Consider the following 52,930-nt stretch of genomic DNA (forward strand, 5'->3'; position numbering starts at 1 on the left):
TAGGACATCGTCTGGGTCTGGACTCGCACCACGGTCCGCCTATTAGTGACCTCTGGCTTAGATCTTCGTAACTACACACGTAGCTCCACATGTGATGAAGCTCAAAACAAACGTACTCAATGTCTTCAAGTGCAAAAAGATGCTCACATAATGGGGAAAAAGTGACAAAGTATCTTTCTGTTTTGGGAAACTTTGAGTGCTTCCGTATTTGTCTTGGATATTGTTTTAGCCCAGTTTGAGCTCCATTAGAGCAGGTTTTGGAGATTCTAATCCTTTTGATGTTTGTCAGAAAGTTCCAGTTGTTGGGACAAGGCTGATCTGTCATCTTGGTTATCGCCATGAATGTGATTGGTCAGTCAGTTCATGTCGCCGGTGAAACTTTACAAAAATCCAAGGGAGGGAGAATTAAATGATGTTTCACATTCACAAATAATCATGTTTGGTGTGCAAGATATGAGTTATAGACATACTCGGGGTAATTGGTCTTCTGAATAAACTGCATGGAAAAATATCCTCGTAGTTTGAACCTCTTCAGCGTTCCGAAGCATTTGGGAAACGCACCCCTAAGCAGTTAGATGCTGGTTTGGTCGTAAATTAATAATTTTTTAATAGTACATTATTTATTTGTATTATAATGAAATATGTGTTTTGGAGCTTTTCAAACATCTTCCTGTCTCTGTAGTTTCAGGCAGACTGGGAGTTTGTGTCATTGGAGCTGGAGCAGTGGGTGGTGTGTGTGAGGCAGCTGGAGGATGTGTTGGCGCTGCAGACACTGTTGAGTCTGCCTCCCCCTCAGGGATCACCAGGGGGCGCTGTCCCACGCTGCTCAGTTAAATCCCTGCTGGAGAGTGGCAGAGGTACTGCAGATACTGAGTGACAGACGCTTACAAACAAGTACACAGACACATTTCTCTCTCACTCGTTCACTCTCTCCCTTTATCTCTCTCGCTCTCCTTTTCTCTCTTTCTCTCTCAGGAGGTGTAGCAGACAGTGTTGCAAAGCTGATCTTCAGGCAAGATGCTGCTCCAGAAATGTTGCAGGATATTGTGCAGCGGAGAGTGGCTGAGCAGAACTCTGAAGAACCTGTAGAAGAACTTTTGCAGCTGGCGGAGGCGGAAAAAGATGGCATTCAAAGGCTAGAGGGTAATTATGGAGTCTTTCCCCAGTTGAATTCATCTGTACTTAGTTGTCTTTTAAATATTATTTGTATTTTGGTGCCTTTTCTTTGAACCTGAGTACCTGTGTTTTTATTGCAGAGCTGCTGGTGTGTGTATGTCAGCGGTTTCCCCACTCTCTGGCCCCTGATGTGCTGTGGGCTCACTGTTGCTGGGAGTATGTGGTACAGTGGAACAAAGACCCAGAGGCAAGTACACCTACAAAACCCCATATTACAAAGAATGTAGATTAATAAAAAAGTTAACATTGCCAAGCGCATACCTTTCTATACGTTTGGGTAATGAGTACTTATCTAGCTGCATTTCAAACAGTACATGAACTGGCTCTGTCATCAGGAGATCGCGAGTTTGATCCTTGGTGATGCTGTAGCCATCCGTGGCCGGGAGTTCAAGAGAGCGCAGTTGGCCTCGCTCTCTCTGGGTGGGTAGGAAGGCTCCCCCTTCCCTCCCCCCATCACTCAACACAATTCTAGTCAGTGCAGGCATCTGTTAACTGACATAACAGAACAGGCGCTTTCCTCCAACCACGTTCAGCTGCCCAGTGACGTTGTGTGAGCGGCAGTTCGAAAAAATGTGGTTTCTGGTTTACAGGTCTCGGAGGAAGCCTGTGTTTAGCCTTCACCCTCCTAGCACTGGTAGTATTGTGTGACTGGGGGAGTCCTAACTAGTGGGTGGAATTGGAGGCGACTAAATTGCAGAGAGAATTGGGGCGGGGGCAGGGACAGCACATGAACGGATGCACCGAAATTTTGGACGCTGCAAATTTTTTTAGCTGAAAATGATTGGCTAAAGGAAAAGAATTTGGATAAAAAAGCCAAAAATGTAATAGTTCCTCAATAAAATGTCCAAATGTAACACAGCACAATCTCAGTAACAATAAAAATAGCAAACAATAATGAAAAATGCTGTTTTTGTTTGCTTTGTCTGTTTCCTTCATTCCTGCATTCAAACAGTTTGTGCATTATATATATAATGCACATAATATATACTAATTAAAGTACTCTTTCAGTGTGAGCTGAAATGCAAAATGCATCACTGAGCGCATCCTTTTTTAAAATTTTTGCTCTGTGTTTATTACTCATTATTAATTGCAGAAAATACTGGAATTCCCTTTTAGTTCCCTTTAACATTCAGTCTTTGACAGTACCTTCAAATATATCTCAGGAGTGATGGTACAATAATAGTAGTTTCTGAAGAACTGAACAGCAAAATATTAAAGTGGTATTTTTGAGAAAAAATCTCTCTCTCTCTCTCTCTCCCCCCTCTCTCTCCCTCCCCCTCCTCTGCAGATGGGCCGGTATCTGGAGTGGTCAGTGGAGTATCTGAAGATGATTTGTAGCCCTCATATTCAGTTAGGTAAGAGATTTTACTCAAAAGAACCCAGGGTGTCCTCTTTTCACTGAAGTTAAATGCAGAATTCTTCATTTTAAAAGCCTGTTCTCGTCTCTTTCTCCCTCAGGAATTTCCTCTATGATGTGGAACACGTTTATTGTCAAACGCTTCTCCGCTGCTGCCTTCTTAATGGAAAAGGCTAGTGTGGTTTCTGAGTTGTTAATTGATTTGATGTGTACACGTTTGTATTCATTAGAAAGTACAGTACCAGTCAAAGGTGCGGACGCATCTACTTATAGAAGGATTTATCCTCATTTTTACTGTTTTACATTTTGCAATAATACACCCTACACATAATTGTGTAATAATTATGTAATATTATAATATGTTGAAGTATATAGTTACCAAAAAAGAGCCATTAAACAAATCACACTACCATCTATTTTAAGTTTGTTTAGAAAGTAGCCCTCACTTTGTTTGGCGTGCTCTTTGCGTCCTCTCAGTCAGCTTCATGATGAGCCAGCTGAGATGCTTTTCCAACGGGACTGAAGAAAATACACTGATGTTGAGGCCTTGTTGGAAACTATTTGTTGAGGGACATAAAAAAAAACAGTATACAGTACGTAGACACCTAACCACATTATTTACATTAAATGGCCACATGTAAGTGGACACACCACCTAATTGGGTTCAGATGTTTCATTTATATTTACGGTGTTTGGCTGACGCTCTTATCCAGAGCGACTTACAATTTGATCGTTTTACACAGGGAGGTGAAGGTGCTGTTGGGAGTCTTGCCCAAGGACTCTTATTGGTATAGTGTAGGGTGGTTACCCAGGATGGGATTGAACCCCAGTCTACAGCGTAGAAGGCAGAGATGTTATCCACTACACTATTTCAGCCACATCTTTTGCAGGTGTTTAACATCAAGCACATAGTCTTGCAGTCTCCATAGTCAAACAGTGGCGGTAGAATGGGTTGTACTGAAGCTCAGTGACTTTAAACGTGGCACTGTCATGGCCACTATGTTACTATAAGTACTATTATTGTTAAATGGTAGCATCTAGGAGCAACAACAGCTCGGCCACAAAGTGGTAGGCCACACAAATTCACAGAGTGAGGCTACTGAGTGCTGCAGCATGTAGCACATTAAAAAAATGGCTATCCTTTGTTGCGTCCCTCACTGCCTCTGGAAACATCAGCACAAGAACTGTTCTTCAGGAGCTTCATGAAATGTGTGAGCTGTCTGTTCAGATTTCGTGGGGTTTTTGGACTCCAGTGGTAGATAATTCACTTACAGCCTCAAAAGACACGTTCTTACCAAGTTTTGACTTTGAATACTCTTTCACTTGCAAAAGTCATCCGCTCGGGGAAGAGGTCCGAAACACGTTACAAAACTTGCTACCACATTACCAAATTGCACAATTACACATTTCCACCAGAGAGGTCTCCAAATCCCCAAAACTTACATACTGTGGGTTTACTATGATGAATATGCATGTGTCCAAACATCTGATTGGTACTGTATGTTCCATGATACTGACTAATACTGACTTGTCTGTGGGGCTCATAGGTGGGGAAGGCTCCAAAAGACAGACTTTGCAGACGGGTGAGTTTTCTGGACTATCAGTCAGAAAAGGAATATCAGTGTAATGCTTAAAAAAAACATTTAAAAAAAAATTTGTTCATACAAGTGTGTGTGTGTGTGTGTGTGTGTGTGTGTGCAGGACGTGGGAATGGGGGATGCAGCGATGACTAGTTTTCTGGGCTCCTGTGTGCAGCTGCTGCAGACTCTGATGGAGGTCTCGCCTTCCTCTTTTCTACCTCCTTATCCTCTTTTCTCCAAAGTAAGCAATGATCAGCATGAGAATGCACGTGCAGGACTATGCTTACGTCTTACAGCAGGATCGTTAAACCAGCGCTACAATGTGTAAAATGGGTAATTGTAGAGAAACTTTCTTTACAGTGGTGGTGATAGGAACCAGAAGTCACGTTGTCTACAGCACATTTATAGCCATTTTATTTACCATCCAAAATGACCAGTGAACCTATAAGCGTTTTATAGTGCTGAAAACGGTAAAATAATGACAAATCTGCAAAACTAGGGTTTTCTTGGCAACTATTTTGGCTGGGAATGTTCTGCATGTACTTCCCTGACATGAATGGATATAAAAAAAATACATTTTAGTTGGTTGAAAACCTTTTGCTGCTACTGATGCATAAACATAAACTATTTAATCAACCATTGCTCCACCTGTTTTCCCTGTTTTGTATTCTCATATTTTGAACTAATGTTGTTTGCTATCCGGTGTGAACCAGAGGAGGATGGATTCCCCTTTTGAGTCTTGGTTCCTCTCAAGGAGAGTTTTTCCTTGCCACTGTTGCCATTGACGACGCTCATGGGGGCTCGGACCCAGATTTTTCAGATTTTTCTTGACTTGACTTAGTGTCTCAGGCTTTAGGCAGTGTATTTTGTAGCTGTTTCATGTAATAATAATAATAATAATAATAATAACTTACTGTGAGACGAACATTAAACTCTTCAGACGTCTGGTTCCTATTACCACCACTGTAAACAGTTCTGACTCGGTATTCACCGTAAATACTCTGAATGGCTTATATCTTAGTGATTTAACTGAGCAGAATTTTTGAAACTTTCTCTTAAGGACAGATTGTTAAAAACCGACGTGATTGTTTAGCTTTTGCAGGCACTTTAACAAATATCTGTGTTGCCGGTTTGCATTTTTTAGGGTTTATTGATGAGCATTTTTGCTGTGGTGGTTATGTGCGCGTGCATGGCTGATCACAAATTTCATATTTTCTTTTTCTGATTGAAAAATACTGTGAAAAATATCTTAGTAGAGTCATTTTATTTCCTGAATGTTCATTTGAACAATATGTGGACATATTCTCTCTCAGGCGGACTCAGGGGTGGAGGAGGTGTCTGTGCCAGAGCTGTGTATGGAGGAGGTGTGGGGGAGTGCTGAGGGTCTGGCGTCTATAGCAGAACTGGCTCTGCAGCAGAAGGCGGTGCACTATCCGCTGGTGCAGCATCACTGCCTGCTGGCCTCCCTGCTGCACGCAGCCATGAGCTTCTCCCTGCGCCTCAAACCCCTCAGCCTCTTCGACAGCAAGGTGGAAACACACCATATCTCTGTGTTTTAATGCTTTTTTCATTGTGTGCTATTTCAAAGTCAGATTCTTCCTTTTCCCTTAGTTTTCTCAGAGGATTTTTTTCAGTTTGTTTCTCAGAAACCAAAGACGTTTTTATCACTTTTAGGCACAATTCACTGCAAAAAAGGTTTGTTAGTTACATTCCCCCTTTTGATGTAGTCTAACTAAAGTGTATCTGAGGAAAAAAGACATCACTTTGATCACAAATGTACCTGAATAGAAGTAAAGGATCCTAAGGAAGGATGGAACAGTTGTCTTTATATAGGATAAATGTGCCGCTTCTGTTGCTTTTTGCCAATTTGTGTTCTGAAAAAACATTAATCGTTAGTGGTCATTAATCCAAACACACAAATACTTATAAAAACAGGACTTTCAGGAAGGATCGGACTGGTCGGTACCTTTTGAGCAATGTCAGTGAGACGTGGTGTTATGTGCGCTCTTGTCGTCCCCTGCAGGGGAAGAACGCCTTTTTCAGGGACCTGACGTCCATCCAGCTCCTACCCAGCGGAGACGTAGACCCCAACCTGGTGGCCATCAGGCAGGAGGTCAGACTCATTTCTCATTCTCTACTCTTTAAAAACAAACGCCATCGGCATTGTCCCTGGACCATCACCACCGCTGCTCTACTGTTGGACCTACTCGTTTCTGTGTCCCACATTTTGCTACTTTCTTTGTAAATCTGAAGGGTAAAGTTTAGTGGAAAATCTAACATACCCAATCCCAATATCCAGTTGTAGTGTAGTATAAGCTTCCATTGCTTGTTGGCTCCAGTCGGAGGCAAAAGTTGGAACACCTGGTCACGTTCCATGTTTTCTTGATTTTCTAAGTAAAAAAATAAAAAATAAAAAAACACATCCTCTGCAGGGAGCAAACTTAAATGTATCATTTTCCTGCTGATTTTAGTGCATGATTTCTATTTATTTGCAGAGTTTAACATACTGGGAAAAAAAACAAACAACATAAATACAAAATATGTTTTTTAATGGTTAAATTCAGTAAATAAACAGAAGTTGTGCTTTTAAATGTGCTGCAGTTTTCTTTAGCAGATGTAACTTCTTCTAACTTAGAAAATCAACAAAATATGTCCGGGGTAATTTGGCCGGGGTAATTTGACCAGGGGCATCCAAACTTGTGCATACAATTGTAACTAAATGAGTAAAGTTTGGACTTAACGTGACAAACACGTCTTGGCTGAAAATGGAAAGTTGCTTTAAAGAATAGTCGTGAGTTATTTTTCCTTCTCTCTCTCTCTCTCTGCAGTTTTTGATGCAGGTGTTGACCGGCTGGGTGAAGGCTGTTGGTGAAGCAGAGGACAGCGGCTCTGCCAAAACAGGCGGGCAAGTTGACTGGCTGGCAGTGTGTATGGAACTGGCCTCTCTGCTGCAGGTCAGTGCAGATATACTGCGCAGGCACCTCGTCTGGGAGCTCTACAACCAGGGCCTGGACCTGCGTGCAGAGGAGGTGAGGAAACATACCGTACTAGACAAAAGTTACGATGCAGCTACTCTTTTTAAACATTTTCCACATTTTACAGTACTAATGAAGGCTTCCAAACCATAGGGATAATTAGAGCCTAATAACAAACATTAAAATAATTCACTGTTAAACGAGTCTCACATAGTAATTATTACTACAAACTTATTAGTCTTATAAACATTTATTGCCCGCATTTATGCGTAAGCTGTTGGATCAGAATGTCTTTAAAGGGGACCTGTTTCATTTTCTGGTTTTTCCTTTTCTTTTAGTGTGTTATTGTGTTATGCATGCAAACAATCTGCCAAGTCACAATGCCCAAGGTGCCCACCAGAGGGAGTCACTCTCTCCCACAGAAACCACATTTTCCTTGGAATTCCAGCCCTTTTTCTTTGTTACAAGATGACGCACTCCTCCCGGTTTCCAGTAGGTCTGACGAGATTGTGTTCCGTTTTGTAGCCACGTTGAGAAGACTCTGGCCTGACTCTGACTCAAACTGACACAGACGCTATTAGAAAAACAACCACACCGGCGTTTACGGCTGCTCAGGAGAGAAGGGTCTGTCTGTAGACTGCAAGATGGACAGAATGTGCAGGGCTGTAGCAAATGACCCATCAGAGCCCAACGGACTCATCGGGAAGCGGGGCTTAAAGACACAGGAGCTCTAACAGTGTTTTAGACAGAGGGTGAAGAGTTGTACAGTCTGAGAAAAATAATGTTTTTGGAACATTTAAGCATGTAAATCTGCTTCAGTGGACCCCAAACATAAAACTATGATCACTGAAATTAGTATTAGAGGTCCTCTAGTACAGGCTTTTGTGTACACAGTGCAGGTGCTCAATCCTGAAGGTCCAGAACCTGGAGCTTACACTACACCTATACAAATAATAATATAATGCACGCCTTGTTCCTGGGCTGCACGGGTGTTTAGAGTACTCACATATTGGACTACGCTTCTTGTGTGACACCACAACTCAAGGGCTTTTGGTTGTGCCTTGAGAAGAAAATATGTATTAATATTGAGAGGTACTTCTTTCTCTTTGTCTCTCTCAGGTGATGTTGGAGGTGGAGGATAAAGATGTGTTGGGCTCTCAGCTCCTGGTGCTGACCGGTCAGAGACTGGCCTTCTCTCTGCTGCACTCACAAACCCAGACCAAAGCCACCATGGAGCTCCTTGCACGACTGCCCCCCACCCTGTGCACTTGGCTCAAAGCAATGGCGAGTGTATACACACACACACACACACACACACACACACACAAGCATAGATGTACACAACTGCAGTCCACATAGTCCTCTGCACCAGGTTCATAGCTAGACCATATATATCCAGACCAAGGGCATAAATATCTGATCATGCTGATGAATCTTATTTTATAACTATGGCTAAGTGCCCTGCAATTTATATAGTTTTTATTTTTGAAAAAATAAAATGCGATTCATTTTATCAATAATTTGACAGCGCTATTCAAAACACAACTTGGAGGAAAAAAGTCTCACACCTTATCTTTGTTCTCCACACACACTCTTTGTGTTCCTGCAGGACCCGAGCGAGCTGCAGTGTCCCTCGGTGTCGCTGCAGCAGAGCAGCCGGCTGGTGTGCAGAGTCATCGAGATGCTGCCGGAGAATCACGCCCAGTACAGCATCGCACTGCACCTGCTGGAGGCTGTGGACTCACTACAGGAGCACAAGTGATGGAGATGAGAGTGAGAGTAGCACGAGGTCAGGAGAGAGGGATCATAGAGATGAGAAAGAAACAATGAAACAGACTGAAAAAGAGTGAAAAGCTTGGATTTCTTGGAGTCCAGACACTTTCTAAGCACAGGTTTATGGAGTCTGGCTTATTTTCAGGAGTCACCTTTTGATCTGCTTGAGGCCTCTCAAAGCAGTCAGCTTGAGTCAATCTAATGGATGAAGTAGTTGAGCAAAAAACTGATTTACACACTTTTTCCCCTTAACTCGGTCGGTCAGGAGATGCATGTTTGGTGTCTGAAGTTTGCATCTATAGTTTTGCACTGGAGCTACGAGGCTGATGTAGCTAGTAAAGATTGCTCATAGCCCACCCATTAGCATAATGCAAACTCAATGCTGAAACAAGACTCCACATTAGGCTACGTTCACATTACAAGCCTGATTTTTTGCTCAGATCTGATCTCTCTGACACGGTGGTTCACACTGGTTTAGGTACGTGACTCAAATCCATCTTTAATGTGATGAACCGGCTCCTGAAATGACCCTCATGAGCTCCTCCTCCTCAGTAACGTCACGTGACTGAATCACTGCATCATCAGCACAAACTAACGAGCAGAACGAGCTTCGCTGAGAAGATCATTAACTCTGATCAGCTCTCAGCTTCATTATTAGAGCCGGACGAAGGAAGAAAAGGTGAGATGAGCTGCTTTTCCACCGTTTACAGGCTTTAACGTCTGTTCGGCGCTGCTGCCAGAGTAACGCTGAATGATGGAACACGCACAGTGGAATAAAAACATGAATCTCATAGCCATGAATCAGATACGTATCCGATCTAAGACCACATGAAATTGGCTCAGGTCGGATTTGATAAGATCAGATTTGCCTCCACACATCCCTGAAAACACCAGATCTGAGTCACATTAGGCCAAAAAATCTGATTTGTGCCTCTTTAACCTGGTAATGTGAACGTAGCCTTGGTTTCACTTGTAAAACTAAAGAGGCAAACTTCACACATCAACCGCGGCTTGGCTGATCTAAGAGGGGAAAAGAGTGTAAATATCAATTTTCACTCTAAGCATTAGCCACAGCTGGCCCATTTTCTGAGGCTGCACCTACTTAGCGCTGAAACACAAGTACGTACTTCTAGTCTTTGTAAAGTCTGCTAAAAGCAAAATGTCTTGGGTCTAAATCCAGGAGAACTGGCTGGTGAAGGTGGTTAAAGACAGGAGTGATTGAATGAAAGAATGATAGAAGAACAGTGTTTGCGGTTCTATGCATCTAATCATGGTCAGCAAATCAAGGGGCATTTATAAAACAAGGCCTTACTGAGTAGTGCCCAATGCTGCTACTGTAATATGCAGTACTTTATCGTATGACGTTAGTTGGTTATATTACTGGACAGAGTAGAGTGGGGGAGTCAGTCAGTCCATTCACATTCATGTAGCTCTCATTTGTTCGTTATTTCAGTGATCGAGACACAAGGACAGAACTATTTGTCAGTGGATGGCTGTTCGTGTAACGTACGCGTTTTGGACATTCTTCCTTTTTTCACGTCTTTTCAACGTTAGCTTTGGATCTCCCTGGGCCTGGACCTCACTTTGGAGAGTGAACTCGCAGGTCCCATTTGACACCAACACCAGTTCCCGTCCTCCTTTGTTTCTTTTTCCTTTCCCGTGCTCAAAATGAGAGGAATGGGGTCATAAATGTATTGAAAGGTATATTTTAAAGTGTGTCTGGGGCAGAAAAGAGGCTCTGTAGTGAACACAGTTCTGCACAAGTGCTGCTGTTTCTTATTGTAAAGACGCAAAAAGGGCCTTTCACTGCTCAGTCTAGGAGTTTGAATGCTGCGTAATGTATGACCCCATAGCTTGAATAGGTATATAGAAAAGGAGATTATTTCATGTTTATAGCTGTTTTATTAAGATCGTATTAACAACATTTTGAATGTAAACGAAACGGAGGGCAGTTGAGGGTAATCTTGCTACTAAAAGAACAGCATCCACTTGAGGTTCATCGGGCCAGACTTGATCTTGTAACAAGAACGTCAGGGGACAACCATGAGACTTCTTAGGGGCTATGAATTGTCTAAACCAATCCAAAGCTTTGTGAAGGTGGAGCTCAAAAAAGGGGTTGATGATGATGCATTCGTCAAAGTTGTCTGATGGATAAGACGTCCCCCAAAGCCTTTAATTAAGCATGTGGATGTGACGCTTTGTAAAAAAATCAACATTGTCCTCTCGCAAATGGGAAAAAACATTCCATTCACCAACGACAGCGTTTCTCTAGCTGGCCTGGTCAATTGTGCTAGAGAATTTCCACTCACGCTCAATGATGACTTCCAGGTTGGGCAGTCACTAGAGGGCGCTCCTGAGCAAGTGCAAATTAATGGGTTCTTTGGAGGTTTTGTGCAGAATCGTAGTTTAGATAAAACAGAATAAAATATTTCAACCTTTGTCATATTTTTTTTGACTCATTCTAGGACTTCTCACAGTAACATTCATGACTTTCATGTGAACTGATTTACTCGGCCAGCAGGCAGAGCGGCTCGCCAATTAATCAGCACTAGTCCTGCAGCCCAAAACCTCTTTGCTGTAGAAAACCAGAGATAATGCCAAGTTATATTTGTTTTTTTAAATGGAATAAATCCTACTTTCTGAAAATTGAAAGGAGCGTCCCTCAGAAATGAATAGAAACGCTTAAGATTTAGTTTCTAGCCATTAAACTCTATTTACTCCCATTCATTGAAGAAGCTCTCACAGTTCGGGGTTCCCATAAATTGGCTCTGTTTGCGGTCTGGATGTTAAAGGAGTACAGACTAGAGGAATTTGAGGGCAGGTTTAAAAGCCAACATAACTGGCAAAATACAGCACCCGAAGTATAACAGCTTGTCCCCAGACTTGTATTCTTGTTGCAAGATCACAAGAGACATGGCCCACCTGAGATCATCCCATAATTGCAGCTGTTTCTAGCAACAGACCCATATGATACGTTGAAAATGTTACATCCTTCATGTGTGCCTTTTATTGAATCTGGTTTGCATATAAGGAAGAGCAGACAAGCACAGCGTTTTCTCATTAACAGCTTCACTCAGTAATCACTTCTTCTTTCTGAGAACACAAGGACACACAGGAGGCTGTCGCCCATGGCTTTAGAAATAATCTCAATAAAATAAAGTATAAAACTCAGGCGGCAGTAACGTCCCCTTTATTCTGCATCCTAACGTCTGTCTCTCTCAGACACACCCACTACCCTGCCCACATACACACCCACGGACAGACACGTATGTACATTCTGCCAAACTGGACTGGTCAGGACTTCACTTTTGAGCCACTTTCTCAAGTCAAAATAGTGCCTTTGTTAATGGTACCTCCTCAATAAATACTTCCAAACCCTGTGTTCTGTCCACATGTAGCAGCGGAGACCATTTCAGTTGTGGGTCCGTGTGAGTAATGCTGGATTTTGTGCAGATGTTCTCTTCAAAATAGAATTAAGGGCCCATTGCCTTCTTACGTTTGTGGTTTTATGTACCAAAAACAATTTGTACACGACCATTTTCCAACATTTCTTTATCCCTTAGATTCATGGGACTGTTCCCTTAAGACTAGCCATGTTTACACATTCAGCCTAATAATCTGTTAATAATCCGACTAATAGCGCAATCGATATAGTCCATGTATACACTTCAATCGGAATAGTCTAGTCTGATTGAGGCCATTTGGAATACAATTTCTATCTGATTGAGTGAGGTGGGTAATTAATGTTCAATAGAAGAATGATAGCTGTGTGAACGCCTGTAGTCCGTTCTGATCATGTGCGTCGTGCCATAGTGAAAGGCGGAGCAGAAACGGGTCTGCAGAGGAGACGAAGCTCACGCTCTGATCTTTAAAAGACGGCGGTGGGACGGACGTCCAGCTTATGCGTCTCAGAACACGACGTCTTCCTCTCGGCCTTCTTTAATAAGGACATGCGAGGTACATTTTTCTGAGACATATTAACAAAATTAAAAGCGCTGCTCACTGCTGCTCATCTCACTCTGACTGGACTCACGTGATGTTCGTTGTCACGATAACATTTACTCCAAGTGGTTCTCCACACATGCATGTCATTTTGAACTAGATTACTTGTAGAGAGCATATAAAGATTTTCATCAGACTGTCGAGTAGAGTGAGCAAAAACACCTCAGTCTGGCTCTGTAATCAGAATGTATTCAATCAGATTGGCAAAAATCTTTGCCTGTAAACAGCCAGTGACATGCAAATTACTTATATTCTGATTGGCTGAACGCACATCATTTAAGGGGAAGGCTGGGCTGACACACAATAACTTAAGTGTGAATGGGCGGGGCTAAACGGCTGTAGGCTGTATTAGCAGAAAAGTGTAAATACACCACCCGATGGCCACTGGGATTGGCTCCAGCACCCCCCGCCCCCCTGAGGGAGAAGCGGCTTAGAAAGTGTGTGTGTGTTGGATTTAGTGACAACAAGCTAAAAACGAACTATAGAGTGAACGGTATGTTTTTTAAATGACAATGTTTACCTACAGCAAACTCAAAAAAACCAAAGAGCAAAATATACGTTTCCATGCTATGGGCCCTTTAAAATGCATCACAAAGCATCTTTAAAATAAAATAAAATCTGGGCAGTGTGATTTACTCGTGCAAGCACTAGACTAAATACTAAATACAAATAAACAATACAGTAATAAGCATCGAGAATTTATCAATAGTTACAGTCTCTATGAGAGATCTGGGAATAGTTAAGGTAACATACCAATAAAAATCAAATCATTTCATTACTGTTTATTTGTATTAAATCTAATAGTGTTTTTCCAAGAAAATAAAGCTTCACTGCCCAAACAAACAGCCTCAGATATCATTTTTTTCAGGTGGCCTCAGTCTTACATAGTCCAGCGTATAGCGTTCATAACCGTATGTACACAAATCCAGCATTACTCAAACACTCGCCCGTGTCCTCATCCAGCTCCACATCAAGAACAGTCCATAAGGAGAGTTCCAGTCCTCATTGGTCCACTGAAGTCCTCGCTTTACACAGATTGCCGCAGGCAGATCAGGCGAAGCAGTTGCTGTGTGGTCGTCGTGGCGACGTGAGGCATTTACTGGGGTTGTCCATGGACAGTTTGGCATCGTGGACAAAGGCATTCGGGGGTGTCCGATGTGTAGCGGCGACACCGAGGACAGCGGGAGAGAGAGATGGGGACCGCTGCTATAGTGTATGCACTGTCCTCACGGATAACGCCACCTACAGGATGAAAACAGATGAAGGGCATCAGACATGTTAATGGTGGCAGGTCATTTTTAAGTGGCTGTAAAATGCATTACTAGTCCGGGCACATTAATGTACAGCTGGGCACATTTCCGGATTTGAACGTTCCTGTTTATTTGTTCTGACAGCAATTTAGTGTTTAGTGTCTGACCCTCCAGGTTGATGAGGAAGCTCCCGTTGTTGGTGATGGTGTCAGAGGGTAAGTCCCTGGGCAGCGCGCTGGTCAGCGTGGTGCGAGATGCCATCATCAGCTCCGTCAGCTGAGACGAGGTAGAGGTGGGCTCCTCCTGCAGAGACTGGTAGATGGAAGGGCAAAGAGGAGGAGGATGAAAGTTTTGACTGAATTTAAACCTATACAGTCCTAGTTTGGGCATCTGTGATGCTTTATTGATCAGTTTTCCACGGAGCAAAAACTAACGATCTACGTCTTTTAGTGTTACCTCCATGAGCTCGAAGAGAAGGCCGGGTTCAACGGCGATAGTGAGATCATATTCCACTGCGTTGCGTCCTGGGATTGAGGATAGGAAAGAGTCTCTGATAGCACACGCCCCCTCAACTGCCTCCTCCAATCCTGGCTTCCGCCACACTGAACTGCTTTTAATCCAGCCGCTCCGGAAAAGCGTCTCACCGTCTACACAGACAGAGAGAACACAGAGTAGAATTTATAGATGTAAGAAATGGGGAATTCCACCAAATGTAAAGAAATCAGACTGTAGGTTTCTCTACAATGAACCATTTCACAGCAAACCAGTCTGAGTGACTGTTTACATTGGAACGGTGGAATTATGCAATTTTTGAAAGATTCATGGAAATACACTTTAAATATGTAATTTTCTCACATTTGCTCTGCTTAATGTCCCGGGGGGGAGGGGGGTTGGGGGGAGTGTACGTTCAGTAGCCCATATCTTGGTGCACAATTTATGCTAAGAATGGTCCTCTATCTAAATGATGTGGTCAACAGTGGCCCTGTGGTCAGAAACTGACCAGTGATGAAAGGCAACAGAGGGTAGGTATCAAACTGTGCAGCTACAGATGGGCTAGTCTGTAACTCTGTACTTATAAGGTAGTTGGAGCTCTTGTAATGGCAAGTGAGTGCATATACAAGGGCAATTTTTGGTCAATGTATGTCTGCGTATATACCATCATGCCCAGGTGCGTGCTGGTACACCTCTTCGGCCAGGTGAGGCAGGATGGGTGCGATGGACCGTGTCACACCGTCCAGAATCTCCTCTAGAGCCGTCTGACATGACCTCCTTCCCACAGAGTTCTCTGCATCACAATACAGCCTGACAATGAGGGAAAAAAACAAGTCAGAGCAGCTCTGTGCTTAGAAACCTAGTCTTAGAAACCTAACGGGGCCCCATGCCAAAACAAAATGATTATGGTGGACAACTGGCCAAACTGACCAAAAATGGCCCGGGGCAGCCATCGACAAATCTACAAATTGCAGAGATTTGGTGGTATGCCTTTAAGTCTAGATGAATCAGGCTGGTTGTGATTGTCTAGTGAGACATGAGAGCAGCTGCCCACCTGTCTTTGATGATGCTGAAATAAAAGTTAGACAGGTCTCTGGTGATGAAGGCCTGGAGAAGACGGATCACTCGACCACAGTCAAACTCATTGTAGGCATCGGTCACCTAACACACAAACGCCTATTTTGGTTATTATGCAATATTTCTTTTCTCTTTATCTCTTCTTGTTAAAGCACAAAGTTGCCATACAACCCAGGAATATTTTGCTATAATTGTAAACCAAAGCTTACCTTGATGCTGTATTCCCTGAGCAGGTGCAGCAGGTACTGGTCGATGTAGTACATGTCCTTGGAATCAACAGTTTGAGTGCGAGGGTCAAAACCTTGCAGGTTCCCCAGCAAGAACCTCAGAGTGTTCCTCAGCTAAAGAGAGAAGCAGCTTATGAGAAACTATTTTCCAACAATATCTATAATGTACTTCCAAAAAAAATGAAATCAGGCTGATCCTGACAGGTTTTTGAATATACACTATATTTCCAAAAGTATTCAGTCACCCATCCAAATCATTGAATTCAGGTGTTCCAATCACTTCCATGGCCACAGGTCTATAAAGCCGAGCCCCTAGGCCTGCAGACTGCTTCTACAGACATTAGTGAAAGAATGGGTCGATCTCAGGAGCTCAGTGAACTCCAGCGTGGGGGGATTATGGTTTGGGGTTGTTTTTTTAGTAGTTGTGCTCTGTAGAAAATTCTACAGACATTCCTGAACCACTGCATTACACAGTTTGGTGTTTTCACTGCTTAGACGTCCGATTCATCTCATCAAGTGTTTGCTAATTAGCTGTTAAGTTAAATCAACTGTGTTGGGACATGTTAGAGTTGTTACTCCCCTCCCTCAGGACATGGGTGTATAGCCCAGCTCTGAACCCCATCCCTTGCTGTTGTGGGTGTCAGACCTTGTTAACGCTCTCTCTGGCCGAGTTCAGTGCTTTAGGGCCAATCTGGACTTCAGAGAACACATTGGACTCTGCGACCCACCACCTCAACACGTCCGCACCATAAGCAGGAGATGCTGCCAGGTCCTGTGAGAGAGAGAAATATGACTGCGAGAATAAATGATGGATCCACATGGAATCTCAAAATTTCAACAGGTTTCAGTTCAGTTTGATCATTTTTACAATTTTAAAGTAGCAATTTTAAGAATATATTTGGATTGCTGGATGTATGAATAGATTGATGGCTAGATCAGATGAAGGACGATTTGCTGGACTGATGGATGGACATATAGACTGAAGAATGAATGGATGATCGATTGATAAGACCGATAAACTGATGCACGTACATCTGAACACACAGTATGAATGACTGATTGATGGATGAACTGAACGAGTGTTGGACGGATGATTTTAGGCACGGTGACATACCGGTCCTCCGTGGATGACGATGTCAGGGTCCACCACGTTTCCCAGAGACTTGGACATCTTCTCTCTTTTCTCACTGACCGCAAAGCCGTGGACTACCAGTGCCCTGATGAACACACACGAGGTGAGCGCGTAAGCAGGCGTGTCATTACAGGACTTCTCTGATGTGCACACAGGTGTAATATTTGATCAGACAGTGAGCTCCACAATGAATAATATTTACACTATGAACAGCTTAAAGAACCTCCACCCAAATCTTTAACAGACTGGGCCACATTGCCGCAGGTCGATTTCAGTTCCACATATTATTAAAGCGTCTCACATTGTAATTGAAATGTCAAATTCAATGCGTCTTTTGCTGTTCACACTGACAGAGAACACATCTGTGTCACATATGAAGAATTGGGCCACTTTTACCCACTGTGTACCCACAAAAATCAACTCTGAAGCAGTCGTAGTTTCAGTTTGTTGTATTTGTTTCCTCCCAACTTCAACATAAATCATCAGTGGGCAGTTTGCCTAGTCTTTAAACCTTTTAACCTCACTCCAGAAACCACTGCGGCTCCACTGAAGGACACAAGCAAGCAGATGTAGTAATGGCTGAAAGCCCCTTTAACATCCCCCACTCACACATACTCACTTGTAAGGTGCTTTGTTACGCACAGCCACGCTAGTTAGGAGAGAAGACTGGAACCAGCCACCAAGCTGATCTTTCCCCTCCACATACACATCTGCACGCGGGTCAGCCTCTGAGAGAGAGAGAGAGAGAGAGAGAGAGAGAGAGAGAGAGAGAGAGAGAGAGAGAGAGAGAGAGAGAGAGAGACAGAGAGAGAGAGAGAGAGAGAGAGAGAGAGAGAGAGAGAGAGAGAGAGAGAGAGAGAGAGAGAGAGAGAGAGAGAGAGAGAGAGACAGAGAGAGAGAGAGAGAGAGAGAGAGAGAGAGAGACAGAGAGAGAGAGAGAGAGAATGAGAGAGAGAGAGAGAATGAGAGAGAGAGAGAGAATGAGAGAGAGAGAGAGAGAGAGAGAGAGAGAGAGAGAGAGAGAGAGAGAGAGAGAGAGAGAGAGAGAGAGAGAATGAGAGAGAGAGAGAGAGAGAATGAGAGAGAGAGAGAGAATGAGAGAGAGAGAGAGAGAGAGAGAGAGAGAGAGAGAGAGAGAGAGAGAGAGAGATTAACGGAGTTAGCGACTGATACCTGATCACTGCAAGTCGTTTTTCATTTCCTCTCCAGAACAAATCAGCCCTGAGGAGGAACACGATTGAGCAGCTCATGTAGATCAGCAGACAAACAGACAGCAATCAGTACAAAGCTGTACAAGCCTAATTAAGAAAAGGCAAGAGGCCAGAACGAGGAAGCAGGGAAAATCCTCAAGCGCTTTGGGTCAAGAAACAGAAATGTTAACTTCAGGAAAACAAACTTTAAAAGGTACGCTAAGCAATAGTTTCGCTTCTACTGGTTCTGTCTGTGGAATATTCTGCTTATCGTACCTTTAAAGGCATCTAACCACATGCTTCCATGCAGAAGTCAAGAGACGAGAGAAAAACAGATGCAGATTTGACGAGTCTGTGTTTAGTGAATTAGTTGATGGATCATTCAAGACACAGTGACTGAGGTTTTTTTTAGTCGATATTAAAAACCTTGTTTTGTTGCACTGGAGAGGCCGAACCACCCTCGTTTAGTCTTTGTAGATGAAGCTCTGTCATCTTCCTCTCCCACTGAAGACACAAATATATGAATTTGCCACGTTTGTCTGGAAGCTTCAGTTAAAACTCAGCGACCAATTTATCAGAAACACCCCCTTACAGGTATACAGTAGCTCAACTACAGTAATGTGTGCTAGTCATCCGTCAGACCTTCGTTAACGGTCACAGGCCGCAGAGTCGCTCTCGGGTGGATATTTTTGGGTGGTGGTCCACTCTCAACCTAGCAGTCACACTGAGCTGTGTAAAAACTCCAGCAACACCGCTGTGTATGATACACTCATACCAGCAGCACAGACACTGCCACTGCCTGCAGTGAGAATGAAACTGACCAACAGATCTACAGGCTGCAGTCTGTTATTATGCACATACACTATACGCCCAAAAGTACTGGCTCGTCTACCTTCACCCACATATGAACTTGAGTGACATGCCAGTCTTAATCCATAGGGTTTAATATGATGTCGGCCCACCCTTTGGAGCTATAACAGCTTCAACTCTTCTGGGAAGGCTTTCTATAAGGGTTAGGATTGAGTTTATGGGAATTTCTGACCGTTCGTCCAGAAGCACATTTGTGAGGTCAGACACTGATGTTGGACGAGAAGGCCTGGCTCACAGTCTCTAATTCATCCCAAAGGTGTTCTATCAGGTTGAGGTCAGGACTCTGTGCAGGCCAGTCAAGTTCTTCCACACCAAACTGGCTCATCCGTGTCTTTATGGACCTGCTTTGTGCACTGGTGCGCAGTCATGTTGGAGCAGGAAGGGGCCGTCCCCAAACTGTTCCCACAAAGGTGGGAGCATGAAATTGTTCAAAATCTCTTGGTGCTGAAGCATTAAGAGTTCCTTTCACTGGAACTAAGGGGCCGAGCCCAACTCCTGAAAAACAACCCCACACCATGATCCCCCCTCCACCAAACTTTACACTTGGCACAATGCAGTCAGACAAGTACCGTCTCCTGGCAACCGCCAAACCCAGACTCATCCATCGGATTTCCAGATGAAGAAGTGTGATTTGTCACTCTAGAGAACACGTCTCTGCTGCTCTAGAGTCCAGTGGCAGTGATTTGGATGGGTGAGTGAATATTTTTTTTGAAGTATAGTGACAAAAGCTGAAGGCAAAACTGACTCACCCTGTAGAACAGCAGCCCAGGACGTTCCACTGTCAAACCAGATGTCCAGTACGTCTTCCCCACGCTCATAATCCGTCACTGCACCTGCTTTACTCTGAAACACACACAAATCACGGATTCGTTTAAATGATTTATTTACTTTATATCCATTACCCCAAAGAGAAAAACATTCAGTTCAGTTTTGTTCATGGAACATTGTAAAACAGACATACTATCCCAAAGCAGCTCTCTCTGAGGAAGACACTGACAGGAGAACCACTGAGAAGAACCAAGTTTCAGAAGGAGAAATTCCACAAGATCATGAGGAAGAACCACTAAGAGGAACCAAGATGTAGGAGGAGAAACTCCACAAGAACATGAGGAAAAACCACTGAGAGGAACCAAGACTCGAGAGTCAAAGTGAAATCATGACTTCTGACACACATCTACCCACACCCACACACACACACACACACACACACACACACAACCTTGCAGCTCCATGTTTACCTTCTTGAGCACATCTGGAGGAAGTAGCGTTTCTAGAGGCTCCTCCCACCAGCTGTCACTTCCTTTCTCCGCAAATACCTTGGCTATGTGAGCCACTGTGTGCCTGTCAATCACATAAGCAATAATGAAGTTTCTCCAAAGAGCTGCAAACAAAATTACACGTCTGCGTTTATACAGTACTGAGCAAAACTCAGAGAATCCACTGTGCAAAAGCCACAGACAATAAACGTTTTATTTCATTTTGTGAAAACAACCCTTAAGTAAAGGTTTTTCAGGAGATATTTCTGAGGAAATTAGATATAAGATAATCCACTTACATAAAAAAGGAGAAAGTCAATGAAAACCAAGTGAAATAACAGCTGTGCTGGAAAACCTGACAGACCACCAAAACTGTCCCCCCATTCCACGGTGAGAAAACAACACCATGGGCTGCCAAGAAGCCCTCACTGAGAAAAGGAAATAACTAACTGCAGGTGTTTAATTGATCCAACACCTCAGAGTCCAGACGTCAGCATCACTGACAGAGCTGATGTACTTGGTGATTAGAGCTGCTATTATATGAACAAATATATTTGCAATTATTTCACTACATATTATTATTTGGCCTTCAAGCTGGTAAACCCTCAAAGTGACATGGTGGAAGACTGGCCAGCATTCATTCTGACCAAAATTATTGATGCTTGTTGTATCATGAAATTTCAGTGTTTGTTGGAGGCTCATGTTCTTCATGACTTCTGTGAAACAAGCAGTGCAAAAGCCAATATGGAGAAAACAGAATATCTGCACACCCAGTACACAAGTGTGTGTGGAGTTCATGTGAGCAGTACTTGTTTATGAGTGGCTGTCTCGTCTCTTTGTGGTAGAACACAGGTATAGGAACGCCCCAGCTCCTCTGGCGGGAGATACACCAGTACGTCCGTCTGTCCAGCATGGCTAAGAGACTGGCCCTCGCGGACTCCGGCATTACCCGCACCTTCTGCAGCACTTCCTTTTTCACAAAACACAATATGAATCGTGACACTCAGTTTTTCTGAGATTTAAAACATTAGAACAGACAAAAAAAAAATAGTGCCATATTTTTTTTGGTGTCAGTCTTCAGCGATAAAGTTCTACGTTAACTCCAGTGTTTACTGTGAAAGCTGAGTTAGAACTGTGAGTTATAATGATTTTACAGTAAAGGAGGATTATCATTATATTTAACCTAGAAATCTAGTTCTGCTGTGGAGCCGCAGCAGCTCTGCAGCAGTGGAGACATCATTCAGGCCTGATTCTCACCCCAGACAGAGCCAGGGTCACTGAGAATTTTGATGCTGAAGTTTAAAGGACTCTGAATGTCATATCTGGAAATATCTTGGGGAAATGTTTAAACTGGTGCAGTAGCATTTTAACGGTTAATAATGCTTTGCACAAAATTGGTTTGTACCAGTTGTTCTTTCGATTTTTGTTAGGAAAAACCTGGAATGACTTTGCCTTTAGTCAAAATTTTTGTTGGATATCACGCCTTTGGTTGTGTGATTGTTGGTTACACTTTGGCCCAATCCCATTTGTTCTTTTTACCCCTACACCTTGTTTACAAGTGTGACCCTGAGCCCCTTGGAAATGAGTTACAAGGGGCAGTGGTTGGAATCTTGCCCTACGAACCTGGGACCCTCAAATAAAGAAGAGCTTTGCTTCATTAACAGCTACTAGCGCTGCTCTGTAGGCGACCCTGCCCGTCTGCAGGGACAGCAGAGGAGGGTCAAGTTCAGCTCCTTACTGCTGAACTCAATTCCAAAGAGAGGGGGACAATTATTTCTTATCGCCCACCGTTAATTATTTGGTAATACGAAGCTGAAGTCAGATATTCTCCAGCTTCTTGTTAGAATTTTCCCGTTCCACCTTAAATGGAGCAGCGGTTACATTCTGGCGCTTCAGGCATCAGAACTGCAGGACTATTTAAGGTGGAACGGGAAACGACATTAAACTAACATAATACAGTGGTTATCAGAATTGACTTACATTAGTGGGTTTCTTTAGTCACCTGCACAGCGATCTTGCCGTTGTTTTTTTTTCTTTTTCTCATAACACTTTGTTTTTAGTGAGCTTCTGAAAAGCCTCTGTTTGGAGGGCCCCAACTCTTCGCCTTACCCCACTATCTCAACTAAAATTGGGACACCCTACCCCTAGATGTGAACGCTCAAAACAGAGGGCTAAGGGCTCAGTGGTAGGGCTGAGGGGTGAAATGGGATCGGGCCTTAAACTTAAAAGCTTTTCAGTGGCACAGGATTAAATGCAGTGTCTTGTTCACACCATCAGTTGGGCTTGTTTGGTGTGTCAGGTGGAGATTCACAAACATTGACAATCGCGCTTTGAAAATCAAAAGTAGCCACTACTTTCTCTGGAAAAGTAGTTAAATTTAGGAAAGTAGCTAACTACAAATTTTTCAGTAGCCACCCCAACCCTGCATACTGACCACCCCTAGCTTGTGCTACTGGCATCCATCTGCTATTGACTGTGAGCAGCACACTGTCTGGAAATCAGCCTGAACCATTTTTCATTTCTGAGGGAATCATTCCAGTTTTACCCCAAATATAGTTTGCTTCTTTAGTTTTGCACTGGAGCTGCTATAATTATTAACATACACTCACCGACCATTTTATTAGGTGCTAGTAAAAGGTTGGACCTTCAGAACTGCCTTAATTCTTTGTGGCAAACTTTCAACAAGGTGTTGGAAACGTTCCTCAGAGATTCTGGTTGGTTATTTGAGTTCCTGTTGTCTTTCTATCATCTGGAACCAGTCTGCCCATTCTCCTCTGACCGCTCACATCAACAAGGCATTTTCATCCACACAACTGACCGCTCACTGGATATTTCCTCTTTTTTGGACCGTTCTCTGTAAACCCTAGAGATGGCTGTGTGTGAAAATCCCAGCAGATCAGCAGTTTCTGAAATACTCAGACCAGCCCGTCTGGCACCAACAACCACGCCACGTTCAAAGTCCCTTAAATCCCCTTTCTTCCCCGTTCTGATGCTCGGTCTGCACTTCAGCAAGTTGTCTTGACCACCTCTACATGCCTAAATGCAGTGAGTTGCAGCCGTGTGATTGGCTGATTAGCTATTTGAGTTAACAAGCAATTGAACATGTACCTAATAAAGTGGCCAGTGAGTGTAGATTACAAAAAAGGAGAGTTATAGGGAAAGCCTAATGTCACCAGCAATGGGCCTCGTTCACCAACATCCTTTTTTCTCAGATTTGTTAAGAAAGTTCCTCAGAAAACGTCGACGTCAGATTCATGAGGTCAACTTTTTTCTTAAATTCTTCAACCACAGAACTGCCCACACCTTCGTGCTCTGAAGTGTGTGTAGATTCTGTTCTTACCGGAGAACAAATCCAAATAAGAAAACACTGGTAAAAGTTGGAGTCTTTGTGAAAACTGCACGATAACTTTTTAAGAAGAAATTTCTTGGTTGGTGAACGAAGCCCAGTGCCGTTATCATCCATTATTAGCAACATTAGTAAGTCTGAGTGCTGGATCGTGGGGTCACCTTGGCCTTGTCTTTGAGGTTGGCTGTGTTTATGAACCATTGTTTGCTGGCTCTGATGACCACTGGCTTCTTACTCCTCCAGTCGTACGGGTAACTGTGCACACACTCCTCCTCTTTCACCAGCGCGGCGGCAGCACGCAGCATAGATATAACTAACACACACACACACACACACACACACACACACACACACACACGTCTGTCAGTAAATACAGTGGAATATCACTCCAACATTAATACGTTTTGCAGCTATATAACTAAGCGTATTGGTTCAGTGTTGGCACTCATGCCTTAGACACTGCCGTCCTACATCAGCTAAGACTGTGTAGAATGACCCCAAGCTTGACCACATTAAACTGATCATTATTCAGTTTTCTTCCCCCCCAAATGAAGTCAGACCAGAAGCAAACTTATGTGTTTTGACAGAACATCTACATTTGGGGTACGACTACTGCTAAGCTTAAATTCATCTGTTTTCTGTAAATTAAACTCCAGGTTCTTTTTCCATCAACACCAGCAGATCCTTTTTTCCAGGCCCAATGAGAAACTCCATCAATTTTTCAAATTTGCTGTATAATTTAATGGTTAAGATGTAGGCAAAGTCACCCAGAGTGGTTGGCTGCGGAACGCTCCGTTCTAGAGAAGCTTGCAGAGTCCGAATTATTCACAGTGGTGTTGATAGGAACCAAACGTCCACCTCCCTAGCAGAAGGTATTACATGAAATGGTTATGAATATACAGCCTGATCTCTGAGACATTGGTAGTTTTGTGACGAAGTTATTGGTCTAAAATGTACTGTAATCCATTATTCATGGTGGAGGGAAAGATGAAGGCTGTTCCAAGGCAAAATAATCCCCAAAGAGTTATTTTTCAGGTCAATCGCTAAGAAGGCAAGTGTAGGATTACTAGTGGTTTTGGATAGTAAACAAAAATGCTATATTTTCATTGTAGACATCAGGACCCCTGGTTCCTATCACCACCACTGTAAAGAGACCAGAGTTGGTAAGTTTCTCTGCAAATGAACCATTTCAATATTGAAATATTGGTAGAATTCTCCTTTAAGGCTTGAATGCAGAGTGCCAAACTGCCAAATACGTTCCTCTTTATTATGTTAAACCTCTTTAATTAGATCTTGCAGCTCTTGTGACTCAATTTCCATATACATTTAATTCTGTAACTTCTGTCAATCATGTAAATTTCATTCTTTTTTGCCAAATAATTTATTTAAGTTCAGAGGTTTCCTCCCCCCCATCTCTAACCTGTAGCAGTGCCTTCCTTAAGCACGCACTGCCCCTGTAGTTCAGCACCAGCCAGCTCTGTAAACCTCCCCTCCTCATCTACTATACACTCCTGCAGAGAGCGAGAGAGAGAGAGAGCGAGAGAGCGCGAGAGAGAGAGAGAGAGAGCGAGAGAGAGAGCGAGAGAGAGAGAGAGAGAGAGAGCGAGAGAGAGAGCGAGAGCGAGAGCGAGAGCGAGAGCGAGAGCGAGAGCGAGAGAGAGAGAGAGAGAGAGAGAGAGAGAGAGAGAGAAGGGCAGAGGAGAAGGGTCAGGATATGGGCTACTCCTACTCAAAAATCACCTCATTACAATTACTGTGGTTTGAGAGACTCACCACAGGCAGGTTGAAGTGAGTGGCCACGCTGTAGTCCTCCATGCCGTGGGCAGGAGCAGTGTGGACCAATCCGGTACCTTTGGCCATGGTCACATGATTAGCTGGCAATAGTGGCACCTCTTTGCCAGAGATGGTGGGATGCTGGCAGACTCCACCCTCCAGATCAGACCCTAGACAGAAAGTAGAATGAGAGAGAGCGAGAGCGAGAGCGAGAGCGAGAGAGATGTTACTGTGTCTTTAAAACTGATATATGTAAATGTCCTCAGACCTGGCTGACTCCTTCAACTATTAAATAAAGCATGCCATGTCCAAAGTCCAGGCTGATACGTCTGGAAGAAAGTATTAATGGGGAGTTCAACCAATTTTTCTAAATGTCTGCATTATGGTTAAATGGTTGAGATGTACACAAAGTCATTCTGAGTGTTTTGGTGTGAAATGCTTACCGAGTCAGAATTGTTTACAGTGGTGGTGATAGGAACGAGACGTCTGAAGAGTTTAAGGTCTCTAAAAGCTCCATCGCAGAAGGTTATGACACAAAATAGTAATGAAAATGTTGCCTGATGCCAAAGATATTACTCTGTAATACTTCTGACCAGCTAGTGGGCTAAAATATTTTAATTCCTTCATGGCAGAGAGGCACATGCAGGGTGTTGTGAGGCAGAAAAGTAGCCCAAAAACATTATTTCCTTGGATTGGCTACTACATTACCATCATTAAACTGTACATATAAACATTTGTGTGAGTTCACTGGTCATTTTGTATACCAAGTCAACAAGTTTCTTTACATAAAAAGTACTTCACAGTAAGCCAATGGGAATGACTGTTTAAACATCTATGACTGAATTGTGCAGAAATGTTGACTTTTTTAAACAAGCATTTAAGTGACCCTTATTAGTCCCACAAACAGGGAAATTTCACCTCCGCATTTAACCCATCGGTGAAGTGAAACACCCCATACACACTAGTGAGCACACACACACTAGGGGACAGTGAGCACACTTGCCCGGAGCGGTGGACAGCCCTATCCACGGCGCCCGGGGAGCAGTTGGGGGTTAGGTGTCTTGCTCAAGGACACCTCAGTCATGGACTGTCGGAGCTGGGGATCAAACCAGCAACCTTCCGGTCACAGGGCCAGTTCCCTAACCTCCAGCCCACGACTGCATCTAAAAAGTCTCAAGCCTGCCAGAACTTCAATCTCTCCTTTTGGGTGTATGGGTGCTTTGGAAGGCAACAGTGAAACGTTTGCTTCCCGACAGGCATGAACAGCACAACGTTTAATCGTTCTTCTCACTTCTTCCCATCCAGTAACTCACTCATCACATCACTTAAGCCTGAATGGGTAGCGAGGGTGCTGTAGGCCTGACTGGCAGGTCATATGTAAATGTGTTCATGGTTGTCTCATCACAATCATGATGAACTGAAACAGGTTAGTTTCTGTATATATTTTTAACCAATATTTCACTGTTGTTGGAACAAAACCTCATATTTCCGAAATGGTAATTTTATAGGAGAGGAAAAACCTTCTTTACTTTGAATGTAAGTCAATGGGACAAGATGTTTTTCCAAGTAATCCTGGGCAATTTCTTTTGGTCCATTCAGCGTAAAATTTATGCACAAGGTAAAGAGCAACAGGCATTTTTTAATTATGTCAAAAACTGAAAAACGACAAAAATCGAGATACGAGGTTTTGTCGTGAACAACAGCAGTTTCAATTATACATCAAATTTTCATGAATATTTTACCCAAAAATTATGATGTATACCTATGAATGTGGCCAGGCTCTGCATGTCAGTGCCCAGTGCAGAGGTCAGGCTGGCAATTCTCTCAGTGGCCACTAGGAGGAGCTGCTCATTATCTGTTCTCTTCACCAAAGAGTACCTGTGGATACAGATACATTCACTGTGAAAGAAAGTTACTGCAAGGATAACAGTAAGTCTGCATAATGCAGAGCCACAGCTCAGGCGAGGTTATGTGTGTCTGCTGGACTCACTGGGCTTTGGGCATGAAGCAGACGGCCTGGTTAGCCGGTATTGTCCACGGCTGTGTTGTCCACACCAGCACAGATACTTTACCCAAAGCCCCTGAGAGAAACAAAGTATACATCATATTAGAAGTGGTTTTAAAACTTATGCTGGATTTTTATCCTAAAAGTGAATGAAGAAAATGAGAGAGGGGTGGAAATAAAGAGAGAGAGTAAAGTGTACCTAAGCTTGACGCTAGTTTAGATGGCAGTGTGGTCAGGGGGAAAGTAGCGTATACAGCCTTGCTCACATGCTCAGTGTTATACTCCAACTCAGCCTCTGCCAGCGCCGTCCTGCACACAGAGAAATCACCATGGAATCACTGAAATTGCAAAAAATTTCAACAGTGCCTTGCAAAAGTGACACTGACCAGGCGTAACATCATGACCACCTCCTTGTTTCTACGCTCATTGTCCATCTTATCAGCTCCACTTACTGTATAGCTGCACTTTGTAGTTCTACAGTTACAGACTGTAGTCCATCTGTTTCTCTGATACTCTGTTACCCTGTTCTTCAGTGGTCAGGACCCCCATGGTTCAAACCCCTTTAAAGTTGTCAGATTTGCCCAGATTACAAATAACACTGATATTTTGTGCTGGGTCATATCTCTGCTTACAGCTGGCCTGAATGAGAGGGTGGCTAGAAAGAAGCCATTCCTGAAGAAAAAGCACATGGAAGCATGTCTAGTTTTGGCCAGAAAGCATCAGAGTGACCGAGCAAAACCTTATAAAATATGGGTTACGGTTTTGTTGTGAGGTGTATACTGGTATACTTACGCAAGCAGCTGCTTCAAAACTTTACTTCTGAAAGCATTATGGTTTGCAACATAAAATACCGCCTGGAACAATCTGACGGTCATTTGTAATCCAGATACATTCGCTGACTTTTAAGGGGGATGAATACTTTTGCAAGGCCCTGTATACAATTTTCTCCTGCAGTGCTACCTACATGTCTGAAATATACTGGGGGGAGCAGGAGGGGTTCTATTACATACAGATATCTTTTTAGTAAATTGGGTATTCAAATAAGGCAGGCATGGTTTCGAATTTAAACAAACAACAGGGACAAAACTAGATGGAGCACCAAAAAAGTAGCTTTCGCTGTTATGTTCACAATACTTTTAGAGATATCTTCAACGAACTGTGGATTGTTGATATTATCAGCCAAACGGTCTGTTGGCCTTATAGACACCTGGTCTTATGCAGACCAACCAACTGTAGAGTTATCCTACCTGGTTGAAGGAGACCAGAAGACAGGCTTGTAGTCCTGATAAATCAAACCCTGAAAAGTAAGACAGCGTATTGTAACACCAACGTTCAAAAACAAATCCATTTATTTATCATTTATTCTAGGATTATTAAAGCAAAACAACAGATTTTTAAACAATTTTTATGTAGTCAAATCACTGAGACAAACAATGACATTCAGAGGGGTCTCGGATTTGTTTACAGTGGTGGTTATAGGAAACAGAGGTCTCAGTGTCTACAACGCTAATATAGCCATTTTACGTACTACCCAAAATAACCATGATATTGATAAAACCAGTGGGGCATTCTGCCTTGCAATACCCTGCAGGTACAGTACCTCACAAAAGTGAGTACTCCCCTCACATTTCTGCAAATATCTTATATCTTCTCATGAGACGACACTATAGAAATGAACCTTGCATATAACTTAAAGTGGTCAGTGTGCAGCTTGTATAGCCGTGCAGATTTACTGTCCTCTGAAAAGAACTCAACACACAGCCATTAATGTCTGTATAGCTGGCAACACAAGTGAGTCCACCTCACAGTGAATATGTCCAAATTGTTCCCAGTTGTGTCGTTGTCCCTGCCTGGTGTCATGTGAATTGTTAGAGCTTCCTGGTTCCAGGTGTGAATGGGGAGCAGGGCTGTTAAATTTGGTGTTTTAGGTACAATTCGCTCATACTGGCCACTGGACAGCCAACATGGCACCTCATGGCAAAGAACTCTCTGAGGATGTTTTAAAATAGGATTTTAAAATACATTTTAAGCCAAAATCATCTCTCAAAATGAGTGTAAAACAGTGTCTTAGGCATCAGGCAACATATTCATAACCAGTTCCTCAAATAAATTTCTGTAATGTAGCTTTTGGCGTATTAATGCTTTGGACAGCTGGTTTTCATCACTATCACTGTGATCAACTCTGAATCGGTACCTTTCTCAGGAATGGCACGTTTCACATCAAACCACTCTGAATGACTTTGTTTATATGTTCCATTAATTATACAGCAACACTGTTACACTGCAAATTCCTGGCATAAAAGAAATGTATGATATCTATAATTAATATTGAAAATGCAGCACTAATTGAAATGAGTTGCATTGTGTGAGATGTCACCTTGCTGTGCATGTCCTCAAAGACCCGCAGCTGCGCAGCCTCATACTGCCCGTTAAAGGTGTAGTAGCAGTTCTGCCAGTCAGCCATCACACCCCATCGCTGGAACGCCGCCCGCTGACGCGCTATTGCCCCCTCTGCAAACTCTCGTGCTGTGGAGCACAAACACAAAAACAAACAAACAAAGGCAGAGAGAAGGAAAAAAATTAGAGGCACACAGAAGCATCATGTAGAGCAGAGGTCACTAATAGAGCTACTCAGCCAATCAGATGTGTCCATTACGATAAGCACGTAGACTGCAGTGAGTGACGCGCACACAGGCGAGAAACAGCAGTCAGAGAAGAAAGTGAGTCAGAGAGTTATTTCACATGTTGTGCTCTAAAAAGAGGAAACTGACAGTAAATGTTGTTGAAATCTGACTGAACTGGACTTTATTTGATCTGATATTCAGCTGTCGACTGTATAAGATGTTGATATTCCTACTCGGCTACTTCAGTAAACAGTATATGGCGCTGAGTCATGATGCAGGTTAGACATTATGATGTTCTGGACCTTTGCTTGAAGAAATTTTCTCTAACTGGACTATTGAATTTTAAGTAAAGACCCCTGGTGTAGAGTCTATAAATGTGGGTTTCAGTGTAATTTTCGTACATTCAATGAAAAAATAAATAATTATCTTCCAATAACTGTAAACCAAGTCATTGTACAGATGTACGTTTAGTTCAGATGGTTAGTTCACAAGCCTGCAGTAAGACAACAGTTAATCTCAGGTTACTGTCATTTAGTTATACATCATGGTGGTTGGTATACTGAAGTGGGTAACACCTCTGCCTTCTACACTGTAGACTGGGGTTGAATTCCCACCTGGGTAAACACCCTGCACTATACCAATAAGAGTCCTTGGGCAAGACTCCTAACACCACCTTCACCTACCTGTATAAAATGGTCAAATTGTAAGATGGATAAGACCATCTGCCAAATGCACTAAATGTAATGTAAATGTACATTATTACATAGTTGTGTCAGGAGTTACACTTGCATTCAAATTACATGCTGTATTAACAGGTTCAAGTCCAGGTAATAAAATGACAAAATATGGCACAAAGTTCTGCAAAACAAATCTCTTTGACTCATAATATAATAGCTAAATAGCTAAACATCATACATAAGGATATTATAAGTTTAAAATGCATATTTTGGACAGAATTTCTTCACTTCTTCCACTTCTACAAGTCAGAAACCTTTTTTTAAATTAAGTTCTCGAGAAAAATACAAAGCACAAAAAAGCGCAGCCATTAAGCACAAATTCTTCATTTTCCAGTGTCAGAAAAAAGCAGAAAACAGAAGCCCAACAACAAAATACGTACATGTCTTTTCCAGGTTTAGTGCGGCCACTCTTTACCTTTATTATACCTTCTACTCTTTTCAGCAGACCTGCTTAGATTTTCAAAGAAATCTGCAGGGATATTTTTCACACCTACATAGTTCAGTCTTAGAAGTTGGTTGAATTTTCTGCTTCTCACCATCCAAGAACACCCCAAACACATTCAGTGAAGTTGAGGTCTGAAAAATGAACAGTTTGTACTTGAGGGTCGTTTTGACTGGTAAATAAATGAAGAGTGGTCTCTGACTTGCACTGTACTGTGACTAGACAAAACGTAAGAGGAGGTGTTCACACCGTGGGGAGCCTATGAGGCAGCAACAGCAGGGCTGTCTCTGCTGAAAGCAACACATGTACATGTGTGACCCTTCAGCTCCTAACTCCTGACCTTTCTGTCTGATCTGTAGAGGGGTCAATTCTTTGGTCTGCAGCTCCCCCAGGGCCTTCAGCTCGATGGGCAGTCCATGGCAATCCCAGCCCGGGACGTAGTGCACCTTCCTCCCTCTCAGCATTTCAAAACGATTATGGACGTCTTTAAGAATCTGCACAGAACAACATTACAGTGAATACGACTGTAACTGGACATCCAACCTTTTCTCTCCTGACACAGATTCCAATACCTGACTTCACAGGTCTGGCTGAGACCGTGTACCAATCAGCACCAGAAGGAGTTAAGATACTCGTGTGTATTCGAGGCTAATAAAGGCTTTAAATAATAATGTTCTAGGAAGTTTATAAAACTTCACTGTTACAATTTTATCATGACCAAAACGTGGCTGAATAATGTCGTAGTGCTGATAGCGGGACAGTATAAGCTGTCATAAGTTCATAAACCGTTACACTGAATTAGTTCAAACTGCAGTCGATAAAAAAGTAGCAGTAAAAAAAAATAATAAATTCAGAGAACGATTCGTAACAAATAGTATTCAGACCTTAGATATTTACAAAAATGTTATATGGCTTTAATTGAGACAGTAATAAGCACAATATACACAATATTTTCATTTATAGGTTCACTAAATTTTGTGAACTTTTGTTTATTTAATTTTTTTGCACTTATTTCTGACTGCTTTTAACAGGAAGATCAAAGAGTTTCATTTTTAACATTTTGCTTTTCATTGCCACGTTTTCATGTCACTGCCAAAACGCAGAGTTTTAGTGTGTGGGCGGGGCCTTACTTTAGCCACACCCCTGCATTTTAGAGCGGGAAGTGAGACTGCATCCCTGTGCCTCATGGCCCCATGGCGAGCAGATAGATCCCTTTGTTTTGAAGTAAATGTGTCCCAAAGTCTAAAAAGCAGCGCAAAACTGTACGAACTGTCACTACCTATACATATACAGACACACTTACTCATACACACACACTTTCTAAGCCGCTTCGCCCTCAGTAACACTAACACTAAATTGTGTTTTATATAATAATTATTTAATATATAATAATTTTGTGTGTACACCCTCAAAGCTGTTTGCTGGTCATGTACTAGCTAGGGTTTTTGAGTTCTGCTCAAAATGAGCTGAAACTGTCACTGCCGAAACAGTCACTACTGAAACACTTGGTAAAGTGGTCCAGTACGGTTATGGCTGTTCTGTTAGTGATGAACTGAAATGTTCAATCTTTTTGTTGAAATTAAAGGAGGTACAGGGTCACTGAAAGCAAAAGGATTTTAACCCTACTGCCAAAAGTCATTTAAAAGCCCAAAATGTGTTTTCAGCTCTGACTTTGAACCAGTTCAGTAGAATGATCCATACTGATCCAAGCTGGATCGGCGCATCACTACTGGGTAACCAGAACATTCACAACTTAATGCTTCAGTCAGGATCTGCTGAAACAACAGCGCGGCAACCCCAGAATGAATGAGTTCGCTCACAGTCAGCATGTTAACTAGACACGTTTTCCATTGTTGGCACAGAAGCCGGTCATTCCAAAGCCTTGGCAAGACGTCTTAGACTTGAGGCTGAGGAAGAGCCTCAGTTACCTTGTTGAGAGCGTGACCAACATGAGCATCTCCATTAGCATAGGGAGGTCCATCATGAAGACAGAACTCCTTCTTCGCCTTCCTCTCTCTCTGCCAGGCATACAGCTGGTCGAAGGCACATTCCTAGACGACATCATAACAGTTCAGAACATCTGCATCCAAAATAAAATACACTGAAACTTTAGTACTTAGACTTTTCCTGGTATTTCCAGCATTTTGCTGTTGTTGGAACAAAACCTGGTATCTCCATTTGTCATTTTTCTGTTTTTGACATCATTTGAAAGTCCCTGTCGTCCTTTATATCGTGTGTGAATTTCATGATGAATGGACCAAAAGAAATGCCCTAAAATGACTTGGAGAGACGTCTGGTTCCATTGACTTACATTAACAGTAAAGTAGGTTTTTTCCTTCTCCTGCAAAGTTACCATTTTGGAGAGATATGAGGTTTTCTCCCAGCCTCCCCCAGCCTCCCTACCGCCTCTCCCTGCCTCCCCCAGCCTCCCCACTGCCTCCCCCAGCCTCCCCACTGCCTCCCCCAGCCTCCCCACTGCCTCTCCCAGCCTCCCCACCGCCTCTCCCAGCTTCCCCACCGCCTCTCCCTGCCTCCCCCAGCCTCCCCACTGCCTCCCCCAGCCTCCCCACTGCCTCCCCACCGCCTCTCCCTGCCTCTCCACCGCCTCTCCCAGCCTCCCCACCGCCTCTCCCTGCCTCCCCACGCCTCCCCATCGCCTCCCCACGCCTCTCCCTGCCTCCTCTGTACCCGCTGGATCTGCAGCTCCCGCTCCAGCAGCTCCTGGCCGGCGAGCTTCATTGGGAAGCTGGTTCGGGGCAGCAGCACGGTGTGTCGGTGGTTGCCGGCTGGCTGAGCTTCGTCTCCGGGCGGAGCGGCAGCGCGGCCGCGACTCTGGGTGAAGGAGAGAGCGGGCCGGAGCGGAGCCACTCTCCGCAGAGAGAGCCCGCACCGCGCCGCGCCCCCACCGAGCGCCCCTAAGCGCCTCAGCAGCATCAGGACACCGACTTGTCGCCCTAAGCGGAACTCGGAGCGGATAAAACGCGGATTTAGCGTTTAAATCATCACCGGGCGGAAACACGAGGAACTGTTTACACGACCTCTCCGGAGCGGAACGCTACGGTTCTCAGCAATTGTTTCCCCCGGAATCATTGCGATGGTTAACTACGGGCACTGTACGAGGACAGCTGTAATCGAAACGCGTTTTCCGTTTCTAAAGGAGCAGCGCGAGGTGGCGCTGTCGAGCTGCGATCACATTACCACCAGATAACTCGCCGCGCTCTGCGCTGTCCTCCGGGTTTCTCCGACGCTAGAGGGCGCTCCCGGGCGAGTCCGAAAGGAACGGGTCGATATGGAGCCTTTGAGCGAAATCATAGTTTATAAATATTTAAACGCTTTTAGTGTAAAATTATACAGTCATCTCCTGAACCAGCTTAAAACATTTTAACACCGCTGTTATATTTTAAGAGCTTTTAAACTCGAGCTGTAGGAGTTTAAAACGGCGCCTCATGTAGGTGCATGAGGTCAGTGAGCGCGAACAGCCAATGAGCTGCTCCGCTCGCCCATCAATCATCCCGCTCTAGCAGTAAAGCCCGCCCCCTGCTGCCCAAAACCCGTTTGCTGTAGAAAAAAAGGAAACATATCGGCGAGATTTCTTTGTTTTTTTAGTGAAATATTTCCTTCTACTTTCTAAAAGTAAAGGAAAGTTCTGCGCGAGTGACGATAAACTATTTTAACTTGTTTTTTAGCCGTTGAGCTCCATTCACTCCCATACAGTGAGGACTCACTCGCGGGCGCCCTCTGCTGTTCGGCAGTCCTGTTTTAATATAACTGGGGAAATAGGAAGCGGCCTAAGGCACCGTTTTTTTGTTTGTTTGTTTTTTAAAGAAAAGTTAATGACATTACGTTCCCTGCAAAAAATGCGTTCTTTATAATATAATAATTCCCAAAATATAATATCAGACAGCAAGCCCACGTAGGACCAGAGGTGCCCCACGACAGCGCCTACATTAGAGCTTTGTTTTTAGCATCGTCAGTCTGTGCTGAGTTTATTCCTCAGTTGTTCGCTGCAGTCTTTGTAAATGTAGGTTTTACTGTAGGAGGACACTCTGTCTCAGTTTCAGTTTGAGTCACATTTTGAGAGGCGTCACGACTTTATATTTCAATCCAAGATCAGTGTAAACTTCAGTGGCTGCAAAGAGTTTTGCCAACCCAATTGAATACAATCAGATTACAGATTCAGACTGAGGTGTTCATGCTCACTCCACTCAACAATCTGGTGGAAAATCTTCGTTTACATGCTCGCTACAAGTAATCCAATGCGTAATGACGTGCGTGCGGAGAACCGCTTAGAGTGAACGTCACCATGACAGCGAGCATCACGTGAGTCCAGTCAAAATGAGATGAGCAGCAGTGAGCAGTGCTTGTGTTTTTAATGGCTTTAAATTGATGTCAGACTCAGGAAAACGTCCTTCACATGCACTTGTTAAAGAAGGTCAAGAGGAAGACGTCGTGTTCTGAGACACATAAGCTGGACGTCCGTCCCACAGCCGTCTTTTAAAGATCAGAGCATGAACTTCGTCTCCTCTGCAGACCAGTTTCTTCTCCACTGTGTTGAACGTTATAAACCTTTCGCTATGACGCGCAGAACAGACTTACACGTTCCGATAGGGAATGTAATCATATTCAGGCGTTTACACAGATATTATTCTTCTATTTAACTGATTATTTACAGGATTACCCACCTCATTCAATCGGATAGAAATTGTATTCTGAATGGCCTCAATCAGACTAGACTATTCCGACTGAGGTGTCTACTTGGACGTATTCCATTCTGATTAAGCTATTAGTTGGATTACTAATGGATTATTAGGCTGCATGTAAACGTGGCTAATGAGGGAACACAAAACATTAGTGAGGGAACGCATGTTGTTTCCTAGCTCTTTAAAGGACTAGTTCAATGTGGTTTCCTAGCTCTTTAAAGGACTAGTCCAATGTGGTTTCCTAGCTCTTTAAAGGACTAGTTCAATGTGGTTTCCTCCAAAGCCATATTTTTTCACTTTGAAGTGATTAGGAGGATTATATGGTGTAAAAATGTCTTCCACAGAGCACAGAAGGGCATCCAGTTGCAAAGATTATGGGAAAACAAGAACGTCTTTTGAAACGAGCTAACTTTAACACTTTAACACAAAACAGACAAACTAGAACTACTCAATAAATTATGACAGATATAGGACAGTAGGGACTAGATAGTAAACTGTGGACATTAGGATATCCAGTTCTGTCTCTCTCTCTACATATATATATATATATATATATATATAAAAATCTTAATGAGTCAATTAATTTTTCTCTCTCTACATATATATAAAAATCTATTATTTTTTTTTAAAAACACTATATCCGTAACATATTTAAAGAATAGTATAAATATTTTTCCCCAAAATGTGTTCTTATAATTTGTATTGTATCTGTATTTTAACATTAACTATTAAAATATACATTTACCAAATATAGTGTTCAGAAATTTTATTTCATTTCCATAATACATCAATTGAAGTTGTTTTCACTTGTAACACACACACACACGTTTGTCTTACTATACATCTGGGGACGTCCATAGGTTTCTATTGATTTTTGTGTTACTGTAGGTAAATAATACTACACTTAAACCTAACCGTAACCCTAACCCTAACCTCAGTATCCACGAAGCAACTTTTCTGCTCCTTTAGTTTTCAAATAAAACAGTAAATGTGGTGAAAACAACACATCCTCAATCGAGGACCTGCAAAATGTCCTCATTTAGGCAAAAACTTCATACAGTCCCATCACAGCGAGGACATGAGGTCCTCACAAGTATAGCAGTACAAGAACACACACACACGCGTGTGACGCGCATATGAACAGTCCATATCTGCTGTAAAGTATGAAGTAACGAAGCAGCAGCGCAGAATCAGTCCTCTCAGAATGTGTGAAGGACCGCCAGGCACTTTAACTCCTTTATTATAATCATAACTGTGTATTTTGTTGAATTTATTTGCTTTTTTTGCATAAAATTCCCCAATTCCTCAATCCCACATTAGCTTCCCTGCTAGCGTTCCTCTGCTCTAGCTCCAGCTACCTGTGTGTTCCTCCGCCCCAGAGGCGCGAAACTGGAAAGCTGTGACGCATCACATGCCCACCACATTGAAACGAGCGCGGAGCGGTAAAATAGTCCAGCACGTGTGCTCTGTTTTCGCGCCAGGTTGTACGGTAAGATGGAAATAACAGATGAGCATCGTCTTCCTGTATTATCGATATATTGGAGGCCTATAGGCTTACAATTCGGTCGAACGTTCCCGTTCCACCTTAAACGGTGCAGCGTTTAAGGTGGACCGGGGACCTGAGAACAAGAACAAGAGCCTATACGCGTGCTTTTATGTCGTATCATACTCCATGAGCACACATTTCACAATAAACGCGACTATTGTGTAAAAAAACTATAAAAACGAGCGAATGGAGAAAGATTTGTGCCGAAAATGCCGAGCCGCTCCGGGGTGAACTGAACAGACTCACTCCCGGAGTGATATGCTGAATAGGGCGGTCAGTTTTGAGCTGCAATGGACATTAAACGTTACAGGAGAGGGGAGAACCGCTTTACTCGTGTCTGGTTAGGGCTGCACTGCTGGCTCTCTCACATCAGCATCGAGCGGGGGGCGTGGCTGTCGCGGTGTCGTCATGCGAATAAAACCCCCCGCGTCTGCTCTGTGGGCTGATTTGGACTGAGCTTCATCCCCAGAGTGAGCAGAACAGCGGTCCGGGCGCAGGTTTCGGGTGGAGCACAGCGAAGATGGCTAAACTACTAACTGCGTGCATTGGGGTGCTCGTGCTAGCCATGCATTTCACAACACAGGTATGCTTTATTCACACTATACACTGATCTCTTTTATTTATTAATATTATTATGATTATTATTATACTGCTAATGTTTATTTGTAAAACCAGCAGTGGACATGTGAAATGTATTAGAGTTGTTTTCATTACTGTATATAATGTATAAACAGTGGAATGATATGATGGTAGTAAATGTTTGAATGCTGTGAATTTTCCAAATGAGAAAGAAAATCTATGTGTGTATGTCGCTGCTGTCGGAGCCAAACCTCGTATCTCCATTTTTGCTGTTTCTCAGTTTTTGACCTAACTTGAAAATAGCTGTTACTCTTTACATTGGGTGTAAGGTTCATGATGCACTGACCAAAAGAAATGACCCAAAATGACTTGGAAAGACGCCCGGTTCCATTGACTTACATTAAAAGCCAAGTCGTTTTTTCCTTCTCCTGTAAAGTTGTCTTTTTAGAGATTTTTGGGGGTTTTCTTCTGAGAGCAGCGATTTATAGAACCATTTTAAGGCATATATATATATATATGTGTGTGTGTGTGTGTGTGTGTGTGTGTGTGTGTGTGTGTAGTGAATGATTTGGTGATTTGACATATATAGTCTGACCTATATATCGCTGCTGTCAGAAGAAAACCTATCTCCAAAATAATAACTTTACAGGAGAAGGGAAAAACCTACTTCACTTTTAATGCAAGTCAATGGAACCAGAAGTTTTCCCATGTCATTTTGGGTCATTTCTTTTAGGCCATTCACCATAAAATTTACGAACAATGTAAAGAGTAACAGATACTTTCTAATTATGTCAAAAACTGAAAAATGCCAAAAATGGAGATACAAGGTTTTCTTCTGACTGCAACGATATATTCTCACACACACACACACACACACACACACACACACACACACACACACACACACACACAGTATATTAATTTATATAATGTTGCTATACCTTTTGGGTGGGGCGATCATAAGCAGGCCTGACATTTTCTGCATTTCCAGACTTTGACTACCTTTTTACTTCCCTTTTAACTTCCACCTGACCTTCAGAGCACCAACCTTGCTTACGCCTCTGTTCTTCTCTTCTTATGCTCTTCTGTTCCAACTGACTTGCTTTTTCTTAAAAGACAAATTCTCATCTTTTTCACACAGGTCAACTGTCAGAATGGCACACCGTCTAGCAACGTGACTAATGCCACGAGTTTTAGTTCGACCACTCTGACTCCCGTAACCATCAAAAATGGGACAAACCACACTTCTGCAGGCGGGGCCGGCTCCACGGTGCTGCCTGCCGGACTCAGCCTGCTTCTGCCCATTGGCCTGCTCAGCTCAATCCTTCACGGCGACTGGTAAGCCAGGAGGAGGCTGGCCGAAGTTTGATGACCAAGAAGGACTTGAGACAATCGGTGGCGAAGATGGACAAAAGCCAAATCCCCCAAAGAGCTTACTTTTCTAAATTCTCGGGAGGCAAAGATGCACCATGGATGAATCTGTTGTATTTTTTTTACTTCAGAAAGCTTCAGTAGCTCAGTTGTGGCCTACTGCTGCTCATGCATCGAGGTTTAGGCTACACTTGGATAACCAACGCTCCGGGCTGACCAAGGATTTACAAAATTGGGCTCTTTGCAGAGTTTTCGTCCCGTGAGAACGCCACTGCTTGTGCGTAGGCCGCCGAAAGGGCAGCTTCTCGGCGAACTGTCAATCAATTCCTCAGATGCCCAGGAAATCAATACGTTTGATTGAGGCGAATTATGAATTACGAACCATATCTTGTCAACTTTCCCCCCTTAAAAAAACAAAAAACTCGCACTTAAATTTTTCTAACCGGGTCCACTTCACTTTGTCATGTAACAATCAGGCTACTCGGTCAATTTTCCTTTTAGCTTAATCCCATTTTGTGTCAGATTGTACTTTATCAGATTGCTCATTGTAATTATTGTCAATTTTTTGTATGAATCGTTAATGCTATTTTAATTGTCCATATGTACAATAAAAGAGAATACTCCATCTGTTTTATCGTCATTGGGTACACTTGACCACGCCCTTTCTTTTGTTCCTCCTGACAGATCAGTGGTTTTCAATTGTAGTGGGTAAAGCCCAACTTCCCACCACTCGCAGGGTTTCTAAAGAGTGCAACATGACTAGCAGCTGCACAACTGCAACTGACTTGGTTTTCAGTGTGGGTTCTCGGGTCTAATTCTGAGGATCCTCTTCCCAGCGTAGTTCAGTGTTTTCACTTCTTATCAACACCAGTTTTGGGCAGAGTACTTTGAAAAGGTAGTAGCAGCTGAATTCCTGAATACATTGTTTTGAATTTAGTAACGTAATTTGCTGTCAGGTGTGAAGGAAGTTATATATTCTGAATACTTTTGGGACACATCCTAATAAGTCACATACAAAATTTTGGCATATGGCAACAAAAAAATAGCAAGTTTGAATATAAAGTGAGTAGTGATATGATTTTTAGTTAATGCCATGTATGTAACATCATGTGTCCAGCACAGCTTGTCACACTGATTTTCAGTCTACTCAGGCATTAGCAGAGCTCAGTAACACTGAGATTAATAACTGATCACCACATTGATTTATCAGTCTACTCAGGCTTTAGCAGAGCTCAGTAACACTGAGATTAATAACCGATCACATTGTTTTATCAGTCTACTCAGGCTTTAGCAGAGCTCAGTAACATTGAGATTAATAACCGATCATCACATTGATTTATCAGTCTACTCAGGCTTTAGCAGAGCTCAGTAACACTGAGATTAATAACTGATCATCACATTGATTTATCAGTCTACTCAGGCTTTAGCAGAGCTCAGTAACGCTGAGATTAATAACTGACCATCACATTGATTTATCAGTCTACTCAGGCTTTAGCAGAGCTCAGTAATGCTGAGATTAATAACTGATCATCACATTGATTTATCAGTCTACTCAGGCTTTAGCAGAGCTCAGTAACATTGAGATTAATAACCGATCATCACATTGATTTATCAGTCTACTCAGGCTTTAGCAGAGCTCAGTAACACTGAGATTAATAACTGATCATCACATTGATTTATCAGTCTACTCAGGCTTTAGCAGAGCTCAGTAACACTGAGATTAATAACCGATCATCACATTGATTTATCAGTCTACTCAGGCTTTAGCAGAGCTCAGTAACATTGAGATTAATAACCGATCATCACATTGATTTATCAGTCTACTCAGGCTTTAGCAGAGCTCAGTAACCTTGAGATTAATAACCGATCATCACATTGATTTATCAGTCTACTCAGGCTTTAGCAGAGCTCAGTAACGCTGAGATTAATAACCGATCATCACATTGATTTATCAGTCTACTCAGGCTTTAGCAGAGCTCAGTAATGCTGAGATTAATAACTGATCATCACATTGATTTATCAGTCTACTCAGGCTTTAGCAGAGCTCAGTAACACTGAGATTAATAACTGATCATCACATTGATTTATCAGTCTACTCAGGCTTTAGCAGAGCTCAGTAACACTGAGATTAATAACTGATCACCACATTGATTTATCAGTCTACTCAGGCTTTAGCAGAGCTCAGTAACGCTGAGATTAATAACTGACCATCACATTGATTTATCAGTCTACTCAGGCTTTAGCAGAGCTCAGTAATGCTGAGATTAATAACTGATCATCACATTGATTTATCAGTCTACTCAGGCTTTAGCAGAGCTCAGTAACACTGAGATTAATAACTGATCATCACATTGATTTATCAGTCTACTCAGGCTTTAGCAGAGCTCAGTAACACTGAGATTAATAACTGATCATCACATTGATTTATCAGTCTACTCAGGCTTTAGCAGAGCTCAGTAACACTGAGATTAATAACTGATCACATTGATTTATCAGTCTACTCAGGCTTTAGCAGAGCTCAGTAACGCTGAGATTAATAACTGATCATCACATTGATTTATCAGTCTACTCAGGCTTTAGCAGAGCTCAGTAACACTGAGATTAATAACTGATCACATTGATTTATCAGTCTACTCAGGCTTTAGCAGAGCTCAGTAACACTGAGATTAATAACTGATCACACATTGATTTATCAGTCTACTCAGGCTTTAGCAGAGCTCAGCAATGCTGAGATTAATAACCGATCACATTGATTTATCAGTCTACTCAGGCTTTAGCAGAGCTCAGTAACACTGAGATTAATAACTGATCACCACATTGATTTATCAGTCTACTCAGGCTTTAGCAGAGCTCAGTAACGCTGAGATTAATAACTGACCATCACATTGATTTATCAGTCTACTCAGGCTTTAGCAGAGCTCAGTAATGCTGAGATTAATAACTGATCATCACATTGATTTATCAGTCTACTCAGGCTTTAGCAGAGCTCAGTAACACTGAGATTAATAACTGATCATCACATTGATTTATCAGTCTACTCAGACTTTAGCAGAGCTCAGTAACACTGAGATTAATAACTGATCACATTGATTTATCAGTCTACTCAGGCTTTAGCAGAGCTCAGTAACACTGAGATTAATAACTGATCACATTGATTTATCAGTCTACTCAGGCTTTAGCAGAGCTCAGTAACACTGAGATTAATAACCAATCGCATTGATTTATCAGTCTACTCAGGCTTTAGCAGAGCTCAGTAACACTAAGATTAATAACTGATCACATTGATTTATCAGTCTACTCAGGCTTTAGCAGAGCTCAGTAACACTAAGATTAATAACTGATCACATTGATTTATCAGTCTACTCAGGCTTTAGCAGAGCTCAGTAACACTAAGATTAATAACTGATCACAGTGATTTATCAGTCTACTCAGGCTTTAGCAGAGCTCAGTAACACTGAGATTAATAACTGATCATCACATTGATTTATCAGTCTACTCAGGCTTTAGCAGAGCTCAGTAACACTGAGATTAATAACTGATCACATTGATTTATCAGTCTGCTCAGGCTTTAGCAGAGCTCAGTAACACTGAGATTAATAACTGATCATCACATTGATTTATCAGTCTACTCAGGCTTTAGCAGAGCTCAGTAACACTGAGATTAATAACTGATCACATTGATTTATCAGTCTACTCAGACTTTAGCAGAGCTCAGTAACACTGAGATTAATAACTGATCACATTGATTTATCAGTCTACTCAGGCTTTAGCAGAGCTCAGTAACACTGAGATTAATAACTGATCATCACATTGATTTATCAGTCTACTCAGGCTTTAGCAGAGCTCAGTAACACTGAGATTAATAACTGATCACATTGATTTATCAGTCTACTCAGGCTTTAGCAGAGCTCAGTAACACTGAGATTAATAACCGATCACATTGATTTATCAGTCTACTCAGGCTTTAGCAGAGCTCAGTAACACTGAGATTAATAACTGATCATCACATTGATTTATCAGTCTACTCAGGCTTTAGCAGGAACTTTTTGGTGTTTACAGACAATTTACTAAACTGCTACGAACATACTTCTTCTAAAGTACATTTTTGTGGGGAAGAATTGTAAAAATATTCTCATAGAAATGCAAAAACGTAACTGTATTCTGAACAGTGGCTTTTCTAAATGTAATGTAAACTCTGAAATTTCTGTGTTCTGAGTGCATATTTGCAATACTTGTATCACCAAAAGGTCTAATAGAGCAAAGGTCAAAAATGCTCCAACTGAGGTTGAGTTTAGCTAGAAGCTTGTATAGAATGAACCAGCTAATCAGGCCAAAATGAGTCAACCAGCTATGGAAACTTTGATCAGGTGGAAATGCGTCTACTGGGGGCGATGGAAGTATCTCATTGACTAAAATATGGATATATGAATATATATATCTGAGATGTGTATGAGATACATATCTCCCTAATAAAGTATACTAACAAAACCTCTGGCCTACTTTCACAAGTACACAGTTTCATTCATTGAAATGTTGCTTCCAATCAAATGAAACTATATATCCTTTTAAGATCCTCCCAAGCTTCTTAAGTACACTAACCAAGAGCACCAGCGAGGTGTGGCGTGGTTCTTGTGAACAATGGCTATCGCAGATTGGTGTGTTTACATATTTTGTCAGCTCCCTTCACCAGAGATATGAAGCAAATTGCAGCCAAGTCTGTTATCACTTGGTTACTAATGAGAAAATGACCATCAAATCAGTAAGGAACCTTGAAGTAAACACATTTGTACTCTCACATACTTAAATATCAAACCAAACGTTCATACCTTAAGCCTCCATTTGAGATATACAATATATTTCCGAAAGTTTTCACTCACCCATCCAAATAATTAAATTCAGATGTTCCAATCACTTCCATGGCCACAGGTGTATAAAGCCGAGCCCCTAGGCCTGCAGACTGCTTCTACAGACATTAGTGAAAGAATGGGTCGCTCTCAGGAGCTCAGTGAATTCCAGCGTGGTGCCGTGATCGGATGCCACCTGTGCAGCAAGTCCAGTCGTGAAATTTCCTCACTACTAAATATTCCACAGTCGACTGTCAGTGGGATTATAACAAAGTGGAAGTGATTGGGAACAACAGCAACTCAGCCACGAAGTGGTAGGCCATGTAAAATGACAGAGCGGGGTCAGCGGATGCTGAGGGGCATAGAGAGCAGAGGTCACCAACTTTCTGCAGAGTCAATCACTACAGACCTCCAAACTTCATGTGGCCTTCAGATCAGCTCAAGAACAGCGTAGAGAGCAAAGAAGGTCAACCAAGCCAGATAACTCTGTCTCAGTCTTGGCCTGGCTGACTCATGAAGTGAAAACAGATGAAGCAGATTAGAGATTAGAGGAAGATGAACAGGCTTGATAGATTAGAAACTGTGAGACAAACAGGCCAAGTTCATGAGTGTTTACCGCACTGAACTGATTTGCTAATGGCTAAGCTAGCTAAGACTGATTGCGTGGCTTCACTCAGAGTAAGATGGGCATGTGAACTAATCCCACACAAATCCCAGCTAAATGTAATTAGTACATTTCATTAGTTACTTTGTTAGATGTGTCTAGAAGAATCTGTCAATCATCAGGATCATCCTACCAAATTTGTTTAAAGTCAGAGTTGGAAACACATTCTGGAATTTTAACTTGGATTTGGACTAAAATTCTTTTTCTTTGAGTGACCCTGTACCTTCATTCCAGTTTGTCACTACCAAAGCAGTCGTAACACTGCTGAAACGCTATGTTTCATGAGGAAATAGAGGATTTCAGTAGGGAATGGCTTGGTAATGACACTTTTAGCTCATTTTGAGCAGAACTCAAAAGTGCCAGCCAGTACATGACCAGCAAATGACCACAGCTTTCATACCATTTTTCATTAAAGCATTTCTTAATTGCAGAAAATGTGTTTTACTGATAATTACTGATATTCAGATTCTGGACACATTTACTTCAAAACAATGGGATCTAATCTGCTCACCATGGGGCCATGAGGCACAGGGATGCAGTCTCACTTCATGCTCTAAAATGCAGGGGTGTGGCTAAAAGATGGCTCCACCCACTGACTAAAACTCTTCGGTTGTGTCCAAAACGGTGCTCTAATCTCTTTATGCTATGTTATTCTGGGGTTCTACCATTATGTAGTGGTGTTGAAAAACATAGTGCAGAATATCCAGTGCGCTCAAACAATCCCACAATGCACTGCAGTAAGTAGTGTACAGCCGATGTATTTGGTTTGAAGATTCAAGCGCAAGCTCACTAAATAGGATTACAGAGCCCAGCTACGATGGCAACATCTACACAGAGCTCTCTCTTCAGACCTGGTTAGAACACAAGGTCCTAAAAAAGACGCAGAAAGTCGTACGCAGTAGTTGTATGTGTTTGGGATATTCATACAGGGCCACAAGCCTCAATCTTCCTTCATAAGGAAGTGAACGGCTGTGGGTTGTTCATTATTCTTCCTGTACATCTGTTCTACAAGTACAGCCTCAGCATTCGGGTGGTACGAGCTAGGCAGGCTTTGAGGGAATCCACGTTTTAAAAAAGCCAGAGCGCAGGGGCAGTTGCCTTTTATGTCATTTGAAAGTATTGCATGCACATTTCAGCCAATCAGCACTGATGGCGTGCAAATGCTTGTTAGCGGCTCAGTTTCTCTCCATCAGTGAAACTTTACTTTAACGGAAAGGGAAGAGTTTCGGTTCAGTTCTGAGAGTGTTCAGTTCGGTGAAGTAACAGTTCCTTTATAACAGTTCACAGTATGTGCAGAAAAGACCTTGGGGCCTTTACTTTTTACTTCTATATGCTTCCACTTGCTGGATTTAGGAAACATAACATCAGTTATCAGTACTGAATGTTTAGGTCGTGATACTTTTGGCTCATTTTGAGCAAAACAATGTACCAGCCAGTACATGACAAACAGAGCTTTCATGACGTTTTTCATGAAAACCAAAAAACGTTCTTTTAATTGCAGACAATATGTTTCGGTACTGACAATTCTTATTGATTTTTAGACTTTGGGACACATTTACTTCAAATCACTGGGATATAATGGCCCACTGTGTGGCCATGAGGAACATTATCCAATAACCTGTGGGGTCCCCCATGGTTTCATCTTGGGGCCTTTGCTTTTTACTTCTGTATGCTTCCACTTGCTGGATTTAGGAAACATAACACCAGTTATCTTCAGTATGCGTACAGTTCCCAGTTATATAGGTCACTGACAACAAATGATACGTTTGGTGGCATTAACATGTGGCTGTCTCATAACTTTCTCAAATTAACTGTGGTATCCCTGATGGGTGCAAGGTGGTTGCTGTGGCATTTCTATGGTACCCCACATGGTTAATAGAGTGGACTAGAGTGGAGTATAATCATGATATAAGCTTGGTGCACAAATTTTTGCACCTCTTTTGTTCCTATGGGGAAACAAAATCAATGATTGTACGAAAAAAAAGACATATATACAATCGAAAAGCTGTATACAAGCACATATTCCCAATCAAACTCAGCCTTCCGGAGGTGGAGCGGTGTCGATATGTCAGAAACAGCAGCGGCACAGTGGAGAAAATCCTGCAGAAAATAAAATAAAAAAGAAGCAGCATGCAACCACTTAAAAAATGCCGATAGGTGATTCAGAGCTTCTTACAAAAAGAAGTTGTAAATAAACTTTTTTTGAGTCTATGACAACATATTTAGCCAATTAAAACACATAAACACATACTCATCTCAGGAGCAAGAGCAACATGCTGCTCTTTTACTGCCCTGCTGTCTCGCCTGCCTAGTATCTAACGAAAAGGTAAAGAGAAAGCTTTAAGATTTAAGATTCAGTATTGAAAATTTGGAGATGAATAGACTTATTTGCATTTATAATCACTCCAGCTGGTTTCCTGATATGTTTAATCTGCAATAAGAAACTGTCAAAGAATATATATATATATATAATGTGTGTGTAGAGAGAGACAGAGAGAGAGAGAGAGAGAGAGAGAGAGAGAGAGAGAGAGTCGTAAAGGCGTAGTAACAAAAACAGGCTATAAAATAAAACCACACAAATGTGATAAGTGGGCCTCAGGGGGAAAGATTAAAGAATATTGGGCCTCATTGACCAATAGGTTTCTCTTATATGTGTTCTTGAGGAAGTTCCTAAGAAAAAGTCTCCGTCAGATTCATTAAACCAATTATTTGGGCCTTTGTGCTCTGGAGTGTGAAGTTTCTGTTCTTACCTAAGAACAAATCCCAGACAAGAGAACATTGGTGAACGTCAGAATCAGTGAAAACTGCGTGAAAGCTTTTTAAGAAGAAGTTTGTTGAGTGAGGCCTGTAGTAGGATATCTACCTACTCTTCAAATGCAGAGGTTGATCTGAAGTCAGGTCTGTGCTGCTGGCGTTATGCTAACGTTGGCATGTCATTCATTGCTTGCATCCTGGGTAAAAAGGGAAAGTGCAACAGGAAGCACCTGTCTGCTCTGCAGCGTCCTGCCATTCTGACTCGCTTTGCCGATGCAGTGCGGCTCATTCTTCTGCTGGCTCCATGTACGAATTTGAAATCCTGATAACTTTTTATGCTGGAAAGGTTTGAAAAGATTGAGCGGTCAGAAACACAGCACTTGACCGAGCAGGTTACACTGAATGTAGATTTCAGATTCTTCTGCAGGCTAGAGATTAGGAAGCATATTTAATGTTGATATGTGTTTTTGCTGGTTTTCTAAGTGAAACTAAGTTTACACATCCGCCACAGAGAACATACTACTAATAATACACTGAAACAATGTAAAACTAAGACAAAACAGTGGTTATCGTAACTTTTTAACAGAGAAAATTCTCACATTTGATTGTTTGTTCAGCCGTCTTGCCAGTTTTTCCTTTTTACTCATAACACTCTGGAGTGAGTCTCTGAAAATCCTCCGTTTGGAGGGCGATGTAGCCCTAAGACCTCGCCCTACCCCTCTATCTCAACAAGAATCAGGACATCCTATGTACAAAACGGAGGAGTAACGGGGTGAAATGGACCAGGGCCTTTAATGCACAATTACTGTTTATACACTGAATTTAACATGTTGGGAAAATAATTCAACATATGATGAGCTCTGCAAATGTTGCGGTGCATTTTATATTTTATATTTTGAGTATAAGACATCTGCATATGATTGTATCTTCCCAAAAAGGTTTTAGGCCAAAAGCTTATCATAAAATTACCATTAAACAAAGTCTCACGTCAAACCACTCAGAATGACTTTACATCTCTACGACTGCGTTATGTATATATATATATATATATAGAGAGAGAGAGAGAGCTGGTGGAATGTGGTATGTTGTATGTTCTTGGTCAAATCTCAAACTTGGGCTATTGGTCAAATGTAACTCATACATTTTTAACAGTTTCAATTACAACTAGTGCAAAATCTGTGCAATAGGCCTACAATCTAATATAAACAGCACAAAAAGAAAGATGTTTTGAACTCTCTGACCACATTGCAACATAAAGTAATGGCCTCCTTTGAGTTTATACAGGCCTGCTGACTCTCTCATAAACTTGCTCACAGTAAGGCTGAGTTAGAAAACTAAAACCTCTGAAATATTTAGCATTTGACGAAATCTCGTTAGTCTTTTTTCCATTCGTCTTCTGCAGATATTGACCATCTGTCTGGCTCCACATCAGATTCTAGCTTGAAACTCACACTTCTTTCTCTCACACACGTTTACCTCCTCCCTCTCCCCTCCTATGGGAACCTCCAGTAGCCCCTGAGCACATGACAAAAGACCTCATTGTTCTGGGAGATCCAGGAGTTTCAGCAGGGCCACCTTTCACCTGTCTGCTCTCTCCGTCTACAAAACGAGGTGTTTTCTTTCCCTCTGTCTCTCCCTTTTCATCCCCCTCTGCTCTGTTTGTGTCTCTCTTCAAGAAGTCCCTCTCTTCCTGCCTCGGTCGATCAGTTTCCCTTATTTCTCGTTCACCATCATCCCTCCATACTGCCAAAAGCCCTTTAACTGCTCGTCTACGAATGCCTTCCCCGCGCTCCCTCCCTCAGGCAGCTCGGGGTCAGAGATTACAATTTTAAAGGAATATTCTAGCATTTTTAAAATCTCTATCTGCTGCATCTGAGTGTACGGTTGATTAGCATGGAGATTCATTTCAACACATTTCCTTATACTTCATAAAATAACGGAAAAGCTGTCGAAACTCTGATAAGACAACTGATAAGAGTCGAAACTCTTATAGTAGAAGTCAATGGGCCGGTGCTGAAGTGAAGGGGGCTCTTGGTGAAAAGTCTGAGGTGATCTCAGCATATTTTTCATTCTTCTCTTCGATGGCAGTCATGCCATTTTGGCAGTCCTGCCATTTGGGCTGTCGTGGGCTGGAGGTTAGGGAACCAGCCTTGTGACCGGAAGGTCACTGGTTCGATCTTCTGAGCTCACAGTCTGTGACTGAGGTGCCCTTGAGCAAGACACCTAACCCTCAACTGCTCCCTGGGTGCTGTGGATAGGGCTGCCCACCGCTCCAGGCAAGTGTGCTCACTGCCCCCTAGTGTGTGTCTTCACTAGTGTGTATGTGGCCTTCATTGTTTAGTTTTGGTGAGAGTAAATTCTAGAAACTTCCAGTAAAAAACGATTCAATCAGGAATTTTTTTATCTCTGTAAATATATCGAGGTAGATGCAGCCGAGCACGGTCTCTTATTGGTTAGTTGGTCTGATTTGCCTAAGGCACCAGATCAACCACCAACATAATTAGAAAGTGACATAATTAGAAAGCCTCACCAGTGAGCTCATTTGCCACAACTCTTTACTGAAGTCAGTGTAAAACTGCTAAAATGTGTGTTAATTTGTCTTTTACAAGCTTTAAATGGAGGTGCTTCATCTAGAAGAGTCATAAAGGGTTCCATTAGTAGCAGTGGTAGGACATTTTTTAAGGACCGCCAACTTTTAATGTAACAGATCTTTCAAATCAGGTAAAACGTATGTTTATTTTAATATTTCGGTTTACTGATATTTGCAAGAATGTACATAATTTGGTACAGTTCAAAGAAACATATAAGAGGTAGATTTCCACATCCCACAAGGCATCTGTAAACACTGACGTGGGACCCTTTTGTGTCTGTGGTCTTGCAATTGCATTGTGTTTCAAGTAAAGCTGCTCTCAGCACCTTTGCTACAGAGCACACACATCCATCATGCCCGCTGATCTGAGACCACTCAGTTTCACTGTGTGCCAAGCACCTCCCCCATGAAACTTAAACAGGGGATTTCAGCCAGGGGTTTTGGAGAGGAGTACGCAGGGGTGAGTGTTTTTAAATACCACCTTACCAAGTAAAGGACACTCAGCTGCCCCCTCTCTTTTATCTAAAGGCCAGGTGTAGTGATCTGTAACAACCATGTGTGACAGTGCCTCAGATTCCAGGATGTTTTTCGTAGCATAATTATCAATAATTCAGGGCAGATGCTCCAGTAACAGGTGTCTGGTTTCCTTCCTACCAGGAGGTTGCTTGGTGCTGAAGGCCTTGTGTGTGTATGTTTAATCTCTGTGATTACGGCAGCAGCTTGCAACTGACAACAGGTGAGCCCTTGTGAGCTCTCGGTGCCAAGAGGTGATGCTAGTCCAGCTGACCTGCGTCAGAATTTTCCTGTAAAGATGTCTTACTGAGCTTACAGGAAGCTTAAGGCCCACAGGAAAACGAAGTTTTTCAAGCCGTCAACAGGAAAGCTTTTGGACTAAATTAAAGACTTTGGGCCTATAAGAAAGGTTATACAGAAAAGGTTTTTGGGCTATGGTAAAGGTTTTGGGACTAGCTTTTGGGCCTAACGGAACATTCCAGGCCTACATAAAAGGTTTCAAGACCTTGAGTGAAAGTTTTTGGCCTACATTAAAACTTTAGGCATGGTTAGAGCCTACAAGAAAGGTTTTGGACCTACAGGAAACGATTGTGGCCTGTATTAAAGATTTTGAGCCTTACAGGAAAGTTGTTTAGACTATGTTAAAGGTTCTGGGACTAGCTTTTGGGCCTGCAAAAAAAGGTTTTCAGACCTACAGTAAAGGTTTTTGGCCTATATCAATGTTTTGGGAATGGTTTTTGCCTACAAGAAAGATTTTGGGGCCTACAGGAACATTTTTCAGGCCTGCCAGAAAGGTTTTGGGCCTAAAGGAACATTTTTTCAGGCCAACCAGAAAGGTTGAGGGCCTACAAGAACATTTTTCAGGCCTAAAAGAAAGTTTTGGGCCTACAGGAAAATTTCTCCAGTCCTACCAGAAAGGTTTTGGGCCTACAAGAACATTTTTCAGTCCTACAAGGAAGGTTTTGAGTCTACAGGAACATTTTTTCAGGCCTACCTAGAAGATTGAGGGCCTAAAGGAACATTTTTCAGGCCTACACGAACCCTTTTTAGTGCTATGTAGAACCCTTTTCAAAACGTTCGATATACATCTACAGCACATTCTCCATCAATCTGAAGAACCCATTCACAATGCAAAAAAAAACCCCTTCAATCATGCAAAGAGCTCTTTGGGTGATTGTTGTTCTATGCAGAACTATTTTCTTTACTAAAGAACCCTTGAACAACCACCTTTTTAAGAGTGTACATATTCTTTATCGCTTTATCTAAACAGGTTTAAGGTTTCTCCTCCTCTCTTCATTTACTGATGGATGTAGGTGTAGAAAACAAATCCTTCATTTTGCATCATGGGGAAAAAGATCCAGTGTTTGGTGTCTTTAAATAGTGGTCACTTCGCCCATTGCAGCCAAGGTCACGCTTAAATCGACGTGAAAGTTTTAACATTAGCACGTAATGTGTCTTTCCCTGCTCACAGCCTCGCTGTGTGTTATCCTATCAAACAGACGACCTCGTATCAGGAATCTCCAATAACCCTAGTGCACTGCAGTGGCTCTGAACAATAGGCTTGTGTGTTCCAGGCTGGAGAGCGAATGGGGCAGTGAAGCGATGGCTTCTCAACATACCTGAGAGACTTTGATTACTTGGGTAAGCAACTCTTTCTTTCTCTCTCTCTCTCTCTCTTTCCTTGGAACATTTTTTGGGAGACAGTGGGGTCTGATTACAGAACTGCTTCCTTCATGAACAGCTCGGGAAAACAGAGCAAAGCTGTGTAGAGCTGATCCTGACACATATGGGGTCACATTTTAAAAAGTACTATTCACCTATTTCCACATCAACACAGTATTTCAAGATTATGGCCAAATATCTGGTCGGGAAGTTTTGTTCTTTATTGTTTTTAGCAAAGTAAAAGAAAATGTGCTTATTCTTTAAGTTACCTGTTGATTGTTTTAGGTGCTATTAAAGGTATCTAAGACATTCTGGGGCAACGTACAGTGTGCAGCTGTAACTATTGCTGAGTGAAGATTACACTATGGCAATAACAGGAACCTTACCTGTACAAACATCTCAAGAAAGCACAGTTTTTCAGTA

General features: G+C 42.4%; 2 protein-coding genes across 4 annotated transcripts in view; one reads left to right on the forward strand and one right to left on the reverse strand.

Annotated features, from left to right (window-relative positions):
- The window catches only part of rab3gap2 (RAB3 GTPase activating protein subunit 2 (non-catalytic)), a 33,693-nt gene extending 24,211 nt beyond the window's left edge, over positions 1-9,482 (forward strand). The window contains exons 24-35 of one of the 2 annotated variants that reach the window (XM_037542254.1): positions 683-857; positions 976-1,143; positions 1,257-1,363; positions 2,465-2,531; positions 2,635-2,705; positions 4,081-4,116; positions 4,235-4,354; positions 5,427-5,642; positions 6,137-6,226; positions 6,942-7,142; positions 8,208-8,372; positions 8,698-9,482. In XM_037542254.1, the coding sequence (XP_037398151.1) occupies positions 683-857; positions 976-1,143; positions 1,257-1,363; positions 2,465-2,531; positions 2,635-2,705; positions 4,081-4,116; positions 4,235-4,354; positions 5,427-5,642; positions 6,137-6,226; positions 6,942-7,142; positions 8,208-8,372; positions 8,698-8,850 (1,569 nt within the window). In that variant the 3' untranslated portion in view covers positions 8,851-9,482. The remainder of the gene's footprint in view (positions 1-682; positions 858-975; positions 1,144-1,256; positions 1,364-2,464; positions 2,532-2,634; positions 2,706-4,080; positions 4,117-4,234; positions 4,355-5,426; positions 5,643-6,136; positions 6,227-6,941; positions 7,143-8,207; positions 8,373-8,697) is intronic. The other variant, XM_037542255.1, reaches the window with a different exon arrangement.
- Positions 9,483-11,327: 1,845 nt separating this feature from the next.
- Positions 11,328-34,362, reverse strand: iars2 (isoleucyl-tRNA synthetase 2, mitochondrial). Of its 2 annotated transcripts, XM_037542256.1 has the most exons (24): positions 33,973-34,362; positions 33,213-33,335; positions 31,625-31,778; positions 29,859-30,007; positions 28,729-28,778; positions 27,681-27,790; positions 27,467-27,557; positions 27,239-27,354; positions 25,477-25,646; positions 25,124-25,214; positions 23,865-24,016; positions 21,167-21,327; positions 20,340-20,442; positions 19,851-19,944; positions 18,658-18,735; positions 17,661-17,769; positions 17,024-17,126; positions 16,556-16,681; positions 15,892-16,023; positions 15,660-15,766; positions 15,270-15,415; positions 14,570-14,760; positions 14,281-14,425; positions 11,328-14,105 (listed from the first exon to the last, which is right to left on the reverse strand). In XM_037542256.1, exons 1-24 carry the CDS (start codon positions 34,216-34,218, stop codon positions 13,960-13,962), a joined length of 3,093 nt encoding a protein of 1,030 aa, XP_037398153.1. In that variant the 5' UTR covers positions 34,219-34,362; the 3' UTR covers positions 11,328-13,959. The 2 variants fall into 2 exon arrangements, with proteins under 2 accessions (XP_037398153.1, XP_037398154.1); XM_037542257.1 differs by lacking the exon at positions 18,658-18,735.
- Between the last annotated feature and the right edge of the window lie 18,568 nt (positions 34,363-52,930).

Source organism: Pygocentrus nattereri, chromosome 10 (assembly GCF_015220715.1).
Source record: "Pygocentrus nattereri isolate fPygNat1 chromosome 10, fPygNat1.pri, whole genome shotgun sequence".
Classification (NCBI taxonomy): Eukaryota; Metazoa; Chordata; class Actinopteri; order Characiformes; family Serrasalmidae; genus Pygocentrus; species Pygocentrus nattereri.

Excerpts from the sequence above, each read along its gene's own strand:
- iars2 (XM_037542256.1), bottom strand. The coding sequence starts at position 34,218 with ATGCTGCTGAGGCGCTTAGGGGCGCTCGGTGGGGGCGCGGCGCGGTGC. Across the intron at positions 28,779-29,858 it reads TTGAGGACATGCACAGCAAG|GGTTTGATTTATCAGGACTA; the intron begins GTGACATCTCAC and ends CTTACTTTTCAG. Across the intron at positions 15,767-15,891 it reads TCAGGGAATACAGCATCAAG|GTGACCGATGCCTACAATGA; the intron begins GTAAGCTTTGGT and ends TTTGTGTGTTAG.